The sequence below is a fragment of the Phoenix dactylifera genome, unplaced genomic scaffold (genome assembly GCF_009389715.1).
Source record: "Phoenix dactylifera cultivar Barhee BC4 unplaced genomic scaffold, palm_55x_up_171113_PBpolish2nd_filt_p 000931F, whole genome shotgun sequence".
NCBI lineage: Eukaryota > Viridiplantae > Streptophyta > Magnoliopsida > Arecales > Arecaceae > Phoenix > Phoenix dactylifera.
Genome location: NW_024068290.1, coordinates 6,658 through 78,746, shown reverse-complemented (window position 1 = coordinate 78,746; position 72,089 = coordinate 6,658). Strand labels below are relative to the sequence as shown.

General features: G+C 42.1%; 2 protein-coding genes, 1 long non-coding RNA gene and 2 pseudogenes across 6 annotated transcripts; 1 reads left to right on the top strand and 4 right to left on the bottom strand.

Annotated features, from left to right (window-relative positions):
- Positions 1-22,700: 22,700 nt before the first annotated feature.
- On the bottom strand, positions 22,701-24,563 carry LOC120107631 (annotated as a pseudogene).
- LOC103699904 (G-type lectin S-receptor-like serine/threonine-protein kinase At2g19130) lies at positions 23,538-58,090 on the bottom strand. Of its 4 annotated transcripts, none has more exons than XR_005509338.1 (3): positions 55,523-58,090; positions 52,412-54,628; positions 23,538-23,886 (listed from the first exon to the last, which is right to left on the bottom strand). XR_005509338.1 is itself a non-coding variant. In XM_039120984.1 (2 exons), exon 1 carries the CDS (start codon positions 58,039-58,041, stop codon positions 55,561-55,563), a length of 2,481 nt encoding a protein of 826 aa, XP_038976912.1. In that variant the 5' UTR covers positions 58,042-58,090; the 3' UTR covers positions 42,721-54,628; positions 55,523-55,560. The 4 variants fall into 4 exon arrangements, 1 of the variants encoding a protein (XP_038976912.1); XR_005509340.1 differs by lacking the exon at positions 23,538-23,886 and adding an exon at positions 42,721-44,935; XR_005509339.1 differs by lacking the exon at positions 23,538-23,886 and adding an exon at positions 46,316-50,637.
- Positions 23,544-28,736, bottom strand: LOC103710727 (annotated as a pseudogene).
- A 3,560-nt stretch (positions 58,091-61,650) lies between the features above and the next one.
- Positions 61,651-66,071, top strand: LOC113462969. Its single transcript, XR_003386387.2, has 2 exons — positions 61,651-62,312; positions 65,583-66,071. It is a non-coding gene; the product is annotated as an uncharacterized LOC113462969 (long non-coding RNA).
- Positions 63,893-71,175, bottom strand: LOC103710725 (G-type lectin S-receptor-like serine/threonine-protein kinase At2g19130). The gene is made up of 2 exons (XM_008796606.4): positions 68,796-71,175; positions 63,893-65,803 (listed from the first exon to the last, which is right to left on the bottom strand). The coding sequence occupies exon 1, from the start codon at positions 70,888-70,890 to the stop codon at positions 68,836-68,838; it is 2,055 nt and encodes a 684-aa protein (XP_008794828.2). The 5' UTR covers positions 70,891-71,175; the 3' UTR covers positions 63,893-65,803; positions 68,796-68,835.
- Positions 71,176-72,089: the final 914 nt, after the last annotated feature.

Genomic DNA, 72,089 nt, shown 5'->3' with positions numbered 1-72,089 from the left:
AAAATGAGGAGGGGCATGAGCCCCTCCCTCTTGTGTTGCCCTAGTCCTCCTCTAAGGAGGATTAGGAGGCCCCTATTTGGTTTAGTCATAATCACATTAGGCTTTAACCAAATCATGAACCATTTGGGTTTAATCTAGATAAGTCCTAATCCAATTAGAACTCAAATCAACTATGACTCAATTGAACTCTTCAATCCTAATCCAATTAGGAGTCTTGTTAATTCATTAGATTAATAATTAATTAGGACTTAAGAAATCCTAATCCAATTAGGACTTATTTAATTTTGTCCTAATCCAATTAGGACTCTAATTTGAATCCGAAGTCCTAATCCAATTAGGACTTCTAGGACTCCTATTCTAAGTAGGAATCCAAATTGAATTCAAAATCCTAATTCAATTAGGATTGTAAGAATCCTACTCCAAGTAGGAATCACAGTCCTACTCCAAGTAGGACTCCCAGTCCTAATCCAATTAGGACTGCAGAATTCCTACTCCAAGTAGGATTTGTATTTAAGTCCAATTAATTAATTCCCTTTGTTCCTTCTTCTACTTATTATCAATCGAATTGATTACTCGTGATTCATAATCACTATTCAACCATCAGATCGGTCAATGCCTCTAGTGTGTGTGACCCCATAGGTTCAATTATGACTGGTAGTGAGATATATTGTGATCTCTATCACAATATCATTGAAAAAACCTTTCAATGGGTCGGAACGGTTCCAACTCTACTCATTAAGGTTTATCGATCATCGAGACAATCCCTATGAGTCCCACCATCCACCAGTGACACCTAGCAGCATGTAGTGGCTACCCAGAAAAATAGAATGGTGAACCTCTAGGTGCAGTTATCATATGATACAGTCCTACTATCATAGATCCCTATAGGACGGAGGTCATGGACAACTCGTCAAACCCCATCGTCTGTCATATGTCAAGATTTATTCTACTTAAGCTCGAGAGTGGAAAACTCTTTCTCCACTATACAATCTGCTACGGCCGAGGTCTTACGAACTCAGTCTTATAAATCATAGGATCTCTCCTTATCTATCAAGGTCGATAGATTCCTTATAGGTGCATACCCTACTCCTACAGTGAACCTACTGTAGCTAATCTACACTGCATGGACCCATATGGCTAGAGACCATGTATATATGCAGTCAAACTACAATAACCTCACTGTGAGTAGCCGAAGCATCACAGATCAAAGGACCAGTCACACTACTGCAACATCAAGCAAGTCACTGACGAGTGGATAGACATTCAAGTGACTTCTTGTCTTGGTCACGCTCAGTACCCTTATTCTTAACAAGCACCTGCACTATTACTTCAGTGTCGCCACACTGTGGACTCGAGTCTCGTCCATCCATAAGGAAAGCAATGTGTGCACTGATCGGATCGATCACCGTCCTCGTGATGATCCATTGATCAGGAGCATTCAGAAATTAATCACCAATGATGCATGGCTCAAATTCTTAACTCTTAAGAATATGCATCATCATCTTATTAATTCTTGGACGATTCATAGACACATAAACAATATGAATGAAAAAGATGCCTTTTATTTATTCAATAATAAATAGTCTAGTACAAAATTATGTCCCTAGAATTAACAATGTGTCAGCCAGATTGGCTTCTAGGGCATACATCTAACAATCTCCTACTTGCACTAAAGCCAATTGGTCATATATCTTAGTCCCATCTTCTCAAGGTGGGCTTCAGTCTTTTGCTGACTCAGCTGCTTAGTGAATGGGTCTGCCACGTTGTCCGCGGAGTCTACTCTAATTTTATAGCTTCCAACCATTTCTCGGAATCGATATCAGATATCGCCTCGTCGTAGGTTTTGGGATCCTGTATGTGATCCCTATCTTCTATGAGAAACATTTTCTTAGTATCCTCTTCTAGCATACCTAAGTATCTATCGGGAGGATGGGAGACCCTACTAGATCTGCGAGGTGGTTGAGGGACATCGTGTACTGGCTCTGTATTAATGGGTTCGGTAGGATCCATGACTTTGCTTTAGAGACTTTCTCTTCAAGCTCAATTTTCCTCCCACTGCCTCTATCAAGGATAAACTGGTTTTCCAAGAAGATGGCATGACGGCTCACAAACACATTATGATCCTCTGAGACGTAAAAATTGTATCCTAATGACTCTTTAGGATATCCTATAAAACGAGCACTTATGATCCTAGCCTCTAGCTTGTCCGCCTGTAGTCGCTTGACATGGGCCGGACATTCCCAAATCTTGAGATGACCAAGACTTCGTTTCTTACCATGCCATATCTCATACGGTGTGGTAGGAACGGATTTAGAGGGAACTCTATTCAGTAGATAAATTGCGGTAAGTAAGGCATCTCCCCAAAAAAATATAGGTAAATCAGTGAAGCTCATCATGGACCGAACCATATCCAATAGAGTCCGATTTCTTCTCTCTGACACCCCATTGAGTTGAGGTGTACCCGGAGGAGTCCATTGTGAGACTATGCCATTCTCTTTGAGATAGTCCCAGAATTTTCCACTAAGGTATTCTACTCCTCGATCTGATCGAAGAGCCTTAAGGGGTTTTCCAGTTTGTTTTTCTACTTCATTTCTGAACTCTTTGAACTTTTTAAAAGATTCAGATTTGTATCTCATAAGATACACATATCCATACCGTGAATAATCATCGGTAAAGGTAATGAAGTACGAATAACGTCCCCTAGCTTGCACATCGAATGGGCCACACACATCTGTGTGTACCAGGGTAAGTATTTCAGTGGTCCTCTCCCCATGTCCTACAAAGGGCAATCTAGCCATTTTTTCTTGAAGACAGGACTCGCAAACTGGATATGACTCGGAATTCAATGAGCCGAGGAGTCCATCTTTATCCATTTTGTTCATTCTGTCTTCTCCAATATGGCCAAGTCTGAGGTGCCACAAATATTTTTGGTTTATCTCATTCCTGGATCTCTTGGATCCTTTGGCACTCACTTCTTGCTCAGATACATTTACAGATACATCCATATGCAAATGATAGAGACTGTCAATCATAAAACCACGTGCGACTATTTTATTTCTGAAATAAATAGAACAGCAGTCTTTGTCAAATGTAAAAACATGACCTTCCTGTGCTAGACATGAAACAAAAATTAAATTTCTGCTAGCAGCAGGTACATAATAGCAGTCTCTAAGTAATAAACTAAAATCAGACGGTAGTCGCAGATAGTAGGTGCCCACAGCCACAGCAGCAACTTTTGCCCCGTTGCCAACCCGAAGGGTTACCGCACCTTCCGCCAGCCTTCTACTTTTCTTTAGACCCTGTATAGTAGTGCACAAGTGAGCACTAGAACCAGAATCTATAACCCAACTAGAAGTAGAAGAAACTGTTAGATTAGTTTCAATTACGAGCAAGTCTATACCTTCTGAAGGTGTGTCAGCCTTCTTGTTCTTCAGGCTCTCGAGGTATGAAGGACAGTTCCTCTTCCAGCGGCCGTCGACATTGCAGTGGAAACATTTTCCTTTGTCATTAGCCTTTTTCTTATGAACTTCCTTCTTTGGCTACTTGTCTTTCTTCTACTTCTTTGCAGGCTTCTTTTTCTCCCAAGTAGACTTTCTCTTGGAACCAGAAGTCGGCTCAGCACCAAGGACATTGCCCCTTGAACCTTTCAAGGCTCCCTCAGCAGTTACCAACATGTTTAACAGTTCAGTCTTAGTGCATTCAATCTTATTCATGTGGTAGTTTACTATAAACTGTCTAAATGAATCAGGAAGGAATTGAAGGATCAGATCTACTTGCAATTTCTTGTGCATGTTCATACCGAGCTTCTCAAGCTCCTCCAGGTCCTTGATCATAGTCAGACCGTGATCATGGACAGACTGCCCCTCGCGCATCTTTGCTTTGAAGAGCCTCTTGGACACTTCAAAACGAGCTGTGCGACTCTGCTCACCATACAACTCTTGCAGGTGTGCCAGTATGTCCCTAGCAGTCTTCATATTCTCATGCTGGCATTGGAGTTCATTGGACATGGATGCCATGATATAGCACTTGACCCTAATGTCATCGTCTGTCCACTTTTCATGCGTCACACGCTGATCAGTAGTCGGACGTGCTGGTAATGTGGGGATGTCATTGTCGAGCACATAGCCTATTTTCTCGCAACTCAGAACAATTTTGAGATTTCTAAGCCAGTCTCTATAATTGGTACCGGTCAATCGGTTGGTCTCAAGAATACGGGTCAAAGAATTTGAGACTGACATTATGATCTGCAGAGAGTAAAGATTCTAGTTAGACTTTTGTACTTGATCCTAATCTATTCTAGGGTCTTTTAGAACAAATGTACATCCCACTATTTTCTCGAATTCCTCACACTCCTCTGGTAGGAAAACGAAAAACTTACACGACTAGGGTTTCTAGTGGGTACTGCGGTCCCACCAATTTACATGCCACCTCACCTAACAGTTATTGGTGACACATAAATAGATGAGTGTACAACTCTTGTACAATGCTTCTTAAGCATGTTGCAGTGCTACTTGGTCTCTAAGTCATGAAGACCTCACCTAACAGTTATTGGTCCCATTCCTTGGTTAAGTCAGACCCACCGTATAACCGTAGAAATAAAGTCGTCATTGGGTCCTCACCTAACAGTTATTGGTGCCCAACCCCACCTTTACCCTACAACATCTCATGTCTATAGAGAGGTCCAGCCCCCCGATGCAACTTGCCCACTGTGTCCAACCGAGACAAATCAACATCAGAAAGACCTTAGCAACTCTACTACAGTGGAAGACCTATGGACTTAATATCGGTTAATCAGGTCTTAGTGTTTACAACCTTGAGCTCTTCATAAGAGGTAATCAATCAATTGGCCAGGTAAGCAGGTGGGAGGCTTTCCTTACTCAGAGAGTAAGGTCCTAATTAAGTAACCACCTTTCATGCTTTCCTAGACACCAATTAGATCAATTAATCTAATATGACTCGCTCATGTTGGTTCACTCTCGACTTGATTGAGGAGGTTTTAATTTAGGTCTCAATTGGGTTTGCTACATCACATGTAAACCTATCTACCCCACTCTTATTCACATCACATGCAAACGGCACATCGCAGGCAGTTATAATCGCAGCAATAAATAAAGCTAAACTTTAAATAGGTGATGATCATGGATTCTAATTAGGTCATATTACAAGCACATGCACGTCAATCGATCAACTGGTCTTCAACTCTTGAATTGGTTCCAAGCCTCCTTGATTCGATCCTTGATCAACTCTTGATCCAATCGCCATCAACCGCTCAGATCGCCGTTCATCTCATGCACTATCTTCGACTTGATCGTTGATGCACATCACATCACAGAAATACAACCAGATATAAAATAAAAAAATAATAAATTACATTCCTTTTTAGGAGGCACGCAGGCCTCTCAAAATATCAAATAAGATGCATGTAAGCATCTGAAAAATTACATGACATTGCAGATCACATCGCAGGTCTTTACAATTGATACCAAAAGGGTTTGAATCCTATGATCATCACCACATGCAGCAATTATACTTTTCAGATCTGAAACTTAATTGATTATATTATGACATAGGTTGCTGATCATGCTAATCATGATTCTAAACTTTGTAATCTCATTAACAATGCAATTAGAATCATCATTTTATCACATAAAAATCAGCATGCAAAAATCAGCACCCCTGAAAAATCTGCATGCAGAAAATTTTCAGCATGCATAACCTTTTAAATTTCAGATCTAAGATGCCTTTAGATAATTAATCCTTACCTTAATCTATGATGCCTATGCTCTGATACCACTGTTAGAATCCGCCCATGCCGCAGAAAAATTTTTAAAAAATTCAGATGCAGCGAAACAGGCATGTGCGGGATCAACCGTTCATCGCATGAACGTTGTTCAAAAACCGTTCGTAGTTAGATAAGAATTAAAAACTTTTGAAACATTAGAAAGATCAGATCTTCACCTTTGTGCGGGTAGATGATCACCGCAAACTGATGATCGTGGTTTTGGAAGAAGGTTCGCTTGAAGCCATTCAAGTGTCCGGCCTCTACGGGTATCCACACGAAGCAGAAATCCGATCAAAGCTTTTTTGTCTCCCCGGGGTGCTAGCTCCCTTGTAGAGACTTCTTTTGATGGTTGATTTCTTTCCTTTTAATCAACTCTTAATTGTGCTTGGGAGGAGGAAGAAGAAGGATGAAGATGGATGAAGATCCAATGCTTGCTTGCAGCCCTTTCCTTTGCTTGCGTTGGAAACCAAGAGAGGGAGAAGAGGGATGCCGCCAACACCTTTCTTTTCTTTTCCCTTGCTTGCGGCTGAACCAAGGAAGAGGAGAGGGAGGCCACGGCTTGGAGGGGAGAGGGCTTCTATGCCCTAATGCAGCCCCCACGCCTCTTAAATAACATGTGGAGCTCCTACTTTGTAGGAGCTCCTTGATTAACTTCCAAGAGGGGCGCCGGCCCCTCCTGTTGTGCCGCACCAAAGAAGAAAAGGAGGAGGGGCGTGAGCCCCTCCCTCTTGTGTTGCCCTAGTCCTCCTCTAAGGAGGATTAAGAGGCCCCTATTTGGTTTAGTCATAATCACATTTGGCTTTAACCAAGTCATGAACCATTTGGGTTTAATCTAGGTAAGTCCTAATCCAATTAGAACTCAAATCAACTATGACTCAATTGAACTCTTCAATCCTAATCCAATTAGGAGTCTTGTTAATTCATTAGATTAATAATTAATTAGAACTTAAGAAATCCTAATCCAATTAGGACTTATTTAATTTTAATCCTAATCCAATTAGGACTCTAATTTGAATCCGAAGTTCTAATCCAATTAGGACTTCTAGGAATCCTATTCTAAGTAGGAATCCAAATTGAATTCAAAATCCTAATTCAATTAGGATTGTAGGAATCCTACTCCAAGTAGGAATCCCAGTCCTACTCCAAGTAGGACTTCCAGTCCTAATCCAATTAGGACTGCAGGAATCCTACTCCAAGTAGGATTTGTATTTAAGTCCAATTAATTAATTCCCTTTGTTCCTTCTTCTACTTATTATCAATCGAATTGATTACTCGTGATTCATAATCACTATTCAACCATCAGATCAGTCAATGCCTCTAGTGTGTGTGACCCCATAGGTTCAATTCTGACTGGTAGTGAGATATATTGTGATCTCTATCATAATATCATTGAAAAACCCTTTCAATGGGTCGGAACGATTCCAACTCTACTCATTAGGATTTATCGATCATCGAGACAATCCCTATGAGTCCCACCATCCACCAGTGACACCTAACAGCATGTAGTGGCTACCCAGCAGAATAGAATGGTGAACCTCTAGGTGCAGTTATCATATGATACAGTCCTACTATCGTGGATCCCTACAGGACGGAGGTCATGGACAACTCGTCAAACTCCATCGTCTGTCATATGTCAAGATTTATTCGACTTAAGCTCGAGAGTGGAAAACTCTTTCTCCACTATACAATCTGCCCCAGCCGAGGTCTTACGAACTCAGTTTTATAAATCACATAGGATCTCTCCTTATCTATCAAGGTCGATAGATTCCTTATAGGTGCATACCCTACTCCTATAATGAACCTACTGCAGCCAATCTACACTGCATGGACCCATATGGCTAGAGACCATGTATATATGCAGTCAAACTACAATAATCTCACTGTGAGTAGCTGAAGCATCGCAGGTCAAAGGACCAGTCATACTACTGCAACATCAAGCAAGTCACTGACGAGTGGATAGACATCCAAGTGACTTCTTGTCTTGGTCACGCTCAGTACCCTTGTTCTTAACAAGCACCTGCACTATTACTTCAGTGTCGCCACACTGCGGACTCGAGTCTCGTCCATCCATAAGGAAAGCAATGTGTGCACTGATCGGATCGATCACCATCCTCGTGATGATCCATTGATTAGGAGCATTCAAAAATTAATCACCAATGATGCATGGCTCAAATTCTTAACTCTTAAGAATATGCATCATCATCTTATTAATTCTTGGACGATTCATAGACACATAAATAATATGAATAAAAAAGATGCCTTTTATTTATTCAATAATAAATAGTCAAGTACAAAATTATGTTCCTAGAATTAACAATATGTCAGCCAGATTGGCTTTTAGGGCATACATCTAACAGATCCCATAGTGGGCCCTATATGAGGAGAGCGGAAGCTTGTTATAGTTGTGGACGGACTGGACACCTGGCACGTGATTGCCCATATAAGGAAGGAATGAGCTCAGACCTCCTGTACCTGGTGACCAGAGGCCAAGAAGCAATACTTGAGTTTTGCACTGACCCACCAAGATGCCAGTGCCAATGATCAGGTGGTGATAGGTACATTACCAGTCAGCTTGGTTGATGCCTCTATTTTGTTCGATTCTGGCTCTATGCATTCCTTTATTACAGTTAGTTTTTCTAGATAATTATACTACATACTTGAGAAACTAGAAGAACCATTGTATGTTCCTACACCCCTATAGAAAATAGTAATTGTTGACATTAGTGCAAGAATTGCATAATTCAAATAGGGGTAGGAGAGTTAGTGACAAATCTTATATAATTTGACATGCAAGACTTTGACATTATTTTGGAAATAGGCTGGATGTCTCAGTACCACACTCATATTGATTGCTACAGTAAAAGAGTGATATTTTAGATATTTGAAGAACCAGGGTTCTTCTTTCAAAGCGATGCACCTGTGCAATGTAATTCATCAATACATTTAATTTTTGCCCTGAAAGTTAGGAAAGCATTAAGAAAGGAGTGTAAGACTTATTTAGCCTGTGTAATGGTTACTTGAAAGGAGACCAAATTGGAGGATATTCTAGTAATGAATGAATACCCTGATGTTTTTTCGGAAGATCTTTCTGATTTGCCACCGGATAGAGAGATTGAATTTGCAATTAATTTGACTCCCAATACCACACCAACCTTCAAAAATCCCCTATAGAATGGCTCCAACTGAAATAAAAGAATTAAAGAAATGGTTGCAAGATTTGCTTGATAAAAGCTTTATTTGACTTAGAATGTCACCTTGGGGAGCTCTAGTATTGTTTGTAAAAAAGAAAGATGGAAGTTTGAGGTGTATACGGATCATAAAAGTCTAAAATACCTTTTTACCTAGAAGGAACTCAATATGAGACAGAGAAGATGATTGGAATTGATAAAAATTATGCTTTGTCTATACAATACTCCTCGGAAAAAGCTAATGTTGAGATAGATACACCGAGCTGAAAAGCTTCTGGTAGTATTGCTGCTCTACTCACATCCGGAAAAAGCTAATATTGTGGTAGATGCACTGATCAGAAAAGGTGTTAGTGATACAGGAAAGGTTGAGGACAGTGTTTAGTAGGCAGAAGAGCTACGCAAATATCAGAAGAAGAGATGTGTAATTTGGCACGGGGGACCATGTGTTCCTAAAAATCTCTCCTATGAAAGGGGTAATGAGGTTTGGAAAGAGAGGCAAGCTTAGTCCCAGATACATTGGCCCCTTTGAGATATTAGATAAGGTTGGCACTATATCTTACAGATTAGCACTGCCTCCAAACCTCAGCCATGTGCATCCAGTGTTTCATGTATCTATGCTCCGAAAGTATGGGCCAGATCCATCCCATGTGCTGTCAGTGCAAGAAGTTACAGTAGAGGAAGACCTTTCTTATGAAGAGCTTCCTGTAGCTATCCTTGATACTCAGATCAGAAAGCTAAGAAATAAGAAAATATGTATGGTGAAGGTCCAATGGCACCGGCACAATGTTGAAGAATGCACTTGGGAGTAGGAGCAAAGTATGAAGAGCAAGTACCCTCACCTCTTTGAGTAATCAGGTAATTTACTCTTTTAAATTCGAGGACGAATTTTATATAAGAGGGAGGATGTAATAACCCCAAAAAAATTTTAATATAAAAAGGGATAGAATAGTCCTTTAAAATTGATATAAGGGATAAAATTGGAAGAAATCAAAAGATAATGGTATAGTTGTAGATGCGTTGAAGTGGTAAGGGTAAAATTGGAAGGAATCAAAAGTTAATGACATAACAGTAGATATGTTGAAGTGTTAGGGGCAAAATGGAAAATTTTGATGTTTTGATATGACTTAAATGGGTTTTGGTGGCTCAGACGTGGAATGAAACAGAGAGGAGAGGGACGAGTCTCAAGCGACAGAGAGAAAGGAAAAAAAAGAGAAAGAAGAAGAAGAAAGAAGAAGGGAAGGGAGCCCCGGTTGCGCTGCCAACTGAAGAAAAAAGCATAGATCTCCTTCCCCTCTATGCAAAGACCTCGATTTTCCGAAGAGAAAAAGGTAAATACCCATCCCTACCTAGTCTTTTAATAAAATTAGGCTATACAAAGGGTGGATGTAGTCTAGAGGGGTCACATAAGGGTTGTAGAGGTGGTTAAAAGAGGAAGAATTGGATTTCGACAAGTTTTTCCGGCACTACGGAAAAACTGTGTCAAAGTTTCAACTTCAGCGAATTGTTTTGGGGATCAAACGGCCTCCGATAGTAATACATGTTACCTTTTTGGAATTCTCCATGAGTGTAGAATGTTAGATAAAAATTTCATAAAATTTGGAGTTTGAAAAGTGGATCAAACTCGAGATGAAGTGACCAGCTGTCGGTATGGGTTACTGTTCATCCGGGAGGGGAAAATAAGGGATTTCATGCCGTAATAGGGTATTAAGCCTAGATTAGGCTAAGGGGGACCTTGTACTCATGCAAGGGAATCCCTAGTACACATAAATGAGTTAATTAATAGAAAAAGTAAAAGAAAAAGAAAAGAAAAGATTTAGAAAATGGGGGAGTTGAATCAATTAAAGTTCCCTATATTATAATTGGCACGTAGATTATGGCCCTTGATACAAAACTAAATGTATTATAAATGCATGTCACAGTTGGGCAAGAAGCTAGGGAACAAGAGGAAGAAGTTCTCCACTACCTGCTGTAGATTTTTGGAGGCGTATCAGGGCTGTGCCGGATTGACAGATGAGTGGGAGATTGTACTTTGCACCATGAGCACATTTCTTATTCATTTTCATGAATGTTGCCAAGTGTGATTTGATTCCACCTGAGCTTATTGATTGATTATTGTGGTAGATTCCTCTATGTTTTGTTCTCCATGCTTAATTATTCTGTACATGCATTTGAGGGAACATTGAGAGGAATTACGAGGGGTAGATGAATAATTAAATTGATTCAGAATTGTGAAATGATTTTTTTTGTAAATTGATTTCATTTCCTCTATTTCAAAGACTTGTGAGTGGTAGTCTTGATTATACTCCTTTATGAGTAGTTAAATTGGTTCCGAGTTGTGAAATGACTTTTTTTGTAAATTAATTTTATTTTCTCTATTTCAAAGACTTGTAGAGCTCCTTTTTGTGGTATATTGAGTTGCATTGCACTCTCTTGACCCCTCACTCCCAACCCTGATGTTAGTTTATGATTGGGTCGAAGTCGAGTGAGTGGTAGTCTTGATTATGCTCCTTTTTAGTAGAGTATTGGGAGGGTGCATTATGGCATTATGCATGGCTTGGCAGTATCTACAGGACACCTACAGGCGATGGGGTTAGACATCGGCCTGTGTGTATATAATAGCCCTCTGGGTGGGAGGAGCCCAGTCCCTTCCTAGGGGGACACGGCCCTAGGCATAGGATCGGCCAATCCTACGACTTATATTCTGCTTGCCGCCGGGCATAGTAAGACCCCGCGAGGTACAGTATGGCTTTCCGCGGATGTAGAATTTCCGCGAGGTGCCATATAGTATACAAATGTGAGATGTTTCTATGGATTTCTGTTCTGGATACTGGCCAGCATTTACATTATCAGTATGGTATCTTATCCTGCATATGCATGTGACAGTAGGAAGTTATTGTGGTTCGCCTGGGGCGTAAAACCTACCTCCCGACAACTGTCTAGTGATGACTTCGGATATTGACAACTCGATTTGCATATTTCAGCATTATAATCTATTTTTCTTATCCTGCATATGCATGTGACAGTAGGAAGTTGTTGAGGTTCGCCTGGGGCGTAAGACTTACCTCCCGACAGCTGTCTAGTGATGACTTCGCATATTGACACCTTGATTTGCATATTTCAGTGTTATAATCTATTTGTCTTATCCTGCATATGCATGTGACAGTAGGAAGTTGTTGTGGTTTGCCTGGGGCGTAAGACCCACCTCTTGACAACTGTCTAATGATGACTTCACATATTGACATCCCGATTTGCATATTTCAGTATTATGATCTATTGAGCATATTCATGATGTATCATTCATGTTTATTTGATTATTCTATATATGCTCCCAATGAGTTGATTGTGATTGTGATGATTTACTCCATAATTCTTATGTTGAGTTGTATGTATCCTGTTCTTGATGACTGCTCATATGCTCTTGTGATTTCACCTCGAGCCATGATTATATCTTGTCTCATGTGCATAATACTCTCTACTCCACTCACTGAGTATTCATATACTCACTCCCCAGTTTGGTGTTTTTGATTGCAGGGCAGGTGCTGTATAGAGAGGAGCAGGATTAGAAATTACCTGCTAGCTGTGCCGCTCCATAGTATAATGTAGAAAGAGGTTTATACATTTTGGTGTATTATAAACCTTCTGTTGTATATAGTGTATAGTTACAGTCACAGATTCTGTTGTGGATATGGGTTTGACCATGGATGGAATGAAAACCAGATTTTTATACAGATGAGTTATATGCCTGTGATGATGTATTGATATATATTGTCCAGGTTCATTATGTGACAGATTATGTGATTGTTGCTCTGATAGATAGTGCTGTTGTATGTATTGAGATAATCCTGATAGATCACTATAGAAAAGGTGATCATTTTGTGCATGCATCATGCCAAATTTTCAGAAATTATTATTGATTGATAGGTAATAGGGTTCTACGTGGTGGCTGGTGGCCTTATACCTACCCGCACCCTAGGACTATCGTGGCGGCCCGCCGGAACGGGGCGGGGGTCGTGATAGATCTATTTTCTTTGTGAAACACGATTATCTGGCGATGGGCTTGGCCGACTGAGGCGGTGCCTGGGGAGGGGCTGGGAGACCTATGCAGTCGATTCCTAGGGGTTGTCTGGTGGCATTTTGGTCTTGTGGAGGCGAGGGGTGGCGACAGTTGATGTTTTTCACAACTGCTCTCAACAGGTAATTATGATTGTATCGGAACCTGATGCTGATCTGTAGGTGTTGTGTGGTGTGTACGCGAGCACGGATCACAAGGTTAGGAGAGCCCTCTAATAGGAGATCACCAACCTGGCTGCCTAGGGTATCCGACGGTGGTAGTTGGTGACTTCAATTGTATCCAAAGTGAGAGTGACAAGAGAGGAGGTGCAGTCTTCACGGATAGAGTGGATAGGAGGAAGTTTCGTGACTTTGTGTCGCAGAACGGCTAGGTGGACTTAGGTTTCTTAGGACCATGGTTTACCTGGTGCAACAATCAATCCGGCAGCACCAGGGTTTGGGAGCGATTAGATAGGGCCTTTGCATCCCCAGATTGGCTCCTTCCATTTCCTACATGTCGAGTGAGTCATTGACCCCGGATTGAATCGGACCACTGTCCCTTGCTGATCTCCACTTCATCGGGATCTTATCATCGTAGTCCCTTTCGCTTTGAAAAGGTTTGGCTATCGTACCTCCATTCTTGGGATATTGTCCACGACGCGTGGCGTGTCCCGATGCGGGGAATGCAATGCAATGGGTCTCGCGCAAACTAGAAATGACCAAGAGGCATCTTCGCCGTTGGAATCGCGAGGTTATGGGCAACATTTTTCAAAGATTGGAGGGGGTGGAGACTACAATTGCTGAGTTGTAAGGAAAAGAAGACTTAGGAGGCGAGCTCCTGGTGGATGACATGGTCGACCTTCGGAGGCTTTTAGCGATCCACCACTCGCTACTACGGAAGCATGAGATCTTCTGGCGACAGAAATCTCGGGTCCAGTGGGTAAGTAAGGGTGATCGTAATACTAGGTTCTTTCATCGGACGACGGTTATCCGGAGACAGTGGAGCATGAACCACTCATTGCGAGATGGGTCTGGCCACCGGGTGGAGGGTGAGCCTGCCGTCAGACAGGTCTTACTTGACTTTTTTCTGCGCCAAAAGGACGGAGGATGGAGACTCTGATGATGGTGACCACCTTCCGAGGGCAGATGTAGGTATTGATGATGACAAGAATGTAGCCCTGGTTCGGCCGGTGTCAGCATGGGAGGTGTAGGAGTCTGTCTGGGCTCTGGCAGCAGACAAGGCCCCGAGATCTGACGGGTTCCCCCTTTTTTTCTTCGGCAGCATTGGGGTATCATTCGGGGAGCTGTGGTTGATGTGCAGTGCTTCTTCACCCAGGCAGCGATACCTGAGGATTGGAAGGCCACCTTCATCATGCTCATTCCGAAGCGTTAGGAGGCGGTAGAGCCTGATCACTTCAGGCCCATTAGTTTGTGCACAACCTTGTACAAGGTTGTGGCGAGAATAATGGTGGGCAGGATGAAGCCCCTATTGCCAGGCATCATCAGCCAAGAGCAGGGGCTTTTGTAGCTGGTAGAAACATCTCCCACAACGTTATGTTGGCCCAGGAGATGATGTGGGATCTTCAGCAAGCACTGAAGCGGCAAAGCTTGATGGCAGTCAAGCTGGATATGGAGAGGGCTTATGACAGGATCAGATGGAGCTTTCTTCGGTAGGCACTGGAGGCTTACGGCTTCCACAGGCGGTGGATTGGATGGGTCCTGGGGTATGTTCGAGGGCCAAAGTTTTCTATCTTGGTCAACAGCACACAGTCATCTTTCTTCGAGTCCACCATGGGGCTGCATCAGGGATGTCCCTTATCCCCTTACTTGTTCATTATCTGTTCTGACATCTTGTCCCGTCCTTTGTAGGGTGTGTGCACCAGCCGGGAGCTGGAGGCCTATGTTCCAGGATTGGAGGCTGGACCTATTTTTCACTTACTCTTTGCTGACAATTATCTTCTCCTGACTAGGGCGCGGGTTTCTGATGCACGGGTCCTTCGTAGGGTGCTGGCAGGTTACTGCGCGGCGTCTGGATAGAGAGTGAACTTTCTGAAGTCAACCATTCAGTTCGGCCCTAGTACGGAGAGCAAAGTTAAACAAGAGATCCGGAGGATACTGCAGATACCAGAGCAGGAGGGGACACTGATCTACCTGAGAGTTCCCATCACAGGTCGAAGACTACGGGTGGCAGAGTGCTCGGGGTTGGCACAGCGGGTCCTGAGCAAGTTGGAGGGATGGAGGGCGTCATCTCTATCCATGATGGGGGGACTGACACTGGTCAGATCAGTATTTGGGTCCATGCCGGTATATCTCATGGCCAACACTGTGGTATCAAAGACAACTCTGTTGAGGATTGAGCGTCTTCTCTGGAGCTTCTTGTGGGGGTCTCATGGTGGAGGCTATGGGGTGCATCTGGTGGCCTGGGAACATGTCTGCCTTCCCATCAACGAGGGCGGTTTGGAGTGCAGTCCCTTCTGGAGAGGTGTGAGGCTTTTATTGGTCGGCATGCAGCTCGGTTCTTGTTGGAGCCACACGGGCTCTAGAGTCGAGTGATGGCAGCCAGATATGGTTGAGGGAGCTCATAGGTGGCGCAGAGTGGCCACCGAATCTCCTTCATGTGGTGCGAGATTGGGAGGTACTTGCCAACTGTGTCGGCAAACACCAGGTGGCTGATAGGCAATAGATGGAGCATCGATGTGACTGGTGATCCGTGGGTGGATACCCTTTTCTTGAGGTGCTGGCCGACCATGGTGGATACTGAGGCAGCAGAGGGGCTTCGGGTGTGCGACCTCCTAGCACCATGGGGGGCAGAGTGGGATGAAACCAGACTACGATAATTGTTCACGGTATACCTTGCTGAGAGGATCTGGTCCCTTCCAGTACCAGAATTTGAGAGGCTAGACGTTAGTGTTTGGGGTACCTCATGCAGGGCCAGTGTTAGACTGGGAGACCTATCTGGGGTTATCCAGCGGAGGCCGGACTGCACTTGGATCTGGAGGTCCGTGCTCCATCCGAGGGCAGCACTCTTCTTATGGAAAGTGACATAGGACCGCCTACTGATGAGAGCAGTGCTGAGCAGGCGTGGTTTGGGGATCCCTGTGGAGTGCGGGGCTGGCGGTGCAGAGGAGTCAGTGGACCATGTGCTATTCCAGTGCACATGGGCGAGATTGACATGGCAGTGGACAGGGATCCCGGAGGAGGATTGGCGTGAAAGGCCACTTTTCCTACAGATAATACGACAGTGGTTGGCCAGTCCTTAGACATGTCAGGAAGCCATCAGAGCGACTTGCACAGCCCATCAGATTTGGCTGGCAAAGAACGCTCGCACCTTCGACGACCGCAGGATGTCACCAAGGTTTGTTGCGGAGATCGCTCGAGTACTGGCGATGGAGTTCAAACCCACCCTCTCTTCAAATATACTCTTGATAGCTCGGGACACCTGGAGTTCCCTCTTTGCTCAGGCAGCTCCTCGGACAGTGTTTTTCACTTGGGAGCCCCCATCCCCGAGCTTTCTCAAGGTCAACTTTGACAGGTCAGTACTGGATGGAGGTATGCAAGGCAGTGCAGGCTTTATTATACGGGACCCTCACTCCAAGATAGTGGCAGCGGGCGGCTGCAGTTGTTCGACATATCAGTTCCGGAGGTGGAGTTGCGAGCTGCCTGGGCAGGTCTTCACCATGAGCAGAAGGTGCTGCAGGCCGGCTCGATCATCCTGAAGGACGATTCGGCCACAGTCATTGGATGGATTCGGAGGGGTCCGAGTGGTGAGAGCACGGACCACCCCCTAATCCGGAACATTGAAATGATGATGAAGGATGGGGTGGCATTCGAGTAGGGGTGGCAAAATATGACCAGATCCGCCAACCCGACCCATGTTCGACCCGCCATAAACAGGTTTGGGTTTGGTCTAAACAGGATCGGGTCGTAAACAGGTCAATCCGTTTAACCTATTTATTAATTGGGTCGGATACGAGTTTTAGATGTCTGACCCGTTTAAACCGTTTAACCTGTTTAACTGTTGGGCAGGTTAAACAGGTCTAAACAGGTTAAACGGGTTAACCGGGTCTAAACAGGTCTAAATAGGTTAACCGGATCTAAACAGGTCTAAACAAGTCGGGTTGGGCAGGTTAAACAGGTTGGGTTGGGCAGGTTAAACAGATCTAAACAAGTTAAACGAGTTGGATTAGGCAAACAGGTTAAACAGGACGGATCGGGTTGGGCAAACAGGTTACCTATTTATTAAATAGGTTAAACGGATCAGGTTGGGTTACCTTTTTATTAAACATGACCGATTCAGGCTGTAATTTCTGACCTGTTTAATAAATAGATTGGGTTCAGGTTTATGATTTTCTGACTCGACCTGCATGTGACCCCATCCATTTATGATCTGACCCAACCCGATTGCCACCCCTACCTTCGAGACCAAACATGCATTCAGAGAGGCAACAGGGTGGCTGATTGGGTGGTTGCCTACGTGGCCCATCACTCAGGATACACTTTGTGGTCAAGAAAGGGGGAGCTACCACTGGCACTCCGCGATTCTTGGGTGTATTCATACGCACATTGTATGAAGAACCTGTCAAAGCAAAAAAAAAAAAAAAATCATTCAGCAACGTGCATTGCCGAGATACCGAGAGATTAAACACTAAGTCAAAATAAAGTTAGTGCAGACTTTAATTGTTGTGCCTTAGATCAAAATATGATTTGTCGTGCCTCAGGTCTAAAGTATAATATGTTCGTGCTATCAAAAGATACGACCCACGATAACATAAAACCAACATTATATTTAACTTTCAGATCTATCTCAAAAATAATAGAATCAATAAGAATCTAATTTTATCATTTATTAAATAAAACTAATATTAGTTTAGAGCGTCTAAATTCAGACATAAAAACAAAACCCATGATCTTTACTATTTAGAAAATCACTAACTATAATTTAATAATCAACTGAAGAACTAAAGTTCTGCTATGCTATATAAATCATCAAGCTTACTAACGCGAACTCCAAGATTGGACCATCCTTCATTTCTATCAGCCTTATTTGTTTGGATAGAGAAAAAAAATAGAGGTATATGAGCGATATAGCTCAGTAAGTAAACTTTTGTCTGGATAGAGAAAAAAATAGAGGTATATGAGCGATATAGCTCAGTAAGTAAACTTCCACTATCTAACTAAATCAAATATAAGTTTTTGTATGTTAATGCATCGTTTAAAAAATAATAGATATTATAAATAAAATATTTTATAGTACAGTATATTAAAATAAGTCATAAAGCCAATCATGTATGCAAAAATCATTCATAAAATATAGTTCTGGTGTATAGCATAAATAAAACCATAAATTATTTATTATTTAACTATGTCAATAATCAAATTATTACTCTCAGACTAAATATTATGGTCATTATTATATTCGTAATAGGGTCGTAATCGACAAACACCAACTATATATTATTCTCCGCTAGTAGGGTCGTACGCTAACTACTATTACCCGTTAGCATAGTAGTACACCAACTACTATTATCTGTTGGCAGGATCGTATGCCCATTACTATTACCTACTGGCAGGGTCATATGCCAACTACTATTATTTGCTGGCAGGGTCGTATGAAACTAGATATCGATCTGCTCCACTTTTAGGAGCCACACTTGTCAAATCAATTTCTACTTACACAGTACATTTCTCTCAAATTCAGGATAATACTGTTCATGTATTCATGTTTCCAGTATCTGATACATATAGTATCATGCAAGTATATTCATACTAAAAAATTTATAAAATATACCATCACATGCCAAATTAAATCTAGCAATACAAATCACGGTGCAAATTTCAGCAGTGCAAACCAATAATATGTATATATACATAATGGTAACTAGGTATAGATTCTTCCCTCTATCACAATCTAAATCAATCCACCCCTTCTATACTAATAATGTATTTGAGGTTTAATATTATTATAACATTCTGTATCTTGTTGTAGGGTAAGTTTGTACTCCCTTCAGAGAGCCATGATTGGGTGCTAAAGTCCCTCAACCACAAATGGAAAGAATATAAAACAAAATTGAAGACGGACTTCAAGCACGAGGGTATGACAGAGGAGGAGGTTGCTCGTGTGACTCCTCCTGATGTATACCCTCAGCAGTGGAGGGAGCTTGTTCACTACTGGTTTTCTGAAAAAGGACAGGTCACGTATATTGTTTCAATATTTTATATTATATTTATTATTAATATAGATTGCAAATATATACATTGAATCATATTATACTGTGTGCTTTTATTTTGTCAGACATATTCTAATATTGGTAGAGCTGCACGAGCATCTCAAGCAGTTCCTCATACTTCAGGCTCGAAGAGTTATGCGAGACGTAGAAATGAATTCGTAAGTTCTTTTGAAACTATTTGAAATTTTACTAACATATAGCACGTATCATAATATATAGTTTGCCAATATACTTTCCGTATGTGTAGATAGTAGAGCATGGAAGGGAGCCTGGTGAGGTAGAGTTTTATAAGATGACCCACACCACCGAGATGACAGCTTTGTCCAGGACGAGTCGAGAAATATAGTTGTATGTATTCATTTTTTATGTGATCACAATTTTTTTATTAATTTTACTTCTTTTAAAATATTAATGTGACTTTTTTTTTAGAGAGAGATATAGGAAAGAGCTACAAATCTTATTTTAGAGCGTGTCGGAGAGTCATCATCATCCGACGCGGCCAGTCGCGTCGAGGCTCAGGTGTATGCTGAATTGATGGGCCCAGAATGTTATGGTCGCATGAGGGGTTACGGTGTCGGAGTTACCCCCACTCAGCTATCTGCAGTGAGCCGATATACCCAAGATGCCAGACAAGGTACTAGCACTGCAGAGGTTTGTAGTTTGAAGACAGAGATGGCACAGATAAAGCAGTCATATGAGACAAGGATAGAGGAGATGAGGCAGAGTCATATGACTGATATGGCGGAGTTGAAGCAAAGCCAAGAGTTGAAGTTACAATCTTTGCAGGACCAGCTTGACCATATTTCATCCTTTTTGCAGAGATTTGCTCCTCCGGTACATAACTAAATCTATTTGAATATTTTATGTAATTATAATGTATTCTTGTATGAACGTGATGACTTTCGTATTTTTAGTTTCTAAAATATTTTTTTTTCTTGTAGGTTGATGATACTTCATCTACTCGTAGAGATGATGATGCCGACCCTTGATACATATCGTAGATTGTGTACTTAGGAATTTGACTTTTATGTTTTTAGAATGTTTTTGAAGTACAATGTAATCAAATATGATAATATGAATGTAATCAAAGTTCTTGTTTGTGACTTGTATTTTGTTATATATGTGATTCAGTGTATTTGTTTTGTTAGAATTTAATGTACACATAGTATTTAAAAATTACTTTTACAAATTTTTTTTTTAAAAAAAAATTTAATGCCGACGCTTTTAAGCGTCGGAAAAAGCAACTGGCACGTAAACTGGCACGCCTTTAACGACGCTTTTAAGCATCGGCCTAGTCCCACAGTAACCAACCTTTTCGCCGACGCTTTTACGCGTCGGTTACGTCCGCGATGAACGACGCTTAAAAGCGTCGGCATAGGTCGACGACGCTTTCTTGACGCGTCGGCCTAAACCGAGCCCACGCCCACCTGCCCGGCTGCCCGACGTCTTACCCACGCTTTGGGGAGCGTGGCCAGGAGATCTACCGACGCTTATAAGCGTCGAGAAAGACCCTAGAAAGCGCCGGAAAATGTCCATTCTTTTGTAGTGATTGCTACTCTCCACTGCCATTGCAGAGTTCATTGCTTCCACTCATTTTGTCTTATCAACTCATTGAAAGCCCGCCACAGGCCATGGGGTCACAGCACCAGCTGGGAGTGAAGCTCTCATGATAGGAACACACCTCATCTTCATTGATACGTGCAGCATGGATATTGAACTGGTTTGCCTTCTTCTCATCGATGCTGACCTTGAGTGGAATGCTTCTGCTCTTATGCTTCATCTTATACAATCTCCTTCGCACCATCAGAAACCCCAAAACCACAGCAGCTATGGAGCTGGACCAAACTGGCTTCACCCTTAAAACACAGAATTTTTGGAGCTCCAGCGGCAGCTTCCACCGCACCATCGCCCTCTTCTCTCCTCCACTAACCGAGACAGTTAATTTCTGAAGCAATTCTCTTGTCCACCATTTCCACCGACGCATCAGAGTCCATTTTACCAGGCTCCTCCTTCCCCATCACACCTCCTCCAATCTTTTTTTTCCTCCAAGCTTCTCTTTTTTTACTTTTCCCCACGCTTCTGCCACTACCGCCGCCATCTCCCCGGTGCTCTCCGACACCTTCGGCACCTTCCTCCCCTCGGAATCAAAGAGCGCCTGCAGCAGCATCCCCAGGGCCCAGCACCGGTCGATGCCGCCGCCGCTCGTCTGGTAGTCCAAGAAGTCCGCCACGGCGTCGACCACAAGCCAGGCTGGGTCCACCGATCCGGCGACGGCCGGGGCGATCTCCTTCCTGAGGATGGGGAGGTCCCTGTGGCGGGATACGACGAATCGCCAGAGGCCGGCGGAGTCCATCCGGCTGGAGTACCAGGGGAGGAGCCCCGGGAGGTCGTCGTGGGACTTAGCGTTGGAGGTCTCGATCTCGGCGAGGACGACGTCCTGGTGCTCCTGGATAAGGGCGGCGGAGGCGGACTTATAGTCGGGGATGGAGGGGAACATGCCGGGCGATGGAGCGGCTAGTCTTGAGCTTCGCGGGCGAGCCGCAGCGGCTGCGGGGCGCGGGACGCTGAAAGAGCACCAGAGCTAGGGCTCCGACTGCGACCACCGCATCCCGGCGAGGTCGTTGCCGATCCCGTCCTCGGGGCTGCCGCGTAGGTCCTTCGCCCCAACCACTGCCGACGGTGAGGCGCCATCTCTCTCCCCCTCTCTGTCTCTCCCCTGCTCGGGTTACAAGCCCTATCCACCGAGCTCGGCACGATCGGTCGATCGTGGTCGCCCAAGCAGACGCTAATGGGCCAGCCTAAAGAGGCCAGGCCCATTAGACCAAAATAGGTGGCTATTACCTTTCCCCCGTCACTTCAAGTATGCTCCATCGTTGCCTCTCCCTATTTTACTTGAGATGGTGGAAGCGAGCTAGTATAGAGTGCAGGGACACGCACGAGACTGGGCAACAGTGAAGACTGTGCTCGTAGCTTATCACCATTGAACGGAAGCCTGTAAGGTTGCTGCTTCCAGCATCTACGATATTGAAGAGAGGCACAAGCCAACAATGAGCTTGCTCATTCAAAGTCCGGTTAACCCTAAAAGGAATCGACTGAGTTTTACAGGCGAGCATGCCACGTTTATCTAATCAACTCATTTTGATCATCTTTCGCAAAAGTTCATTTGATGGAGATGCTAGTATTTTGCACCTGCTGTGCAGGTGCAGGTGCACGTGCACACCAAATAAGAAAAAACCCAAGGCAAGGGGAGAGGTGGGCTGGGCTACTGGAGAGAGCTTAGCTACGAAAAGTGGGATGGGATTCATTGAAGAATTTTTAGAGAAGTAAAAAATTCCTTATTCAAGCAAGAGAGATCTATGAATTCCATGGCTCTTTTTAAGGGAAGGAAAAAAAAAAAAAAACATATTTATAAAACCATGCATATTTGGTACAAGAGATCGAGGCGCTTTATCCTACATTCATCCACTCAACTATCATACAAAAGACATTCCACTGAAGTACAGCTAGCAGAACAAAAACTTGTCTAATCCATGGTTTCCTTGTCTTAGATTCAAGTCTTCACAGCTGGCCTCACCAGCCCCAACCCTGTGCCACTACCCAAATGTTTAAACTCCGTTGCTTCCAAACGATCCCCATGTCCTGCGAACCCAGTCCCTCCTTTCTCCAAGCAAATTAAGTTCCTTTAATTCCTTGCACTCCTTTCCAGAGACTTGGGCTTCTTCTGTTCATTGCTTCTCCGGTACAATGGATTGCCTCCTGCTCTGACTCCTCTTACAGATATGTAAGGTTTTCTTGGAATGTTTTCCCCCTTGTCCAAATCATGTCGGCCTTCAAAGGAGTAGCCATTGCTTATAATTTTTATGTATCGTCAATGCTTTTCTTGTTTCGTGTCTTCTGATTATGCACGCCACCATAAACTTGTTTATATAAACAGTATTGAAAATTATTGATTTTCAATAATGCAACTCAAACTACTGCCACCCATTTCTCTTCAACAAATAGTCAATATAAGAGTTGAATTCAGATTCATAAAAGCATATTCTAGGTTTCCAACAAGCTGAAAAAGTAACTTAGATAAACTAAAAACTTTTCTTATGTGAAAACAGAAAAGAAATATCTAAAGAGTCTAAGACTGATGAGAAGGAAGCACGATTTTTCATCCCTATGCCTGTTTCAGCAAGCGTGGTATCCAAAACATTTCAAATCAATACTGGTCTGAAATAAATCTGATACTAGGTAGTCATATTTGGGTTCAAACAAAATATTTTAGTTCAAGCAAAGGCCAATGTGTTCAGATGAAAGAGTTGAAACAGTCAAATTATCCCAGAAAAAATTTTAAAAAGCATGTCCAAATAAGAATAAGAATTACAAAGGAGGATGAGGAGTGAGCTTATCTGCTCGAGCACAGAATATGTTATAATCACCGTCTCAGCAAACACACAATTATTACATTTATAAACCCTAATATTTTATATTTCCAGCATTTTTATGCTGAAACTTTCTCGCCAGATATGAAATTTTCACACCCAGAACTACTCCCAATTTTGCAAATTGAGAGATGGCCTTCAAAGCTATTACAATCAAACCTTGTCTGAATTACCTGGCCTCCGCTATATGAATCCTCATTGATGAATAATTCCTATAAAAGGCAGATCTATGTACAAATACTACAAAAAAAGAGATTAAACCCACCCATCAACCAAACTACTCCATCCCGAAACATAACACAAGACAAAGATGAACAGTACACCAAAGACTTTCCAAAGTCCGAAATTGCGGAGCAATATATACAACATCGCCAAAAGAGAGGTCAAACCAACCCACCAATCAAACCAATCCGCCCTAATTTTCCCAAATTAGCAGATTTGAGGCAGATCAAATTCACTTGTCAATGAGACCTACCACAACCCTACATCAAAACTTTCAAGAGATTCGATCTTGACCCTAGAATCTCAATTATATAAAAAGGGCAAAACAGATCAACGAAAGAGGATAAAAAAAAGGCAGCAATCAGGATCAGAATAGCAAGAATCAGAGAGAAGAAGACAAGGGAGAGTTAGGGCACCTTTTGATGTCCTTCTTCTGGGCGAGGAGGCACTCGAGGATGCATTCCTTGCAGAAGACGTGGCCCTTCTGGCAGCAGAGGGGGTCGATGAAGGGCTTCAAGCAGAGGCAGCAGGCGTCGAAGGGCTTGATCGAGTCCTTCCCAAGGCGCTCTCACTGCGTCCCGAGCTTCCGCTTCTCGTCGTATCTGAAGAACGGGAGGTCGTTGCTGTTCTTCGAGTGCCGGTGCGGCATCCCCTTCTCCCCCTCACCCTTCCGTGCCGATTGAAATTCTCCAAGAAGAGGGGGGAAAAGAAAAAAACTAACCAGATAACATATGCCAAGCTATGGTAAATTAAAGATAATGGAATATGCATGGGCAATACTGATCGGACTTCAGTTATATGGAAAATACGAGGATTTAAGTTATTCTTCACTCAATTACACGAGGACAAGAAGGGTGTGTAACTTCACATCTGAGTACATGACACCTTGACCATCATTAGTATACCAATTACTTATGCTACAAGAACATTAAACACTTCATAGACGTGGAATGAAGCTACAACTTTGTGATACTATTGGAAAATACAAAGTGGACTCACTTTGATGGTATGCGGAGCTTGGAAAGTCTTGGGCATCTTCACACATTAGAACTCCTTGATGCTGTGCTTTTAACTTGAGAGCCGATAGAAGTGGTACTCCGTGTCTGGGAACTTTGATTCGATGACAAGTCTGAGAAGAAATTTATGTTCTCCGGGCTTTCCGCAAGAATTTGAAGTGATCTTGGAATAGGAGGCATGTTCATTTCTAGAAAGCCCTCTAAAGTTTGAACAACCTGTCCCATCGTTGGCCTGGATCTTTCATCATCCTGAATGCACCAGTAAGCAACTTTGCAAGCTCTTTCGAGCTCTTCAATACTCACAGCATCACCCAATCTATGATCTACCAAGCTTTGGACATCCCCTTGCACGAGTCTGATTGCAGCCAATGCAGGAAAAAATGCAGCTTTCCCTTCCTCTGTCTGCTCTAAGTTTCTTCTGCCAGATATAATTTCCAAAAGCATCATCCCGTAGCTGTATACATCAGCTTTGGCAGTGATGGCTACCCCAGTTAGCCATTCAGGTGCGAGATAGCCTCTTGTTCCTCTCATCGTAGTCAATACTCGGCTGAAATCCCGGCCTACAAGCTTTGCCAAACCGAAGTCTGCCACTTTTGGAACGAAGGACGCATCCAGTAGAATGTTTTCTGGCTTTATATCGCAGTGTATAATGCAGTCCCTGCACTTCTCGTGGAGATAAGCCAATCCTCTAGCAGTTCCAAGAGCAATTCGGCGCCTAGTGTTCCAGTCCAAGACCATGAAATTGTTCTGGAACAGCTGGGTATCCAGAGAACCCTTTGCCATGAACTCATAAACCAGCAACCTTTTGGCGCCTTCGGAGCAAAACCCAAGAAGCCGAACCACGTTCACATGCTGCACCATTCCAATCGTTCTCACCTCGGACCGGAACTGCTTCTCTCCCTGACGAAGGCCTTCAAGCTTCTTTACAGCTATGGCGGTCGAATCTGGCAAGAACCCCCTTGAACACCGAACCGAAACCTCCTCCTCCCAATTTCTCCGAGAAGTTCTTGGTGAAATGCTGCAGGTCGCTGTATCTGAATGGCACCAGAACTCTCCCTACTGCTTTAACAGCATGAATCCTCCGCCTCTTCCCGCACCTCCAGATCAGCACCCATACGATAACCACACAAACTACCAAGCCCGCAACCGCACCGGCGATGGCCCCGACGACCGTTCCCTTCTTGCTCGTGGAGTCCGGCAGCTCCGAAGCAGCCAGCTCCGAGGCAGCCAGCCGAAGGTTAAAGGGTTTCTCCATACGGTTCATCGTCTTGCTCCTGTAGATTGATCAAATCCCCGTACCACACGGAACATCCATTACTAAATGAGTAAGCGGTACAAGAGGCAATTATTCAAACAGGCTGATGCACAATCTTCAGCACTCCCAGCATCTAAATTCTGAGCATTTTCTGGCAACCTCATACCATCCATCGGATAAAACTTATCTTTCCCGACATTCGCCGAGTTGTTGCTGCTGCACTGTAATGGAGTTCTCCTCACGCAACCCCCTGTTCGACCCAGCAAATCCCATTCGGTCTGGTTCCGCGCCACGAAACCCTTGACGCATTTGCAGAATGTCCCACAGCTCTCGCTGCAGCTCCCGAACGGCCCGCAGAGAGAATACACTTCGCACAGCGCTCTCGGCTGGTTCCATTCTGGGGAATCTTCGATCCATGTCAACGGCTGGATCCGCCCCGAGATGTCCATTTTAAACCCCGAGATGACCGAGGGATATTTAACAGAGTAAGTGAAATAGCTCTCGTCATCATCGGTAACGTATTTGAAGTCGTAGTTATAATTCGCCGTCATCTCCGGCGCCTTACTAAAACATATTTCCATACCAAGTCCCACTAGTCCAGTACGTGACAGACTTATTCCACTGAATGATGTACTGGCTGCTTCCATTGGGGTCGAGCTCAAGGGAGAAGATCCCAGGGGCTGGGTCAGCTGAGCTCCTCCAGGAGATGAGGCGCTGGTTCTGTTTAGTCACCTTGTTCAGACCGAGCTTCCCTTCGGGGAGCCAGGTATCGATGGGGTGGTCGATGCTCTGCCACAAGATCCTGGAGGAGTTGGAGCCATCTGCAAGCACAAGGTTTCCAGTGTCTTGGAGAACCGCTACAGTGGAGTTGGCGGAGATGCTGGCGTTAGTGGACCAGATTTGGGCTTTGGACTCGTTGAGGAGAACCAAGTTTCCATCGTCGGAGATCCTGAGCTCGGATCTGGTCTTGTCTGAGACAGGGGTTTCTCTGTTCGCTACCCAGACGGAGGTTTGCTGTGAAACTTTTTGTACCAGATGCCTATGTAGTATTTGGAGGAGTTACTTGGAGAGAAGAAGCCCAGAACGAAGTTGCCTCCTTTGGAGGTTAGCTGCCAGTCCATTGAGATGGAGGAGTTGGCTGAGATGGTGTCAACTAAGAAGGAGAGAGGGGTTTGGAAAGCTAAGACGAGGAGGAACAGGAGGAGAGAGAAGGAAGGGGAAGGAAAGGGAGACGGGGTTTTGGGAAGAGCCATGGCTGCAACGCTGTGAGATGGAAAACAGGCATAGATGAGGGAAAGGGGAGGAAGTAGAAATACTCAGGAAAAATGATATTTTTTTAAAAAAATATGACAAATGATTTTATTGACTCGCAACTCCGACTCATTAGACTTTGACCAAGTCATGGTGCCAGATTACTAAAAATATCACTTCTTTTTGTTTCAAGTATTTAGACTGAAGTAGCCACTTGACTAAGGTACTATTTGAGGAACTTTTGAAGAGCCAAAAAGTACTTTCTGGCCCTCCAAAAGCTCTTTTAGATAAAATAGGAGTGTTTGGTAAAATGATATATTTTAAAAAATTGGACAAATGATTGTATTGACTCGCAACTCCGACTCATTAGACTTTGAACGAGTCATGGCGCCAAATTACTAAAGATATCCCTTCTTTTTGTTTCAAGTGTTTAGGCTATAATACCCACTTGACTAAGTTGCAGGAGTTCGGAGGATAAGAGTATATTGGGCCGAAGTATATATAGAGCAATTTATTTCTCAAGTTAAAATAAATTTAAAAAAGACTACCAAGTGAATTGGTGCAGGGGTTCAAGCGCAATGCCTACCTGGCATTGTACTTGGACAGTGTTGGTTTTTGAGGATTTCAACAATAACGTATTGAAGCTGAACCTAAATTAATGATTTCAAATCCATTATGCGCAAGATCAGAATTAGAAGTTCGCTTGTTCTAGATCATGTTGAATCTTGTAACGTTAATAGCTTAAGATTATGAGTGAAATTTACTGTTTAATGGTTAACAACAAAAAATAAACCTCTCGAGATGTGTTGAAAATCCAAACATCAAGTATATCTTAACAAGCCGAGTAACCTGGTACCACTCAATTCCTCCTACTTATAAGTATTTTATGCATTAAGTTGCTATGTGAGCCATTCCTTTTAGAAATAAATACCTAAAATATTAATAATTTTGCTTGTGATTATTGAGCATCCCTAAAATTATTGTGTTGTTAGTTATTCATAGCAATATATTATGTTCTAGACATCTACAATCACAGCAAGTGCAAATGAAGTTGATCTCATAATCTTCTGAGTATCCATTGCACATTTCTAGTGCTACCACATCTGATGTGGTGCACCAATTTTAATTTTTACCTATATTTTATATTTTAATAGTACTTGAGGGGAATATGAAAAGTACAAGATAACAAGGCTCAATTAGAGAATCTCAACAAGTATCACTACCCAAAAAAAAGAACATTACCGACTCTTATTTGCCGACGCTTATTCCAAGCGTCGGCAAAAAAATTTTTCCGTCAACATTTGCCGACGCTTTTTAAAAGCATCGGCTAATGACGACGCTTAAAAGCGTCGTCGAAGTTAATATGTAATTAACGACACTTTTAACGACGCTTTTTAGCGTTGTTAAATAACGACGCTTAAAAGCGTCATTAAAAGCGTCGTCGGAAGCCAAAAAATTATCTTATTTTAGTCCCACATCGGCGGATCTGAAAAAAAAAAACTTTTTATATAGCCAAACCCAACCACGGATGGAATGAAGGTACCGATCGGGGAGGTTGTTTGTATTTCTGAATAGAGGAGGAAAAGATGCAGACCGCAAATGGTATTTTTTTGCAAATTGGAATTCGCGACGCTTTAAAGCGTCGGGAATTCGCGACGCTTTAAAGCGTCGAGTAATAGCGACACTTTAAAGCGTCGCTAAATTGGAATTAGCGACGCTTTTAAAAGCGTCGGAAAATATTTTTTCCACTGTAACATAGGCGACGCTTTACCGACGCTTTGAAAAGCGTCGGGATGGTTTCTACCGACGCTTTTAAGCGTCGCTAATAGCCAAAAAAAGCGTCGCTAATGTCCAAGTTTCTTGTAGTGTATGGATGAGTAGATAGTGCACTATTCCAAAAAAGATAGTATATTAGAAAAATTATGCTTGAAATCTCTCCTGCAATCATACACGTGTCTGTGACAATGATCAGCAGTCAGTCATATAGAACACATATTCAATCTGCTTAATTTTTACAATTTAATCTTCTACAGAACATGTCAAGTATTAAAACTAAAATTTAATTTATAAAAAGAGAATTTCTTTTTCTTTCCTCAGGAAGACAGTAGCTATCTTGCTCTAGAATTGAACCTGGGATCTCTCTTGAGGGAGCAATGGATCCCAACCAGCAGATCTATCGAGATAGTGACTCGAAAAAAAAAAAAAAAAAAAAGCTTTGCTTCCACTAATCTTTCATAGACTATAATTTTTTTATTTTTGTGAGATAGAAGATTGCAAGCAAACACGGCGCCCAAACAGCTGGCAAGACCGGTAACGTCCTGTTCCTAAGACCTTGCTAACTATAAGGACCATTTCGTCACTTTAGCCTCTGATAAAAGTAAAAGCTTCGGGAAGGAAGTGTTAGATGTATGCCCTAGAAGCCAATTTGGCTGACACATTGTTGATTCTAGGGACATAATTTTGTACTTGACTATTTATTATTGAATAAATAAAAGGCATCTTTTTCATTCATATTGTTTATGTGTCTATGAATCGTCCAAGAAATTAATAAGATGATGATACATATTCTCAAGAGTTGAGAATTTGAGCCATGTATCATTGGTGATTAATTTCTAAATGCTCCTGATCAAAGGATCATCACGAGGACGGTGATCGATCCGATCAGTGCACAGATCACTCTCCTTCTGGATGGACGAGACTTGAGTCCACAGTGTAGGGACACTGAAGTGATAGTGCAGGTGCTTGTTAGAGAACAAGGGTACTGAGCGTGACCAATACAAGAAGTCACTTGGATGTCTATCCACTCGTCAGTGACTTGCTTGATGTTGCAGTAGTGTGACTGGTCCTTTGACCTGCGGCGCTTCGGCTACTCACAGTGAGGTTATTGTAGTTTGACTGCACACATACATGGTCTCTAGCCATATGGGTCCATGCAGTGTAGATTGGCTGCAGTAAGTTCACTGTAGGAGTGGGGTATGCACCTATATGGAATCTATCGACCTTGATAGATAAGGAGAGATCCTATGTGATTTATAAGACTGAGTTCGTAAGACCTCGGCCGGGGCAGTATGCACAGTGGAGAAAGAGTTTTTCACTATCGAACTCGAGTCGAATAAATCTTGACATATGACAGACGATGGGGTTTGACGAGTTGTCCATGACCTCCGTCCTGTAGGGATCCACGATAGTAGGACTGTATCACATGTTTAACTGCACCTAGAGGTTCATCATTCTATTCTGCTGGGTAGCCACTACATGCTGCTAGGTGTCACTGGTGGATGGTGGGACTCATAGGGATTATCTTGATGATCGATAAACCCTAATGAGTTGAGTTGGAATCGTTCCAACCCATTGAAAGGAGTTTTCAATGATATAGTGATAGAGATCACAATATATCTCACTACCAGTCAGAATAGAACCTATGGGGTCACACACACTAGAAGTATTGACCGATCCGATGGTTGAAATCGTGATTAGGAATCACAAGAAATCAATTTGATTGATAAGAAGTTGAAAAAGGAACAAAGGGAATTAATTAATTGGACTTGAAACAAGAGTCCTACTTCGGGTAGGATTCCTAGAGTCCTAATTGGATTAGGACTGGGAATCCTAGTTGGAGTAGGACTGGGATTCCTATTTGGAATAGGATTCCTCAATCCTAATGAGATTAGGAGTTTTGAATTAAAAATTGGATTCCTACTTGGAGTAGGATTCCTAGAAATCCTAATTGGATTAGGACTTCGGATTCAAGTAGAGTCCTAATTGGATCAGGACTAAAATTAAACAAATCCTAATTGGATTAGGATTCCTTAAGTCCAAATTAATTATTAATCTAATGAATCAACATGACTCCTAATTGGATTAGGATTGAAGAGTTCAATTGAGTCATGGTTCATCCAAGTCCTAATTGGATTAGGACTAGTATAGATTGAACCCAAAATTGGCTAATCCTAATTAGATTAGGATTAAACCATGAGAGAGGCACCTAATCCTCTTTGGAAGAGGATTAGGTTAACCAAGTAAGAGGGACATCAACCCCTCTCCACTTGGCTAGGGCGACATGAGGAGCTAGGGCCGGCGCCCCTTCTTAGGTAAGTTGTCATGGAACTCCTAAATGTTAGGAGCTCCAATCCCTTTAAGAAGAGGACTAGGGGCCGGCGCCCTAGGTATTTTTGGATTCCTCTCTTCCCTTGGTGCCGTGGCCACCCTCTCCCTCCCTTGTTTCAGCCGACAGCAAGGAAAAGAAAAGAAGGTGCTTGACGGGTCCCTTCCTCCTCCAATCCTTCTTCCAACGCAGGGAAAAGAAAGAAGGCTGCAGAAGCTGTGTTCTTCTTCCTTGAGTTCCTTCTTCTTCTTCCTCCTCTCAAGCACTTTCAAGAGTTGAAAGAAAGAGAAGAGATCAGCCATCGAAGGAGTCTTTGCAAGGGAGCTAGCACCCCGGGAAGACAAGAAAGCTTTGATCGGTTCTCTACTTCGTGTGGATACCCGTAGAGGCCGGACGTTTGAACGGCTTCAAACGAACCCTCTTCCAAAACCACGAATTCAGATTCGCGGTGATCATCTACCCGCGCAAGGTGAAGATTTGATCTTCCTATTAGTTCTAAAAGTTTTAATTCTTACCTAATTACGAAAGGTCTCGAAACAAGCGTTCATGCGATGAACGTCGAACCCGTGCATGCCGATTCCGCTGCCATCTGAAAATTTTTGAAATATCAGCGGCATGGGCGGGTTCCCAACAGTGGTATCAGAGCCTAGGCTTCGTAGATTAAGGTAAGAATTAAATATCTAAAGGCTTATTAGATCTGAAAATTGAATGATCATGCATGCTGAAAAATTCTGCATGCAGATTTTTCAGGGGTGCTGATTTTTGCATGCTGATTTTTATGTGATAAAAAGATGATTCTAATTGCATTGTTAATGGGATTACAAAGTTTAGAATCATGATTAGCATGATCAGCGACCTATGTCATGATATAATCAGTTAAGTTTCAGATCTGAAAATTATAATTGTAGCATACAGTGATGATCATAGGATTCAACCCCTTTTGGTATCAAATGTAATGACCTGCGATGTGATCTGCGATGTCATGTAATTTTTCAGATGCTTGCAAGCATCTTATTTGATGTTTTGAGAGGCCTGCGTGCCTCCTAAAAGGAGATGTAAATTATTTTTATTTTTATTTTACATCTGGTTGTATTTCTGTGATGTGATGTACATCAACGATCAAGTCGAAGACGAGGCATGAGATGAAAGGTGATCCAAGCGGTTGATGGCGATGGGATCAAGGGTTGATCAAGGATCGAATCAAGGAGGCTTGGATCCAATTCAAGAGTTGAAGACCACTTGATCGATTGATGTGCATGTGCTTGTAATACGACCTAATTAGAATCCATGATCATCACCTAGTTAAAGTTTAGCTTTAATTATTGCCGCGATTATAACTGCCTGCAATGCGCCGTTTGCATGTGATGTGAATGAGAGTCGGGTAGATAGGTCTACATGTGATGTAGCAAACCCAATTGAGACCTAAATCAAAACCTCCTCAATCAAGTCGAGAGTGAACCGACATGAGCAAGTCATATTAGATTAATTGATCTAATTGGTGTCTAGGAAAGCATGAAAGGTGGTTACTTAATTAGGACCTTACTCTCTGAGTAAGGGGAGCCTCCCACCTGCTTACCTGGCCAATTGTTCGATTACCTCTTATGAAAGGCTCAAGTTGCAAACACTAAGACCTGATTAACCAATATTAAGTCAATAGGTCTTCCACTGTAGTAGAGCTGCTAAGGCCTTTCTGATGTTGACTTGTCTCGGCTGGATACAGTGGTCAAGTTGCATTGGGGGGCTGGACCTCTCTATAGACATGAGATGTTGTAGGGTAAAGGTGGGGTTGGGCACCAATAACTGTTAGGTGAGGACCCAATGACGACTTTATTCCTACGGTTATACAGTGGGTCTGACTTAACTAAGAAATGAGACCAATAACTGTTAGGTGAGGTCTTCATGGCTTAGAGACCAAGTTACACTGCAACATGCTTGAGAAGCATTGTACAAGAGTTGTACACTCATCCATCTATGTGTCACCAATAACTGTTAGGTGAGGTGGCATGTAAATTGGTGGGACCGCAGTACCCACTAGAAACCCTAGTCGTGTGGGATTTCCGTTTTCCTACCAGGGGAGTGAGGAATTCGAGAAAATAGTGGGAGTCATATTTGTTCTAAAAGACCTTATGACAGATTAGGATCAAGTACAAGAGTCTAACTAGAATCTTTACTCTCTGCAGATACAATGTCGGCTTCAAACCCTTTGACCCGTATTCTTGAGACCAACCGACTGACTGGAACCAATTACAAGGACTGGCTTAGAAATCTCAAAATAGTTTTGGAATGTGAGAAGATAGGCTATATACTCGATTCAAATATCCCCACATTACCAGCACGTCCCACTGATGTTCAGCGTGAGATGCATAAAAAGTGGTTGGATGATGACATTAGAGTAAAATGCTATATGATGGCATCTATGTCTAATGAACTCCAATGCCAGCATGAAAATATAAAGACTGCTAGGGACATACTGGCACACCTACAAGAGTTGTATGGTGAGCAGAGTCGCACAGCTCGTTTTGAAGTGTCCAAGAGGCTTTTCAAAGCGAAGATGCGCGAAGGGCAGTCTGTCCATGATCACGGTCTGACCATGATCAAGGACCTAGAGGAGCTTGAGAAGCTCGGTATGGACATGCACAAGGAATTGCAAGTGGATTTGATCCTACAGTCACTTCCTGATTCATTTGGTCAGTTTATAGTAAACTACCACATGAATAAGATTGAATGCACTAAGACTGAACTAATCAACATGTTGGTAACTGCTGAGGGAGCCTTGAAAGGTTCAAGGGGCAATGTCCTCGCTGCTGAGTTGACTTCTGGTTCCAAGAGAAAGTCTACTTGGAAGAAAAAGAAGCCTGCTAAGAAGCAGAAGAAAGACAAGAAGCCAAAGAAGGAAATTCAAAAGAAAAAGGCTAACGACAAAGGAAAATGTTTCCACTGTAATGTCGAAGGCCACTGGAAGAGAAACTGTCCTTCATACCTCGAGAGCCTGAAGAACAAGAAAGGTGACACACCTTCAGAAGGTATAGACTTGCTCATAATTGAAACTAATCTAACGGTTTCTTCTACTTTCAGTTGGGTTATAGATTCTGGTTCTAGTGCTCATTTGTGCACTACCATGCAGGGTCTAAAGGAAAGTAGAAGGCTGGCAGAAGGTGCGGTAACCCTTCGGGTTGGCAACGGGGCAAAAGTTGCTGCTGTGGCTGTGGGCACCTACCATCTACGACTACCGTCTGGATTTAGTTTAAAACTTAGAGACTGCTATTATGTACCTGTTGCTAGCAGAAATTTGATTTCTGTTTCATGTCTAGCACAGGAAGGTCATGTTTTTACATTTGACAAAGACTGCTGTTCTATTTATTTAAGAAATAAAATAGTCGCACGTGGTTTTATGATTGACAGTCTCTATCGTTTACATATGGATGTATCTGTGAATGTTACCGAGCAAGATGTGAGTGCCAAAGGATCCAAAAGATCCAGAGATGAGATAAACCAAAGATATTTGTGGCACCTCAGACTTGGCCATATTGGAGAAGATAGAATGAACAAAATGGATAAAGATGGGCTCTTAGGCTCATTGACTTCCGAGTCATATCCAGTTTGCGAGTACTGTCTTCAAGGAAAAATGGCTAGACTGCCCTTTGTAGGACATGGGGAGAGGACCACTGAAATACTTACCCTAGTACATACAGATGTATGTGGCCCATTCGATGTGCTAGCCAGGGGACGTTATTCTTACTTCATTACCTTTACCGATGATTATTCACGGTATGGGTATGTGTATCTTATGAGACACAAGTCTGAATCCTTTGAAAAGTTCAAAGAGTTCAAAAATGAAGTAGAAAAACAAACTGGAAAACCTCTTAAGGCTCTTCGATCAGATCGGGGAGGAGAATACCTTAGTGGGGAATTCCGGGACTATCTCAAAGAAAACGGCATAGTCTCACAATGGACACCTCCGGGTACACCTCAACTCAACGGGGTGTCAGAGAGGAGAAATCGGACCCTGTTGGATATGGTCAGGTCCATGATGAGCTTCACTGATTTACCTATGTTCCTTTGGGGAGATGCCTTACTCACAGCGATTTATTTATTGAATAGAGTTCCCTCTAAATCCGTTCCTACCACACCGTATGAGATATGGCATGGTAAGAAACCAAGTCTGGGTCATCTAAGATTTGGGGATGTCCGGCCCACGTCAAGCGACTACAGGCGGACAAGTTAGAGGCTAGGACCATAAGTGCTCGTTTTATAGGATATCCTAAAGAGTCATTAGGATACAATTTTTACGTCTCAGAGGATCACAATGTGTTTGTGAGCTGTCATGCCATCTTCTTGGAAAATCAGTTTATCCTTGATAGAGGCAGTGGGAGGAAAATTGAGCTTGAAGAGAAAGTCTCTGAAAAGCAACGAGTCATGGATCCTAAAGAACCTATTCATAAGGAGCCAGTACACGATGTCCCTCAACCACCTCGTAGATCTAGTAGAGTCTCCCATCCTCCCGATAGATACTTAGGTATACTTGAAGAGGATACTGAGGAAATGTTCCTAGTGGGAGATAGGGATCACATACAGGATCCCAAAACCTACAACGAGGCGATATCTGATATCGATTCCGAGAAATGGCTGGAAGCTATGAAGTCAGAGTTAGACTCCATGCATTCCAACCAAGTCTGGACCTTAGTAGATCCACCAGAAGGTATTGTACCTATTGGATGCAAATGGATCTACAAGAGGAAGATAGGTTCGGATGGAGAGGTAGAGACCTATAAGGCAAGGCTTGTGGCGAAAGGGTATAGTCAGCGCGAAGGTATTGACTATCAGGAGACCTTTTCACCTGTAGCCATGCTAAAATCCATCCGGACATTGCTTGCCATTGCAGCATTTCATGATTATGAAATCTGGCAGATGGATATGAAAACTGCTTTCCTGAATGGATATCTTGATGAAGATATCTATATGGAACAGCCTTTGGGTTTCACTTCCAGTGATGGAGATCACAAGGTCTGCAAGCTGCAAAGGTCCATCTATGGACTAAAGCAAGCATCTCGGAGTTGGAACACTCGTTTCGATGATGCAATCAAAACGTTTGATTTCATCAAAAACGAAGAGGAACCATGTGTTTATAAAAAGGTTAGTGGGAGTGCTGTCATTTTTCTCGTACTGTACGTAGATGACATTCTCCTGATTGGGAATGATATTCCCATGCTAACCTCGGTCAAGGTCTGGTTGTCAAAAGAATTCTCCATGAAAGACCTTGGGGAAGCATCCTATATTTTGGGAATAAAGGTCTATAGAGATAGATCTAAAAGGATGCTTGGCCTTTCACAGAAGATGTACATAGAGGAGGTGCTGAAGAGGTTCAGCATAGAAAACTCCAAGAGGGGTCTCTTACCCCTAAGGCATGGAATTCATCTCTCCAAGAAGATGTGCCCCAACACATCTGAGGAGATTCAACGCATGAGCAAGATTCCTTATGCATCGGCAATAGGAAGCCTCATGTATGCCATGCTATGTACACGACCTGATATAGCTCTTGCTGTGAGTGTCACAAGCAGATATCAGTCGAATCCAGGTGAAGAACACTGGACAGCTGTGAAGAATATTCTTAAGTACTTGAGAAGAACTAAAGATTTATTCTTGGTTTTTGGAGGATCATCAGAGTTAAAGGTAGAAGGGTACACAGATTCAGACTTCATGACTGATGTCGATGACAGGAAGTCAACATCTGGATACGTGTTCTTGTGCAATGGTGGTACGGTGAATTGGAAGAGTTCTAAACAACCGATCATTGCTGATTCTACTATGGAAGCCGAATACATCGCCGCCTCTGAAGCTGCTAAGGAAGGCTTCTGGTTCAAGAAATTCATTGCAGAGCTGGATGTGATGACATCAGATGCCATAACACTCTACTGCGATAACAATGGCGCCATAGCCCTTGCTAAGGAGCCAAGGTCTCATCAGAAGTCTAAGCATATAGAGCGGCGCTTTCACCTCATACGCGACTATGTGGAGAAGAAATATGTAGAGGTGCAGAGAGTAGACTCCGCGGATAACGTGGCAGACCCTTTCACTAAGCAGCTGAGTCAGCAAAAGACTGAAGCCCACCTTGAGAAGATGGGCCTAAGATATATGACCAATTGGCTTTAGTGCAAGTGGGAGATTGTTAGATGTATGCCCTAGAAGCCAATTTGGCTGACACATTGTTGATTCTAGGGACATAATTTTGTACTTGACTATTTATTATTGAATAAATAAAAGGCATCTTTTTCATTCATATTGTTTATGTGTCTATGAATCGTCCAAGAAATTAATAAGATGATGATACATATTCTCAAGAGTTGAGAATTTGAGCCATGTATCATTGGTGATTAATTTCTAAATGCTCCTGATCAAAGGATCATCACGAGGACGGTGATCGATCCGATCAGTGCACAGATCACTCTCCTTCTGGATGGACGAGACTTGAGTCCACAGTGTAGGAACACTGAAGTGATAGTGCAGGTGCTTGTTAGAGAACAAGGGTACTGAGCGTGACCAATACAAGAAGTCACTTGGATGTCTATCCACTCGTCAGTGACTTGCTTGATGTTGCAGTAGTGTGACTGGTCCTTTGACCTGCGGCGCTTCGGCTACTCACAGTGAGGTTATTGTAGTTTGACTGCACACATACATGGTCTCTAGCCATATGGGTCCATGCAGTGTAGATTGGCTGCAGTAAGTTCACTGTAGGAGTAGGGTATGCACCTATATGGAATCTATCGACCTTGATAGATAAGGAGAGATCCTATGTGATTTATAAGACTGAGTTCGTAAGACCTCGGCCGGGGCAGTATGCACAGTGGAGAAAGAGTTTTTCACTATCGAACTCGAGTCGAATAAATCTTGACATATGACAGACGATGGGGTTTGACGAGTTGTCCATGACCTCCGTCCTGTAGGGATCCACGATAGTAGGACTGTATCACATGTTTAACTGCACCTAGAGGTTCATCATTCTATTCTGCTGGGTAGCCACTACATGCTGCTAGGTGTCACTGGTGGATGGTGGGACTCATAGGGATTATCTTGATGATCGATAAACCCTAATGAGTTGAGTTGGAATCGTTCCAACCCATTGAAAGGAGTTTTCAATGATATAGTGATAGAGATCACAATATATCTCACTACCAGTCAGAATAGAACCTATGGGGTCACACACACTAGAAGTATTGACCGATCCGATGGTTGAAATCGTGATTAGGAATCACAAGAAATCAATTTGATTGATAAGAAGTTGAAAAAGGAACAAAGGAAATTAATTAATTGGACTTGAAACAAGAGTCCTACTTCGGGTAGGATTCCTAGAGTCCTAATTGGATTAGGACTGGGAATCCTAGTTGGAGTAGGACTGGGATTCCTATTTGGAATAGGATTCCTCAATCCTAATGAGATTAGGAGTTTTGAATTAAAAATTGGATTCCTACTTGGAGTAGGATTCCTAGAAATCCTAATTGGATTAGGACTTCGGATTCAAGTAGAGTCCTAATTGGATCAGGACTAAAATTAAACAAATCCTAATTGGATTAGGATTCCTTAAGTCCAAATTAATTATTAATCTAATGAATCAACATGACTCCTAATTGGATTAGGATTGAAGAGTTCAATTGAGTCATGGTTCATCCAAGTCCTAATTGGATTAGGACTAGTATAGATTGAACCCAAAATTGGCTAATCCTAATTAGATTAGGATTAAACCATGAGAGAGGCACCTAATCCTCTTTGGAAGAGGATTAGGTTAACCAAGTAAGAGGGACATCAGCCCCTCTCCACTTGGCTAGGGCGACATGAGGAGCTAGGGCCGGCGCCCCTTCTTAGGTAAGTTGTCATGGAACTCCTAAATGTTAGGAGCTCCAATCCCTTTAAGAAGAGGACTAGGGGCCGGCGCCCTAGGTATTTTTGGATTCCTCTCTTCCCTTGGTGCCGTGGCCACCCTCTCCCTCCCTTGTTTCAGCCGACAGCAAGGAAAAGAAAAGAAGGTGCTTGACGGGTCCCTTCCTCCTCCAATCCTTCTTCCAACGCAGGGAAAAGAAAGAAGGCTGCAGAAGCTGTGTTCTTCTTCCTTGAGTTCCTTCTTCTTCTTCCTCCTCTCAAGCACTTTCAAGAGTTGAAAGAAAGAGAAGAGATCAGCCATCAAAGGAGTCTTTGCAAGGGAGCTAGCACCCCGGGAAGACAAGAAAGCTTTGATCGGTTCTCTACTTCGTGTGGATACCCGTAGAGGCCGGACGTTTGAACGGCTTCAAACGAACCCTCTTCCAAAACCACGAATTCAGATTCGCGGTGATCATCTACCCGCGCAAGGTGAAGATTTGATCTTCCTATTAGTTCTAAAAGTTTTAATTCTTACCTAATTACGAAAGGTCTCGAAACAAGCGTTCATGCGATGAACGTCGAACCCGTGCATGCCGATTCCGCTGCCATCTGAAAATTTTTGAAATATCAGCGGCATGGGCGGGTTCCCAACAGGAAGGAGATACGACCTTTGAAATGAGAAGTACGACGACGAGTGATACCGATGCCGTCAAAGACGACGGCCTCACCGTATACCAAACGATCTTCGAAGAAATATAAAATACTCCTCCAAAGACTAGAAAAAATAAATATAAAATGAAACCCGAGACCACGACGGACACCAGCATCCGGGATCCACTACGCGTACTTTCAGCAGCCTGGGAAACAGTGGATTCATGCGCTGAGGGCAGGAGGTCCTCACCGAGGTTGGTGGTGGTTAGAGCAGTGCTTCAGGCTAGAGAGGTGATCTCATGCGCTGCTATGGGTTCTCTTGGGACGGCCAGGGACATCTGGGGCACTCGCTTCGCTATTACAGCGCCCAGGTTTGCTTTTATTTCTTGGATGCCCCCACCCCCTGGTTTTCTCAAGATGAATTTTGATGGCAGTGTGGCGGCAGATGGGAGGTCTGGAGGGGTTGGTTTTGTGATCAGAGACCACCGTGGCAGCTTGGTTGCAGCAGGGGGCCGTCATACACCAGGTCTTACTGTAGTTGGGGCAGAGCTTCGAGATGCCTGGGAGGGGATTACCTATACGAGACGGGTGCTCGGTGCTGAGCGGGTGTACATTGAGGGAGATTCATCGACGGTGATCGAGTGGATACGGAGTGCAGACCGGTATGGGGATGGCCACCCACTCATTTGCGACACTCGCAAGCTGGTTGCTGAGCTAGGCGAGCATCAGGTTGCGCATGCTTTTCGAGAGGCGAACAGGGCTGCAGACTGGGTCGCCTCCTATGTTGCACGACATTCCGGGGAGTTCTTGTGGACATCCATAGCAGAGCTTCCGCCCCCTTTGTACTCTTTACTTTCTTTTGACTTGGCAGGATGTATTCAGGTTAGACCTATATGAATTGCCGTTTTCACCAAAAAAAAAAAAAAAACAGTGGATTCATGTTTGAAGGATGCAGGCGACTGGGAAGAAAAATCATTCAGCAATAAGCATTTCCAAGATACCAAGAGATCAAACACAAGTCAAAATAAAGTTAGTGCAGACTTCAGTGATACCAGGAATGAGAGAAACATCAAATCACCCCACATGAGATCTCAGTCTCTAAACTATTTCAGCACGAAATTGTCAATGGATGAGCAAGAGTTCAGCAAAGATGGTGCAAACATGCGGCCTGCGAGTCCGCAGACCTCTACAGTCTACGCGCCTAAGCGCAGCTGTGGCCTATTTGCTGGTGCACCCAAATCAATTAGCCACCTAAAGCTTGGCCTCTGCCTAGGAGCCCCCAAGTTAGCGTGCTATGCCTAGGCACCTGACTTTCGCCTGTTCGAGCCTAAGTCTTGCACCTTGCACACCCGCATCTAGCATGCCCAAAGCCTGCCCGCTTGGGGCTTGCTCCTGTGGCCTTGCCATCTTTGGCCTAAACACCTCCTGCGCCAATGGCCTATACACCATGTGCCTATGCTTTCCTCCAATGTGTCATTGCCTGGTGTACGCACAAATATGTGCCTGGTGTACGCACGCCCCAGCACAGCCAGCACCAATGCCTCTTGTCCGAGCCAGATCCAGTCATGTTCATATCTATGCCGCATCTTGTAGCTAGTGCCTAGCCACTCGAGCCCCATACTTGCTAAAACCATCGGCACCTGTGGACCATCAAATCACTGAACCCGCAAGTGCCACGTTCATGGCTTATAATCCTGGAGCCATACTCTAGCTGCAAGTCTGCTCGCCACTAATGTGAGCCAAACTCCATGCCCACAATGGTGCCTAGCCAAGGCATGCCTCCGATTCATGCCTTCTCTTGTAGGCTGGCACAACCCCAAGCACCAACCCATGCCAACCATCAGGGCCGGCCCGAGCCCTAGGCGACCAAGGCGGTCGCCTAAGGCCTCGGGCCAATTGAAGGCCTCCGGGAGCAGAAGCTGGCTACGAGTCTTCCCCCTTGATGGAAGGGAGGTGGAGGGTTTCTTGGCCTGCAGAGGGGCAATTGGGGAAGTTGGGGACAGTAGTTTTGTTTTGGGTGGAGAGAGAGTGAGAGAGAGGAGGGATTTGGTTGGCTTGATACACGCCTGAAGCCACTCTTATCTTTCATCCCTTCTCTTTTTTGGTTTTGGTCTTGGGTTTCCTTCCCTCACAAGTCATTACTCCTGATCCAGCTGGGCCATCAGGAAGAAAGATAGGGGGATTGGAGATGGACTTCTTGGAGGGTGGAGATTCTTTTAATTTTCTCCTCTCAGTTTCGTCTCCCCTCTTGGGTGGTAGAGAGAGAAAAGGAGGGAGGGGTTGAATGGCTGCTGTGCCGTGATGTTGCAGTTGCAGCTTCGGTGCTCACTTGAAGGGAGAGATGGTCTTTAGCAAAAGAAAGAAGGGTAGAGAAAGAGAAGGAGGGAGGGGGGTTGAATGGCTGCTGTGCCGTGATGTTGCAGTGGCTGCTTGGGTACTCACTTGAAGGGGAGTGGTGGGATGGGACTTTTATTAATTAGATGGAGTGAATTTTCCATAATGACCCTACTTTCTCTTATAGAGAGGTTCCTTTCTGAACAAATTCTTTGACCGTGAAGCGCCATGGGATGACCTTTTCCTATTCTGCTCTTGCTTCACATGGTAAATAGTATTGCCAAGAACAGTTTCATGGGCCTTTTTTTTTAAGTATTTTTTTTAATATTTTCATTCAAGAATTATATTAAACTGAAGAGGCTTTTTTTTTTTTTGGTGAAAACGGCTACTCATATCATATAACTCGAACGTAAGTACATCCTGCCAAATCACGGGAAAGTAAAAAATACAAAGGATAGGGAACATCTAAAGCAGACGTCCAAATAACATCCCCGGAATGTCGGGCGACATAGGAGGTGACCCAGTCTGCTGCACTGTTTGCCTCCCTAAACGCGTGTGCTGCCCGAAAGCCGCCCAACATCTGAGCCATCCTGCGAATCTCCCGGATAAGGGGATGACCATCACCAAACCTATCCGCCCCTCGGACCCAATCAATCACCATGGAGGAATCTCCCTCGAGGTACACCCGCTCGGCACCAAGTACCAACCTCGCATAGGATATACCCTCCCAGGCTGCCCTCAGCTCAGCCCCCACTATCGTAAGTCCCGACGTACGGCGACCTCCTGCAGCTATCATCCTACCAAAATGGTCCCTGATCACAAAACCAACCCCTCCAGTCACACCATCCACTAACCTACTGCCGTCGAAGTTAACTTTGATATAGCCAAGGGGTGAGGGTACCCAAGAAATAAGGGCAAATCGGGGCGCTAAAACAGCGTGACGAGTACCCCAGGTGTCCCTAGCCGTCCCAGAAGAAAACACATCGGCAGCCATCAAAACCTCCTTCGCATGTGTCACTGCTCTATCCACCACCATCCTCGGTGACATCCTCCTCCCCTCAAACAGACCGGCATTCCTGTCCAATTGAAGAGGCTTTTTGTCTACCTTTATTAGATTCATGCATCTTTGTTGAAATAGTGTACTTGACAGCAATCTATTTCCATAACATTTTTTTAAGTATTTTATATTTATTAAAAAAATTTATTATTTTAAAAAAAGAGGCCCTATTTACTGAATTCGCCTTAGGCCCTCAGATGTATTGGGCCGCCCCTGCCAACCATTAGTGCCATGAGTGAGGATCTCACACCAACTGCTGTGTGGGCCACGACTAGCCCTGCCCCACTGTGGCTTGCCCGCATGAATCTGCACTGGCCATGCTTGCCACCGGTAGTGGAGCAGTGCATGCACATAGCATGGGTCCTCCAACATGGTGACGAGCCAACCATGCCTAGCATCCATGCTCAAAGCATCGTTCCGGCATTGGCGCACATGCGAAGGCAAGCACCCAAAGCACTCGCCTAGATAGCACCATAGATAGCATGCTGCCGCACCTGATGCGGCCACGCCGACGGATGCCCCTCGACCATCACACCCCCACTATGTGCGTGGATCTCTAAATCTCCTTGTCCTCAATTTATATAGAGTATACCTACTATAACCCACCCTCAAGCCATTATTTAAGTTTAAGATCACCGCATGATCTTCACAACCTTTTTAGAACCCAAAACATTTAGATTTAATTTAAAGTGGGTTAATCCTGAATTTCTTTAGCAATTTGATTAGACAATCTAGATCGATCTTTCTTCCAAAGAGATTTACTCCATTTTCAATGGGTTAGAAGTCTTTGAGCCAATATCACCACAAGTAGAATTAACTTTATTAACCTCCAAACCTTTCTTAGCGTACTCCATCACTATGAAAAATCTATGTACAAATTTTACTCTAATAATTGGCAGCAAACTAAAAGTACTATCACATCTAAACCCATATCAAGTTTGAACTTCTAAGTCATTTAAACAACATATGAACATGATACGGTATAACTGGTATGCCATGGTTAACCTTCTTACACTGATCTTAGGTCAAACCTCTCTTATCATGATCAGAGACAAATCATCCAGTCCTTCTGTACTCATCATATACCAAACCCAATGCACATATTTTATCACAATGCCTAATGATCTTACACCAAAGCACTGAATTTGTTTTTGCAACTTTTGTCATGTCCCTAGTGATCATAACCTTAAGCTTCAATATATTTTTATAACAATCCCTAGTGATCTTAAACCTATACTCTGATACCATTTTTGTCACGCCCCAAACCACACACCCTAGCCAGCTTCGTGACATGACCGCACAGTCCCTAGGATAGGACCCTAGAGAATATGCTAGGCCTGAAAAACTTATTACAACCTCAATATCCATGAACAAAAAAATGATCTCGTTTCATAACAAGTAAAAAAACTTGTACAAAATTAGCAGATTCATTCATCCAACCAGAAACAAGGATGCTCTATCTATTCATCCCTTCCACCTGTGATCTCAACCATAGCCAAGTACTATGCAACCTGCAACTCTGAAAAAAATGTAAGAAAGGATCTAAGCTTTTTCAGCCCAGTAAGAATCCCAAACTGCCATACCATAAGTAATAGAAAAATAATTAAATGAAGAATACCAAATAAAATAAATGCTATATCAATACTCGAAAAACTCGTAGAATTAACATGCACATAAGCCCTCTCATTATCATCTTATCAAAGAAGCATATACATACATACATACATACATATCTTAATTAACTAGTTGTTTAACAATAATTTCTTATGTCATATCATCCGTTTATCATTAACTTGATTTTGAGATTTCATAACAATATTTTTTCAATTTTGGACTAACCAAGATCACGACCCTGCCCAAGACTGACAAAATACCATGCGTAAGCTCGTATACGCTATCCCATGCATAAGTTCGTGGAGGTTATCCCATGCGTAAGCTTATGAATGCTATCCCACGTTTAAGCCTGTGGAGACTATCCTATGCATAAGCTCATAGAGGCTATCCCATGACGAGGTTAGTCCAAACCATATCTTATCCATCTGACTTACAAGTTACTCTTGTCAAATCAATTTCTACTTACACAGTGCATTTCTCTCAAATTCAAGATAATATTATTCATATATTCATGTTTCCAATATCTAATAGATATACTACCATATAAGTATATTCGTACTGAAAATTATATAAAATATACCAACACATGCCAAATCAAATCTATCAATGTAAATCATGATGCAAATCTAGCAATGCAAATCAGTAACATATATATATATATATATATATATATATATATATATATATATATAATGTTAACCAAGTATATAGATCTTACCTGTATCGCAATCCAATCGTAGCTATAATGCTACCAACCCACACCTCCTATGCCAATAATGTATCTGAAAAGTACATTGCTACTTTCCACTGCCATTGCAAAGTACATTGCTTCCACTCATTTGGTCTTATCAACTCATTGAAAGCCCGCCACAGGCCATGGGTTCACACCACCAGCTGGGAGTGGAGATGGGAACACGGCTCCCCACTGAGAATGCTTCATTAATACGTCCAGCATGGATCTTGAAATGGTTTGCCTTCTTGTCATCGATGCTGACCTTGAGTGGAATGCTTCTGCTCTCATACTTCATCTTATACAATCTCCTTCCCAGCATCAGAAACCCCAAAACCACAGCAGCTATGGAGCTGGACCAAACTGGCTTCACCCTAAAAACACAGAATTTTAGGGGCTCCAGCGGCAGCTTCCGCCGCACCATCGCCCCCTTCTCAGTTAATTTCTGAGGCAACTCTCTTGTCCACCATTTCAACCGATGCATCAGAGTCCATTTTACCGGGCTCCTCCTTCCCCATCTCACCTATTCCAATCTTTGTTTCCTCCAAGTTTCTCTTTTTTTTTTCCCACGACTCTGCCACTGCCGCCGCCTTCTCCCTCATGCTCTCCGACACCTTCAGCACCTTCCTCCCCTAGAAATCAAAGAGCGCCACAGCAGCATCCCCAAGGCGCAGCACCGGTCGACGTCGCCGCTGCTCGTCTGGTGGTCCAAGAAGTCCCCCACGGCGTCGACCACAAGCCAGGCAGGGTCCACCGATCTGGCGACGGCCTGGGCGATCTCCTTTCTGAGGATGGGGAGGTCCCTATGGCAGGATACGATGAATCGCCAGAGGCTGGCGGAGTCCATCCGGCGAGAGTACCAGGGGAGGAGCCCAGGAGGTCGTCGTAGGACATAGCGTTGGAGGTCTCAATCTTGGCGAGGATGGCGTCCTAATGCTCCTGGATAAGGGCGGCGGAGGCAGACTCATAGTCGGGGATGGAGGGAACATGCCGATGGAGCGGATAGTCTTGAGCTTCGCAGGCACCGCCGCAGAGGTTGTGGGACGCGGGATGCTGAAAGAGCACCAGAGCTAGGGCTCCGATTGCGACCACCGCATCCCGGAGAGGTCGTTGCCGATCCCGTCCTCGAGGCTGCCGCGTAGGTCCTTCGCGCCAACCACTGCCGACGGTGAGGCGCCATTTCTCTTCCCCTTTCTCCCCCTCGCTTGCTCGGGTTACAAACCCTAGCCACCGAGCTCGGCACGATCAGTCGATCGTGGTCGACCAAGCAGATGCTAATGGGCCGGCACATTAGACCAAAATAGCAGGCCATCACATTTCCCCCATCATTTCTAGGATGCTCCGTCGTTGCCTCTCCCTATTTAACTAGATCAAAATTAAAAAGACCATGAGCAGAGACAGAGTAATCACTGCAATTTTAAAAGGAAAAGAAAAGAAAAGGACAGTCACACATGTTCCACTGGACCAACTTCCGAGCTCTATAGCTTAGAGGAGACTAGGTCCATGATTAACCAAAATCCAGAATAATGTGGTGCTGAGTTCCAAATTCTTGCATTAGTGCAACAAAGCCCCCTATGAGCCAATAAGCACATTAGAAAACTAAAGCCCGCATCCCTTCCACAGGACAAAACACTGCCATTAAACCATAAAAGCCAATATCCACCCCTTAAAATGTGCTGTATAACATATATTATAAAAATCTCTTTGCCGTCCACCCTTATAGAGCGGGTTCTTACTCCTTTCCACTCCAGAAAAGAAAAGTTCACCACCAACTTTGGTAAGTAACCTCTCTTTGACTCAACCACACGCATGCGCGCATACCCCAAAAAAAAACACAAAAAAGAAGTCAACAAAACCAACCGCCAGCCCGCCATAGAGCAAATAGAAAATAATTGCAAATAGAAAAATAATATACATCAATAATAAGGACATGCGTTCAGTAAATTTCTAGTTCAAGTGATCATACACAGCAAAAGTAACTAAGTGGTGGATATTCAGGATGACCCGGGGGTTTGACCAATCATATTTAATAGCACAGATAATCTTGTCAGGAAAGTCAAATGGTATCATTTTACACAACCAGAGGTATGATCAAGAAAAGAAAACTCCTTTTTTTCCTTTGGTAACCAGAAATTTCTACTTTAAGGTCTCTTACTAAAGTCATTCCCACACCCACTTCATAAGAACTTCATTTTCCAAAATTTTTTAAGGGGCCTGCTTTCCCAAACCCACAACCTGAATCACCTCCTGCTCTAACTCCTCTTACAGATCAGTAAGGTTTCTTGGAATGTTTTCCCGCTTTTCCAAATCATGCAAGCCTTCAAAGGAGTAGCCTTTGCTTATGATTTTTACGTATCGTCAAATGCTTTTCTTGTTTCACATCTTCTGATCATGCACACCACCATAAACTTGTTTATATTACTAGTACTGAAAATTATTAATTTTCAATAATGCAACTCGAACTACTGCCCCATTTTTCTTCAACAAATACTCAATGTAAGGGTTGAATTCAGATTCATGGAAAGTATATTCTAGGTTTCCCACACACTGAAAAGTAGCTTACATAAAGTAAAAACTTTTCTTACGTGAAAACTAAAAAAGAAATATCTAAGAAGTCTAAGACTGATGCAAAGGAAGCATGATTTTTCATCCATAGTGCCTGTTTCAGCAAGCTTGGTATCCAAAACAATTCAAATCAATACTGGTTTGAAATCAATCTGATACTAGAAAGTCATTTTCGGGTTCAAACAAAATATTTTAGTTCAGGCAAAGGCCAACGTGTTCAGATGAATGAGTTGAAACAGTCAAATTATCCCATAAAAAAAATCTAAGAAAGGTTTTAAACCATATTGGCAAGTCTAGATGGTCTATCAGCATAAGGTGAAGCGATCATGTGTTTGGTTTGCACACAAGAAGCATAGCAAGCAGAAATGGTAATTGCTTATATTTTATTCTAGAAATGAATTTCATTTTGCAGGCAATTTTCTTCTTTTCTTTTTTTTTTTGAGATCACAAACAGAGTTTGCTCTCTTCATCATGCTTATTATCTTTTTAAATTCTTGTGTTGGTCACAAGTATTCTGTTATTTATAAAGTAAAAATAATAAAAGACAATTCTTGGAACAAACTAGTGAGAACTTTTATAATAATCGAAAGCATGTCCAATTAAGAATAAGAATTACGAAGCAGGATGAGGAGTGAGCTTATCTGCCCAGTCACAGAATATTTTATAACACCCGATTCAGCAAACACACGATTGTTGCATTTATAAACCCTATTATTTTATATTTCCAGCAATTTTATGCTCTTGCCAGATATGAATTTTACACCCAGAACTATTTCCAAATTTGCAAATTGAGATTGACTTCAAAGCTATTACAATCAAGCCTTCTCTGAATTACTTGGCCTCCGCTATATGAATCCTGATTGATCAATAAGTCCTGTAAAAGGCAGATCTCTGTACAAATACTGCAAATAAAGAGATCAAACCCACCCATCAACCAAACTAATCCATCGCAAAACATAGCACGAGACAAAGACGAACAGTATACCAAAGACTTCCCAAAATCCCAATTTGTAGAGCAACATATACAACATCGCCACAAGAAAGGGTCAAACAAACCCACCAATCAAATTAATCCGCCCTAAATTACCAGATTTGAGGCAGATCAAATTCACTTGTTGATGAGACTGTCACGCCCTGAACCCAACACCTAGGTCGACCACGTAACATGGCCGCATGAGCCCTAAAGCACTTGTTTATTATCCGCAGTAGTTCATTTCTTGGGCATTGATTCAGTATTCTTGCCGTGCTTATTTTGAAAACCATCTTGTTTGTTCCTCTTTTTCATAATCCTTTTCCTCTCTTCTTGAGTGTCATTCAAGCCCCTTTCAACCACTAAAGCTTTATTAACCACATCCTTGTAAGAAGAAAACTCAAAGGTGGATACCTGTTGTCTGATTCAGGGTGTAAATCCATTTTCAAACTTCTCAGCTCATTCACCTTCATTCTCCACCTGTCCAGGAGCATACCTAGATAGCTCCTCAAACTTTGCAACATATTCAACGACCGTCATGTTCCCCTGCTCTAATCGAGTAAATTCTTGAAACTCCTATCATCTCATGCTCCAGAAAACATACGAAAAATCTTCTTAAATCCTTCCTAAGTCAAAGATGTAGCATTTTGTCCCATCTTTCCACTTTCCACATTCCACCAAGTATCTGCTTACCCCAGCAACATAAATATAGCAAAAGTGACCCTATCCCCATCAGGGGATCTCAGGGCATTGAAAACTTTTTCCATCTCATTCAACTAGGTCTCAACCTCTAAAGGGTCAGAAGTGCAATTAAAAGCTGAAGGTGTAAATTTTTTAAATTTTGTCAAACTAACATAATGTTCCTGTCGAATCACAGCCTCCTACTAATGCTGAGGAAACACCTGCTGCTGATGCATCAACTGTTGCTGCTGCAACTGCTGTTGCATAAATTATTGCTGCTATTGAATAAATTATTGCTGCTACATTGCTGTTATTTCATGAAATGCTGTTGTTGCTGCATCTCCATCATTCTTACCATGTTTGATTGAGAAGCAGCTTCTTGTTGTATCATTGCTTGCATCAGCTGAGAAGCACTCAGTGGTTTTCTAGGCTGAATTTTTGGTTTGCCCAAGGTTTCCGTCCTTGGAGTTTTCGCCCTTGGAGTTTCCATCTTTGGAGCACTACTAACGGGCTGGTTGGGGTATTCCTGAGGATGCATACTCCTAGCCGGCGAGAGTGGAGCACCTTGTTGCTGTTTGGAGGGCGTCCAAGCAATGGAGCCATCAGCAAAGCGGGTCGGCCTCCTAATACACCCACATCCACTCCCTCGCACCATATCAACCTGCACGAGTTATTTTCAGTATCTTAAGATTGCTTAAAGAAATCCAGAGTGTATTTTAACAAGTCATTAGATGTTTTTTCCCACTCACACTCATCCGAACCTAAACCCTAGAATACCTAAACCTTAAATTCTGATACCACTATATCATGCCCCAAATCCAACACCTGGGTCGACCACGTGACCGCATGAGCCCTAGAGCAATGCCCTAAAGATTATGCAAGGCCTAAGATAAACAAAAATCTGATAGCTCCACAATAAATCAATTATTTCAAATAAATAAATCCAACATATCCAACTAATCAAGCTGGTTCAGTTAAAAGATCTTCAAACATTCATTGGTATCAAAGAAAAATAAACTAACTAACAACTTCGATACTCAAACTCCATGCCTAACCCATCTGAAACTATACATCTTGCGACTCCAAAAAAAAAAGAAGGGGTGGTGAGCTTCACTGCCCAGTAAAAATTCCCATATATCCACACCAATACAATAATATAAGTTTGAAAATAGCAAGAAATCGTTGCACACATTACGAAATCACAAACGAGCTATCAATAGTGCTTAAATAATTAGTATAAATATATACATCAAATATCAATAGAAATCCAGCTACTCAAGTGTGATATATCATACGATATCTCATAAATCTTTATTAGTATTTTCAATATTTTTTTATTTTATTTCTTTTTAACTTGATCGAGATCAATTATCTTTTCGACTTTGGGCCAAATCTCGGTCACATTTCCAACTTGTGATTAGGCCTGCCAAGATATCACATTTCCAGCCTATGATAGGGACTGCTATAGTTTCACATTTTCAACTTGTGACAGGGTGCGCAGAATACTGCTCAACGTCCTCTTGTTCGAAGGATTGTTCCCTACAGAACTGAATCAATATTAAAAATTATCCGAGGTGTCCAACAACCCAGAACCCACTACTAATCGACTAAAGGGTCCACCATCATATGGCAACTCAGGACTATCCAACAGCCCTCACAACCAATGATCTCTCCAAATCAAGCTACACTGAGAAATTACCAGCAGAAAGAGAGAAACTAGAGAGAGGAGAGAGAAAGACAAGGAATGAGTAGAGAACTGAGAGGCTCTCCTTCTCTCTCACTTTCTTCCTTCTTCCCGATTGGAGGGAAGTGTTCGGCAGCGGGCAGCCACCCATGGTCGGTGACGCCCCGTGGTTGACAGCCCATGGCGGTGCCGGCGGCGCACTACGCCTGGCGTCGGCCGGCTAAATGGAAGAATAAGAAGCAAAACAGGGGGGTCCTGTTAAACATCAATTCGGCGGATTGCCGGCTGGCCTCAAGGGGGACGGTGGCCGAAAGACCGGAAAAAAGAAGGAGAGGTAGCTCACCTTGCCTCCGGCGAGCTCCTCCAGCCGGCTCGGCTGCGAAATCCCCATGTTCCTCCCACGGAAATCTTAGAGATCCAAGCCTCTAATGTTGAACTCCCAAAGGTGATGCCCAAGGAGAGGGGAAGAGACCCTTAATGTTGAACTCCGATCGGGAGTCTCCCTCCCCTGTCACGCGTGTCGAGCGCGTGCCGTGGCCCAGAGGCCGGCCGAGGCCCGAAAGAACATGGGCTCTTTCAGAGACCTACCACAACCCGGCATCAAAATTTTCAAATGATTCAATCTTGACCCTAGAATCTCCAATTAGATGAAAAGCGCAAAACAGATCAACGAAAGAGGATAAAAAAAAACAGTAATCGGGGTCAGAACACCAAGAATCAGAGAGAAGAAGACAAGTGAGAGTTAGGGCACCTCCTGATGTCCTTCGTCTGGGCGAGGATGCATTCCTTGCAGAAGACGTGGCCCTTCTGGCAGCAGAGGGGGTCGATGAAGGGCTTCAAGCAGAGGCAGCAGGCGTCGAAGGGCTTGATCGAGTCCTTCCCAAGGCGCTCTAACTGCGTCCCGTACCCGAGCTTCCGTCGTATGTGAAGAACGGGACGTCGTTATTGTTCTTAGAGTGCCGGTGCGGCATCCTCTTCTCCCCCTCACCCTTCCGTGCCGATCGAAATTCTCCAAGAAGAGGGGGGGAAGAAAAAAAACTAACCCTAGCTCGAAAGAGGGAGGAGGAACCCAGAAAGGTCGCTCCTTCACCGCCTGAGAGCCCAACGTGGTGGGATCCCAGCATGAGATCAAACATATAAATTATTTTAGTTCTTCCGGAAGTTCCGCGAGCGGATGACAGTTGCCGTCGGTTTCTCCCTTGTCGGTAATCGAACGGTAGATCGTTGTGCACCCATAACGCCTGTCCTTGTGAAAAGTCTTGCTTATTAAATTATTTTTTCATTGCCTTGCTACTTTGTCTGTACTGCTTCACAAAAGTTCTGACATAATTTTTTTTTATGGTTACTACTATTTAAGTTTTCTTAGGATGCTAGTAATTCAATCGACGTGCAAGAACATAATCAATTTTGATTAGATTTTGAGAAACATAAATGATTGTAGACTGAAGTTTCTAAATGATTCAAAATGACAGCCTAGGTAATTTATAATTGTACCAAATACATTAGTTGCAGCATATATATATCATGTTGATGAAGCACTTTTTTTTATTAGAATGTCCATAAAGTACTTGACCTTAAGAGTTTATATAGTTAGTTTACTCAAAAAAAAACTTAATTAAATCTATTAGCAAATAGGCCGGCATTAATATGTCAAGTTTAACAACTATAAGGGGAAAAAAAGAAAGGGAAAAAATAAGTAATAGTCCCAATGCTTTCTCCCTCTCTCCCTATATAAAAACGAGCTATGCTTCTCTTAAAAGAAAAAGCTATCTACAGTATATTCAAATCAAAGATCCACACTATTACTTATTATCTATGCTACAAAAAATCTGTAGAAACTAAATATCATATATTTTTAATGATTTCTAACTTATGCATCATGTAGACACAAAAATGGATGGCTTTTATTGTACTAGTATATTAAAGCATATGATAAACCATTTGCATGAGAAATCCATCTTATTTATCATGATCTGCACATGTTAGAACATCTATAAATTGAAAATCCATTGATTCTGATTCTTCAATCATAGCAAAATAAGAGTCTTACATCATTTTAACCATTCATTTTTGCACCCACTCAAGGCGCTATAAACTACCAAAACATGTCATTTCTAACTATTTTTAGTTATATAGATCATGAGCAACAGGGTCAATATTCAATTTAGATGGTTCATTATTAATTTTGAGCTTGAGAGAAGTAGATAGCCCTCCTCTCATCAAGAAGAGCTTAAATGGAGAAAGTATATGAGAACCCATGTAGACATATGTTTATTTTCACATTGGTTATGCACCGAGTGGATTTTGGATATCTATATAGGATCAAAGAACTTAAATAATATCCTTTAGCTAGCTTTTCTTGGGTGAAGTTCTAAATTATTACACCTTCAAATAAGCACAATCAACAACACTTTCAACATCTAAATTTTGACCACTCACAAGGAATGGCAAGAAGACCAGGTAGAGGGGCGGAGCTTGAGAACCCATCGTCGTTGCCTTCTTGAAAACTAGGTGGAGAGGTACTATGAGATGAGGGACTGGGAGTTACAGAAATATTGAAACTTGAACTGGATATAAGGTCCGAGCCTACGGAGATTGAAAGTTAAAGAGTCCGACCAACGGGGGGGACCGGCTATCAACTTCCCTGGAACTTATCTTTCTCCACATTGGCAAAGCTATTGTCGCAACACTGATTCTGAACTCCTTGATACAGTTGCATAATAGCAAGATGAACTCATCGCAGCTCTCCAACGGCCCACGGAGAGCGTAAAATTTGGCATTGCATTCTCCGCTGGGACCAGAACAGTATCCATGTCTGGTATTCTTCCACCCATGCCAACTGCTTCATCTTATCCTTCACCTTTTCTTTTACTTCATTAGGTAAATTAAGAACGATTTACAAGCACCAAAGAAGAAACACAAGTTGCTGGAGAAACAGGTTTTAAGGTTCATTGAGAGCAACAATGACCTAAAAAACAGAAAAATGTTACATCAAGGTTTGCAGGGCAGCAAAAAGATTCAGAAACTCTGATCTATTTTTGGAGGAGTATAAAACATTCCAAGAAGAGATCAGGGGAAGAGCATTGCAGAGAGCAATAGTCCAGATAGTGGATCTATTTTTGCAAAATTATGCTGCTGCGCTCTCTTCAAATAGCCCAGATGCTTCACTTATTTTCTCCAGTTCCAATAGCGTTAGATGGAAACATAATATTAGTAGGAAGTTGTATGAGCAGGTTAGATTATTACGATTCTGAGAGCAGAAGTTCAAAAAAAACTCTGAATGTATCTCATACGAACATAGCAAGTCTAAATTCACTGATAGCAATCCAGCAAAGCTAACAAGCAAATTAAGCAAACATAGCATAGCTCCCGAGGGCAATTATGCATGCAGTCTACAACATTCAGTAGCATTTTATTGTAAATTTGCAAAGAACATGGAAATGATGGTGGCTGACTATTCAATGAATGAAATGAGAGAGATAAATGCATACAAATACTAAAATGATTTATCAAAAGAATTTGTGCATGCCATCCTGCAATTTCCAGCTTCCATAAATCAGCCAAGACTGCCTACAGCAATCAAAACCAGATAACATATGCCAAGCTATGGTAAATGAAAGATAATGGAATATGCATGGGCAATACTCCGACTTCAATTATATGCAAAATACGAGGATTTAAGTTATTCTTCACTCAATTACACGAGGACATGAAGGGTGTTGAACTTCACATCTGAGTAGATGACACTGTGACCATTATTAGTATACCAATTACCTATGTTAAAAGAACATTCATCACTTTATAGACGCGGCATGAAGCTACTACTTTGCGATACTACTGGAAAAATACAAAATGGACTCACTTAGATGGTATGCGGAGCTAGGAAAGTCTTGGGCATCTTCATACATTAGAACTCCTTGATGCTGTGCTTTTAACTTGAGAGCCGATAGAAGTGGTACTCCGTGTCTGGGAACTTTGATTCGATGACAAGTCTGAGAAGAAATTTATGTTCTCCGGGCTTTCCGCAAGAACTTTAAGTGATCTTGGAATAGGAGGTATGTTAATTTCTAGAAATCCCTCTAAAATTTGAACAACCTGGCCCATCGTTGGCCTGGCACTTTCATCATCCTGAATGCACCAATAAGCAACTTTGCAAGCTCTTTCAAGCTCTTCAATGCTCACATCATCGCCCAATCTATGATCTGCCAAGCTTCCGACATCCCCTTGCGCGAGACTGTTCGCAGCTAATGCAGGAAAAAATGCAGCTTTCCCCTCCTCTGTCTGCTCTGAGTTTCTCCTGCCAGATATAATTTCCAAAAGCATCATCCCGTAGCTGTAGACATCAGCTTTGGCAGTGATGGCTACCCCAGTTATCCATTCAGGTGCGAGATAGCCTCTCGTTCCTCTCATCGTAGTCAATACTCGGCTGAAATCCCGGCCTACAAGCTTTGCCAGACCGAAGTCTGCCACTTTTGGAACAAAGGATGCATCCAGTAGAATGTTTTCTGGCTTTATATCGCAGTGTATAATGCAGTCCCTGCACTTCTCGTGGAGATAAGCCAATCCTCTAGCAGTTCCAAGAGCAATTCGGTACCTCGTGTTCCAGTCCAAGACCATGGAATTGTTCTTGAACAGCTGGGTATCCAGAGAACCCTTTAACATGAACTCATAAACCAGCAACCTTTTGGCGCCTTCGGAGCAAAACCCAAGAAGTCGAACCAGGTTCACATGCTGCACCGTTCCAATCGTGCTCACCTCGGACCGGAACTGCTTCTCTCCCTGACGAAGGCCTTCAAGCTTCTTTACAGCTATGGCGGTCGAATCTGGCAAGAACCCCTTGAACACCGAACCGAAACCTCCTCCTCCCAATTTCTCCGAGAAGTTCTTGGTGAAATGCTGCAGGTCGCTGTATCTGAATGGCACCAGAACTCTCCCTACTGCTTTCGCAGCACGAATCATCCGCGTCTTCCGGCGCCTCCAGATCAGCACCCATACGATAACCACACAAACTACCAAGCCCGCAACCGCACCGGCGACGGCCCCGACGACCGTTCCCTTCTTGCTCGTGGAGTCCGGCAGCTCCGAAGCAGCCAGCCGAAGGTAAAGAGTTCCTCCATTCGTTCCATTGTATTGCTCCTGTAGATTGATCAAATCCCCGTGCCACACGGAGCACCCACCATTAAATGTGTAAGCAGTACAAGAGCAATTGTTCAAACAGGCTGATTCACAATCTTCAGCACTCCCAGCATCTAAATTCTGAGCATTATCTGGCAACTTCATACCATCCATCGGATAAAACTTATCTTTCTCGACATTCGTCGAGCTGTTGCTACTGCACTGCAATGGAGTCGTCCTCACGCAACCCCCTGTTCGATCCAGCAAATCCCATTCGGTCTGGTTTCGCGCCACAAAACCCTTGACGCATTTGCAGAATGTCCCGCTGCTCTCGCTGCAGCTCCCGAACGGCCCGCAGAGGGAGTACACTTCGCACTGCGCCCTCGGCTGGGACCAGAACAGTATCCATTCCTGGGATTCTTCCACCCATGTCAACTGCTTGATCTGCCCCGAGGTGTCCATTATAAACCTCGAGATGATCGAGGGATCTTTAACAGAGTAAGTGAAGTAGCTTTCGTCACTATCGGTAACGTATTTGAAGTCGTAGATATAATTCGCCGTCATCTCCGGCACCTTACTAAAGATATTTCCATTCCAAGTCCCGCTAGTCCAGTACTGGACAGACTTATTCCACTGAATGAAGTACTGGCTGCTTCCATTGGGGTCGAGCTCAAGGGAGAAGATCCCAGGAGCTGGGTCAGCTGAGCTCCTCCAGGAGATGAGGCGCTGGTTCTGTTTAGTCACCTTGTTCAGGCCGAGCTTGCCTCCGGGGAGCCAGGTATCGGTGGGGTGGTCGATGCTCTGCCACAAGATCCTGGAGGAGTTGGAGCCATCTGCAAGCACAAGGTTTCCAGTGTCTCGGAGAACCGCTACAGTGGATTTGGCAGAGATGCTGGCGTTAGTGGACCAGATTTGGGCTTTGGACTGGTTGAGGAGAACCAAGTTTCCATCGGCAGAGAGCCTGAGCTCGGATTTGGTCTTGTCTGAGACAGGGGTTTCTCTGTTGGCTACCCAGACGGGGGTTTGCTGTGAGACTTTTTTGTACCAGATGCCTATGTAGTATTTGGAGGAGCTACTTGGAGAGAAGAAGCCCAGAACAAAGTTGCCTCCTTTGGAGGTTAGCTGCTGCTCCCCTGAGATGGGGGAGTTGGCAGAGATGGTGTCAGCTGAGAAGGAGAGAGGGGTTTGGAGAGCTAAGAAGGGGAGAAACATGAGGAGAGAGGAGGAAGGGGAAGGAAAGGGAGACGGAGTTTTGGGAAGAGCCATGGCTGCAACGCTATGAGATGGAAAACAGGCATAGAACTGAAAGGATGCAGGGAGGAAGTAGAAATACTTAGGAAAAATGATATTTTTTATTTTAATTTGATAAATGATTTAATTTACGTCACGACTTAGAATATGACCGAGTCATGGTGCCAAAGTACTAAAGATGACGCTTTGTTTTTGGTTGTTTTAAGTGTTTTGACCTGAATACCCACCCGATTAAGTTGCAGGAGTTCGGAGGATGAGAGCATCTCCGACGGAGTAATGTACTGAGTGAATAATTTCTCAAATAAAAATAAATTCGAAAAAGATGTCCACAAAGTGAATTGGAGCAAGAGTTGAAGCTTAGTGCCTGAATAACATTGTACTCCGTGAGAGTTGGTTTTAAAGGATTTCAACAATTCCATATTGAAGTGACCTAAACTAATGATTTCAAATCCACTATGTGCGAGAACATAATTGGAAGTTCTTTTGAAATCATGTTAAATTTAGCAATGCTAAGAGATTAAGATTATGAGTGAAATTTACTGCTTAATAGTTAACAAAAAAAAATGGCCTCTTGAGATATGTTAGCAATGCAAACATCATGCAGGTATATCCCAACGAGCCAAAATAACCCATTACCATTCAATTCTTTCTATTTATAAATATTTGTATGCGTTAATTTGAGAGACAAACCCGTTAGAAGAAAATACCTAAAATCTTAATAATTTTGTTTGGGATTATTGAGCAACTAAAATTATAGTGTCATTGGTTATTCATATAAATTACTACTGTATTTAGTTATTATAACAAAATTCTTTATGGAAGGCACCAAAATAGTAATTGTTGCATATATCTATCTTAATTTTTATAAATTGTAAATGTTTGGATGTAGAAAATCATCAAATGGTGTACGTAGGTAAATGAAATCTTTAATTATTTAGCACCCACTTGGCAAGTAAGTTATATAAATGGTTTTTATTGAACTAAAGATTTATCATTGTTTGCAATGAAATAAATCATATTCTAGACATCTATAACCGTTGCTTGTGCAAATCCAAATCGATCTCTTAATTTTCTAGATGTCCATGGCAGCTATAATATTTATAGTGCTACCACATATAATAGGATCCACCAATTTTATTTTTTTATATATTTTAATAGTATTAGAGTGGAATATGAAAAATACAAGATAAGACGGCTCGAGTAGAGAAAATCAATAAACATGAATAACTAAATAATGTATAATCTGAAAAAAGATAGCATATTGGAAAAATTATGCTTGAAATTTCTCCTTCAATCATACATGTATCTGCGATAATGATGAGCAATCATGTACAATACAAATTCAAATTGTCTAATTTTTACCATTGAATTTTTTGTAGGAGATGTTAAGTATTAAAACTAAAATTTAATTTATAAAAAGAGACGTACATTCTTTTTCTTTCCTGAGAAATGCAGTAGCTATCTTGCTCTAGAATTGAAACTTGGATCTCTTTTGGGAGAGCGATGGATACCAAACAGTAGATCCAGCGACCTAGAAGCTGAAAAAAGAAAAATGCACTACTTCCACTGATTTTTAGTAGACTATAAAACTTTAATTTTTGTGAGCGAGAAAAGAACGTAGGCAAACGGCGCCCAGACGTGGAGAAATCAGTACCTTCCAACGACCTTGCCAATGATGAGGACATTTTTGTAACTTTACATCTGGTAAAAGAAAAAGGTTCGCGAAGGAAACGGTAAGTGGAAAGACACCGATGCCGACAAAGACATCCACCTCACCGCATATTAAGAGATCTTCCAACAAATATAAAATTTCTCCTCCATGGACTGGCCATAGTAAACACAAAACAAAACCCGTGACCGCGACCAGCACCAGCAGCCCGGGATCCGCTCGTGGTTCTTTCAGCGCACCTTTTCCTTGGGTCTTTTAGAGTTTGGTCAGTTACCGGTCTTGGCGTGTCGTAAATGCCGCATTTATGGACGCCGAGGAGGCAAAGGTGAGAACATTGGACAGCTCTCAGTTTGACGGTGATCACGACGTGGGAACCGCGGAGTACGGAAGTCTTGTCCAGTAAGGACCGTTGGATGGTGATCGGACAGCGCCTAGCATTTCTTGTTGGTGAGACGTCGGCATCACTCTGGGTCAAAAAAATGAAGAGCTACAGCAGTATAATGTTTTCTGAAAATTATTACAAAAATCTTGATCATCCATAACTTTTATTTATCAAATATTTTGCCATTTTCAGTCATTCAAATTCTTTATAAAATTTTCCATTTATATGTTTGTCGAAAAACTCCATATCTTTCCTTCTAATTAATTTTTTTATGAATATATATATATATTTTTTTAAAAAAGAGAATTTTATATTCGCCTCTCTTTATCTAGGCCAAAGCCTTGGTCCTTGGACACACCAAAATAAAGTTCGGCTGTATCAAAAAACAAACTTGTGATTTTGGTCATACTCCCACGAGGGCAGAGAAAAGATCTACGGCCACCACCTTTTCTCGTGGTGACAACTCATAGCTGTTACGATAATGGTAGATCCAAATTTATGATTTGAAAGATATCTATTTATTACAAAGGATTTCTTAGCAGGTGAAGCTATTGATTATGAAAATTAATGCACACTGTTCTCAGACGTATACTTTAGCAAGATATTTTCTGCACACGGCCAACCACAGGACACGTAAGTGCATGAAAATGTTAATAATGTATATTTATCTTTGTCGAGACTTAAAGTGTGTGGACCCTTGGAATTCATGGAGGATCTGATGGATGAGCCCTTCACATAGTCCTAATGGCGAAATCAAGGATGTCATCAGCTGGTTGTCCAACCTACAGACAGATTCTGAGTTCTCTCACTTTGTACTGTAGGATATGAGGAGGATGATTGCTAGAAAGATAAATACAACGATAGATTGGATGGTCTTTTTTTGGCTAATCACTGTAGAGCCAACTTCTATGAGTCAATACTCATATGGATGCTAGCTGTATTTATTCTAGGACAATGCATTCAGGCCATCTTACTGAAAAAAAGAAAAAAAAAATTGATGGAGCTATCATTTGTGTATTTTTATGATTTAAAACAGGAATTTTATGCTGCAAAAAGGGAACTTCTAATTAACATAACTTGACCTGAAAAATAGGCCCTCTAAAGCCCTAGCCCAAGGAAAAACATCATAGAGATATGAACCTTTGAGGAGTCTCCCAAGTAACTATTGATCATTTGAGAGATTTAGATGCTAGGCCCAACCAAAAAGTGGGTGCATGGAAGTCTGTGAAAAGCTACTCTTGGTGGTTGAAATAGCTAGGATATTTTGTCTTTTTCAGTTTTTGTTAATTTTTTTAAAACGAAGATATCTTTCAAAAACTTATTGATGACTTTCCTCCGCTTAAAATAACAAAAAATATAACATTAGCTAGTGCATTCGAGGATGCACAATTAAAAAAGAAAAAAAAAAGAAAGCTACACTAGGGAATCTTGGAAGTGAGGCCTGCGCATGTGGAAGAGTTCTGACCTCGTGTGTTAAAAGAATAACACTTGGTATAAAAAATTAAAATAGCGAATTATATGCTGGAATGCCATGAAGTCAACTTTGATGTGCGCTTTATAAAATGAGAATGGGAGTCCTCATGAAAGGAGCCCAAGAAGCACCCTCTACTGGTTCATATTTTAGGGCTTAGTATATGCTATGTGCATTAGAAGCATTAGGAATAGTCAGTCATGGTTTTGAGTCTTTATTAATACTCAATAACTGATCTTTTATTATTTTTCTTTTACTATTAATGCAATTAATATTTTTATATTTACTCCTTGCGTATGGTGCAGTTTATCTTTTACAAATATTATATAAATGTTACTACAAATTTAAACCTATATTACAGACACTTATTAGAGTCTAAAAATATTGACATTATCATCACTTACCTTTTTATGGAAATGAAATAAACTTTTCAGTTATCCAATATATTATTATTATTATTATTATGGGGGGATTAACCGAGGAGGGTATCAGCGGTCTTGATTTCCTAACAGGCTCTTGATTTCCTAACAGGCTCGAACCAATCGGGATTTTATGGTCTGGTTCCGTTCTTTATGACTTCGGGGCAGTCCAGAGCCTTGTTTTCAGAGCCGCAAGGCGTCTTGTCAGCGACCGCCCAAGAACCAGCTCAACAAAGCAAAGCTCAAGAGGGAACTGTTTTAAAGACGAGCATTGGCCGTTCGACGAATTGCCTGACTGAATTCAGGCGTTAAATTCACGCTCACGGGTCCAGAAAGTTTCAAGAGGTGTGTTGTTTCCTTTATGCTTTGAAGTATTTCATTTCTTTTGTGCCTGTTGCTAAAATCAATGGATTTTGTATGATAGTCCAAACTGAAATGCATTAAAAAAAAAAGCTTTAACGAATATATTTAAAATTTCACTACAATTGAATCAAAGTTTTGACTGAAGATAGAGGTAAATACGGTTCAAAACTATAACATAAATATTTCAAGAAAAAATTTCCTCAAAAGAATGCAAGGAAATGGAATATCAACCACAAAAATAATAGTCCAGTCTCATCTAGTGCGAGCTGACTGTGTAGAGTTTATGACAAACAGGTCAACTCTACAAATGGTCAGCATTCAATTGAATTTTCTTGAGTGAGGCATGACATGCCTTTTTTTTTTTGAACTTTTATGATGATTAACAGTAACAACATGGATGGTGCATCTCTAACTGTAACTTAGGATGCTCTTTTGTTATTAATTATAGAACAAGTACCGCACTAAGTATTTGTGCTTAAAACAAGCTTATTTCAACAAGAATAGTCCTTATAATAGCAGATATTGATATCTCTAAAATAGTTCAACCTTCCATATCCAGACTTACAAAATAGATAATATACGGTTGTAATTCTACAACGATTAAGGAAGCTCACCATGACTCGATTGCTAATATACACCTGCACAAAGGGCTAATGAAAACAAGGAGCTACTTTAGATCCCTCCCTTACACATCATCTTTACCATGTCAAAGTCATGCATACAAAGCCACATCATGATATAAAGTGATGCTATGTTTGAATTGTTTTCTCATTGTGCCAACTTCAGTCAGAATTGGTTTCTCCTTGCTCATGGGGGAAATCTTTGGTCAGAAAGAATTGTGGATAGTCATAGAAGACTTACGAGTAGTCTATCTCCCTTGTTGAAACTGAGTTCCCAGGGAAATGTGATGCATATACTTGCTTTCATTCTCCTCTTCTCTCCCTCCCCCTTCTCACTCTTGTAAATTTTTCTTCTATCTTCCAATAATAAGGCCTGTGAGCTTTTTTACAGCAATGGCAGTAGAATCAGGCAATGCTCCTTTATAGACAAAACCGAAACTTTCTCCCCCCGATCTCTCAGAGAAGTTCTTGGTCATTGTCTGTAAGGCTCTGTATCTAAAGACCATCATAGAACCATCTTCAACTGCCTTAGATACTCCAATTAGTCCTCTGCTTTGGTAGCTCCAAATTAGCACCAAAACAATGCTCAAAACAATGACAAGTCCTGCACCAATAACTTCGCCTGTAATTGTTCCCTTCCTATTCTTAGAACTTGGTAGCTCAGAAGCTGCAAGGCTAGGATAAATACAGTCCACCATGCTATTGCTATATCTGATGGCTGCGCAGACTCTGGAGATCTTCATTCCAAGTTGAACACCCATGTCTATTATAAGCATAAGAAGTGCAAAAGGAGCTGTTCAAGCAAGTTAATTGGATTTCACCAAAAAAAAAAAAAACGAGCTAATTGGAAAGCCTCGGCGCTCCCATTACCGCAAGCTTCCAGTTCTTGGGCCATTGTGTGGTAGATCAAAATCATCACAATCTCTTTCTCTCTTTCTCTTCTTTTTTTTTGAGTTAACTCATCATAAACTTATGATCACAACATCACAATTTGGTTTTTCTGACACTCTCTATTTCATTATCCTGAATTCCAGTCTTCTAGAGATGCAGGCTCAAAACCTTGTAGACATCTATAGAGGAGCACATCATTATCATCACCGATACTGAAGAAACCACTAAGAGAATAAACATCACCATGGAGTTTTGGTTGAGACCAAATGAGAACCTAGCCTGCACTATTATTATTCAACCACGACCACTGTAATCCTTGCCCTGATACATCCACCACAAATCTGGTGATGGTGCTTAGTATCAAAAAGGATGCAAGTTATGCAGATCTCACTCTCAAAATAGATGTAGTTGAAGACTTCATTCCTTAAAAAGAATACTAAGCTCAAGAAGACTTTGTTCCTCGTCATTTCAGGGACTAAGCTGAAGAATGGCCATTCCATTCTCTACTAATCCGGTACATTTTAGAACCATTCCATAACTGAACCAACTGATTTTTTCCATTAGGGTCGAAGCCATAAGAGTAAGGCCCAGGAGCTGGATCTTCTGGATTATTTCATGAAGTGACGTTATGCACTCCCCGGTAAGCTTGTTCCAACCAATTTGTCCTCCAGGGAGCCATGTGTCAGTTGGTGATCGAAGCTCTGCCAAACTACAGAAGTGGAGTCTAACCGGTTTCATCAGAGCAAAGTTTCAAAGAGTCAAGCAGCATTGCAGTTGTTAAGTCTATAGCAATGGAGTTTAAATTTGATGACCAGATTACAGTTTGTACCTCATTCAAGAGGACAAAATTTCCATCTTGGGATACCTTTAGCTCTAAAAGTGAAGAGCTTAAGATCGGTCTCTACCCAAAAGACCATTCTTTCAAGCCTCCTTTTATAACACATGCCTATATAGAAGTTTTGTGGCTTATTGGTGTGAAGAAATCTAGCTCACAGTCCTCGCTAGGGCTTAAACAAGGGTAGTATGTGAGGACTCATGCAGCCATATGTTTAGTCCTACATCGGCTATTTAATGGATAGATCATGAGTATTTATACAGGATCAAGGAACTTAAATAATATATCCTGTTTAGCTTTTTTGGATGAGGCTCTAAATCATTACGAATTCCAATGGACCCATGCTGCAGTGTTTTCTAGTCCACATGGGCTACAAGCTAGATACGCTCTGATACTATTTGTAATGATCAGGACCTCACCCAAAAAGACTAGCCAGAAAGTATTATTTAGGTTTTTTGGTCTTGTATAAGTATCCAGAATCTAGTTGATGTGAGAATAAATATATGCCTGCATGGGTCCTCCCACACAGATGCCTTCAGTGGAGATTATGATTTGGTTTTATGAAAGGAATTGGCCGCAAGAGAGAGTATCATCAACAATAGAGAGGTGGTTACTGAGAGAGAAGAAGAAAAGACATGGAGAGAGAACCAACTCCTGGTGGTGGCCATCAACTTAGAAATAAAGCACCAACAATCGATCTACTTAAATTTGGAATTTAACAATTGAAGTGGAAGTCTATGATGAAGCCAAAATGATAATTATTGGTCATAATTAAATAACCAACTAAATGGATAGATTGAAACTGTCAAGTTCTGGATCCATTAAAATTAATACAATAATACCCAATGGCTTGAGAACCTGCTCGCTCTCCAATCTAATACAGTTGCTCCACTGGTGGATGAGAAGGGCAGGGAATAATTGTTTGGCAAACTTCCTCAGAGCCCTAGGATGGCGGAAGAGAAGATGGTGTCTAGAGCTTCTTTGGTGCAACTGGAGAAGTCTGTAGCTGTTCCTGCCTCATCACTGGTGACTGTTGGCCGGAGCTTGAGCTTGCCTCTTTCCTTTGGAGGATAGAGTCTTTGAATCGCGACCTTGTTTTGCACGTTTGCATGGGGCACTGCCTACAGCTGCATCCTCATAGGTGCATGTTAGGTTAAATATTGATTCAGAAATCCTTAAATCCACAGTTGACTATCATCAAACAATAATAAGTCAAATTCATGGCCATATGAACATCACATTTTTATCAGGCATTTTGTAATTGTTGTGGTCAAATTAGGTGTCTGCTAACCCCTGGCTTTGGGTTAGGGTTCTGTGTTGTATTTTTTATCTTAAAGAAACTGTATTAGACCGAGTAACTATTTTCAAGAATAGACTAGATGACTATGGAAATGATGAGGCATTCGAAGCAATTCAGCTGAAAACTTACCTTTGTTGGGAAAATATACTGTTGTAGGAACAGATGAACCTTAACCTGCAAACTTTAATAATATCTAAGAAATGTGACATGAAAAAAAATTACCTTGTGATTTTTTTTAAAAGAGAATAGTTATTTGTAACTATTGTAGCCAACTGAATGAAACAATTCCTTCAGAGCATTTCAGAAAGAACAAGTTCGAATTTGATTTCTGTTTGATGTATTTGTTCTTTGTTACAGGAAGAGCTAAAAGCTAAAAATGCATGACTTATTACATCTATATATAGTCAGTTTTATGATTCAAAGAATATTATATAGTTTTGTGTTCCTTTACTTTTCAGATATCTTATATGGAGCATCTTACTTTGAGCTGCTTCTTTAACTCATTCCATGTTCTACTCTAGGACATATTTGGTTCGTGGAAAGAATTTTACTTTGCTGAAATATTTTTTCTGAGAAGCTGATATCTGGATATATGATACTTGAAAAAATAGTTTTTGGATGTTTCGTTAACTATGAGAAAGTGACATAGAAAACACAATTTTTAGAATAATTTATGTTTAGTTGAGCATCTACTTTTCTGAAAAAGTTGTATAAAATACTTATACCCTTAATAAAATTGTGTAAAATACCTGTAAAACATCACATGCATAATTTTAAAATATTTTAAAATATTTAGAAATAGGTATTAAAAATATGTATTGGGTTGAATTTTTAGAGTTCAAACAATTCTTAATAGTTGGCAACTTTTTTATATTATGGTAATTTTTAATAGTTATTAATATTATTTTTATATTAAAATTACCACAATTTCTTTATATTGTGGTAATTTTTAATAGTATTTTTTTAATAGTTTAAGATTAGCTATTAAAAATAGTTATTAAGAAGATCAGGATGGCTTAAGAGCATTTTGGTAAAAAAAATATCATAATTTCTAGCTCATGGAAAAATAGTTTTTTCATATCCCATAGATTTTTCTTCCCTACGAAATGTGGTAAACTTATTTTCATGGAAAAGCTATTTTTTAATCTCTCTCCTTTGAAACCTTCAACCAATCATAAGGTATTTTTAGGGCTTTGCCTGGGCAGACCTTGTGTCGGTGTCTTTTTCCTTGCATTGCCTTTTTCTCTGGTGCTCTTCTCTCCTATTACCCCTTTCAAGAGGCAGCATGGTAGTCGTCACCCCCGCCGGAAAGGGAAGGGAGAGCGAAAGCTAGGGCAGACGGAGAAGGAGGTGGGGACTGGGGAAGAAGGAGCTAGGGCAGCGCCGCAGCAAGTCGGAGGAGGATTGAGGAGGATGGTTGGAGAGGAGGGGTTGGAGAGGAGGGCATTGGGCCAATCGTCGGATGCAGGGTTTGGGACTGATCTCAATCCTCGGATCCCGAACTCATTTGGTCTTGTTAAATCACGAGCTCTGTTTGGACTCGTGAGCTGCTCAGGCTCGGATTTAAACGGGTTTCATTTTGGGCCCGTGCTCGGGCTCGTTTGACTAACGAGCCGAGCCTGAGCAGCTCGGCTCGTTAACAAGCCTAATTATCTTATCCTTTCTGACTCTGTTGGTTGCACTCACACCTGTTCTGTGTAAGCTGGCGTTGTACCAAAAAAAATCATGAGGTATTTTTTTATTTTTTTATTGACTATACTTTCCTCACTTCTTTGCCCACGAAGCAAACGAATCCCTAGTGTACTCCCATATTAGATTCTTGTCATCAAGAACACAACCGATAAATGATCCATCAGACCTTCATAGAGGTTTCTAGTCTTCACACCCAGGTACCCCTAGCCAATCTGCAAGGTGATATCATTCATGACATATGGACAAATAACACTTAAATTGCTTCAAAAACTTAATCTTTCTGTATGTGATCTAATAAGCTAAGATTCATTTGCTAATCAACTTTGTTAGAAGCACATATATGAAAGAAAATCTAATCTTACAACACCGTCACTGTGATTGTAAAAATGGTTTTGAGGTGATTTTAATTCAGGTATTAGACACCTGGAGATTTCTCTTTTCTTGACGGAGCTGAAGATTTCTCTTCAGCTGAAATTATTGACTCTAATTTGGCATGTACTTGAATCCAAGTTAATATGCTAGAAGACCAGAATCATTTGTATGAATACAAGATGGGCAGAACACCGACCAGTTCATATGACAACAATGATCAGAATGCTGAACTTATTTCTAGTCCTGAGTGCTATTATGCACTCTTCATAACAGTGTTTTCACCTCCAATGATGATGTATCTACCAAAATATATAACTAATTCCGATTCTATCAAAAAAAGGAAAAAGATGATATATCTACCAGCAATATGCAATTAGCTTCAGATGTGAACAGTTCTTGAAGATTCCTAAAGTGTGACCAGCAATTGATGCTGAAAGCACCACAAGTTCAGAAGAAATAGCATTTGATAAGTGCTAGTGCAAAATCTTGGTGAATTAGTGATACCATGATTTCCATCATAGACGTCAGATTTTTTCACTCAGATGACAAAATAAAACCACAATTGAAGATATTAATCTGGCCTAGCTATTCTACCTAACTTTTAAGACAAAATTTGGTCAAGTACTTCATTGAAATAGCTCACAAAGTGATCCAAGCAACTATCTTTGTTTTATTCTTATATATATGTATATATTATTTTAACACAAATAGCTGGGAATACTACAGAGCAGCTCAAGGGATTAGTTAAAGCTTACATGTGACAGCAGATCTTAATGGATTTACTTAAATAGTGGGTTATAACGTCTGCCCACCAAAAGTTGCTTCAGAAGAAAGCATATCCTCTCGATTCTCCACAAGGTTATAAAGTTGCTTTGGAATAGGTGGCGTGTTCACCTCTACAACCCCTTCTAGGATTTGAACAACCAAACTCATTGTTGGCCTGTGACTCTCTTCATCTTGGATACACCAAACAGCAACCCTACAAGCTCTTCTCAGTTCATCCACATTAGCTTTACCCTCTAACCTGTGATCTAATAAACTAAGAATTTCGTCTTTATTAATTTTGCTGGCAGCCCAAATGGGGAAAAATGTAACATTTCCATCCTCAGATACCTCTGCATTTCTCCTGCCTGATATAACTTCAAGAAGCATCATACCATAACTATAAACATCAGCCTTTGGGGTGATGGCCAATCCAGAGATCCATTCAGGTGCAAGGTAGCCCAGGGTTCCTCTCATGGTTGTCAGAACTCTGCTGAATTCCCTGCCAATTAGCTTTGCCATGCCAAAGTCGGCTACTTTAGGAGAGAATTCTGAGTCTAGAAGTATGTTTTCAGGCTTGATATCGCAGTGTATGATGCAGTCTCTGCAATGCCCATGAAGATAAGCCAATCCCCTAGCTGTCCCAAGAGCAATCTGAAATCTTGCAGTCCAGTCTACAATCTTGGATTTTTTCTGAAACAATTGAGAGCCCAATGAGCCATTTGGCATGTAATCATATACCAGCAATCTTTCAGAACCTTCCGAACAGAATCCGCGAAGGCCAACAAGATTCACATGCCTTGCCTGCCCAATTGTGCTCACTTCTGCTCGGAACTGCTTCTCTCCTTGTCCAGTTCTTTCAAGTCTCTTCACTGCTACTAAAGTTGAATCGGGCAATGTTCCTTTAAAGACAGTTCCGAAGCTGCCAGCTCCTAGCTTTTCGGAGAAGCGGTTGGTCGCCTTCACTAAATCCTTGTACCTAAATAGCACCAATGAACAACCCTTGATCTCTTCTGATACACCAGTTGGATGCTTAGATTGAAATTTCCATATCAGTGCAACAGCAACAACTAAACAAACGGCAGATCCAGCAACTGCTCCAATAATGATTGGTATGATTCCATGAACTCTTTGGCTGTTTTCACTCCGAAGATCAGAAGCTGCAAGGCGAAGATAAAGGACTCCAGAATCTCCAGTGCTTGAACCATTGGAAAGTTTCTTAAGATCATAGAGATCCCCATTCCATATCGAACACGTACCGCTGTATGAGTAAGCAGTACAGAAACAACTTCTTAAGCAAGCTGATTCACATTCTTCTGCAGTCCCAGCCCCCAAATATTGTGGATTGGTCGGTGGTTGCACATCGGATATCATCAAAAACTCATCTTTTTCTCTGTTCACGGAGCTATTGAAACACTGCAAAGGGGTTCTCCTTACACACCCACCACTCCAATCACTCAAATTCCAATCTGTCGAGGATTGTGGTTCGAAACCTTCTAAACAACTGCAGAAAGGCACTGTTTCTAAACTGCAGCTGCCGAAAGCCCCACATAGAGATGGAACCGAGCATGGATCACTTGGTAATAGACAAACCCATAACCATTCCTGAGAACTCTCAATCCACTTCAAGATCTTTGCTTGCCCTGTTACATCCATGACGAGTCTCGATATAGTAGAGGTATCTCTAAAGGTGTACGTGAAATAGTTCTCCCTTTCATTGGAAACATGGACATAGCTCAGGTAATTGCCCGAACTCATATCAGGAATGTTGGCAAATATCTTGCCATTCCAAAGCCCGGTAGTCCAATATTTGGTACCATTTCGCCATAGAAAATATTGGTCGGTTCCGTTTGGGTCTATGCCATGGGAGAAAAGTCCAGTTGAAGGATCCTCCAAGTTTCTCCATGAAATAAGGAGCTGGTTTTCTCCAGAGATTCTATTCAGACCAAGCTTCTGTCTAGGCAGCCATGTATCAGTTGGGTGATCAAAACTCTGCCACAATGCAGCAGAGGAGTTCGAACCGTATCTTAAAACCAAGTTGCCTGTGTCAAGAAGCACCGCGACCGTGGAATTTGTTGAGGTGGTCATGATTAAATTTGATGACCAGACTGGGATCCCAGATTGGGCAAGGACTAGATTGCCATCTTCTGAGATCTTAAGTTCTGATGCACCAGTGTCAGATATTGGATGGTCTCTGTTTGCTATCCAAACTACTGCTCTAACTGGGATTTGTTTATACCATATGCCTATGTAGAAATTTTTAGAGTTGTTACCTGGTGTGAAGAAACCCAGTTCGAAGATGCCACCTTGAGAGACAATGGTCTGGTTTCCAGAGAGAGACCGATCTGGATAGAGGGTATCAGCTGCTTTGGAGAGATGGAACTGAAGGAGAAATGGATAAGGAAAACCAGTGTCAGGAAACATGACTTGCTCCAGTGATCCATGTTTTGATAGAAACAATAGGCTGAAAGGAGGAAGAAATGATGTATTGAGAGAGAGATGATAGAACAAAATAGTTAATAGGAAGGTATCAGCTTCTCTAGATAGATGGCTTCTGAAGGAGAAGAAAGGCTAGAAAAGGTTATTCCATCTTCTCTGGAGGAAGAAGAAAAAAATAGCACAATAGATGAAGAATAAGGGAGGATCTTTCTTCCATTCATCCTTTTCTGACCAAAACTCGCACCAAAGGCACCAAAATGATGGAATAGAAAAGAAAACAGCACTACTAGACAATAGATATGAAGCAGAAAATTAGAAGTAGCCGTTTTCTTGAAGACCATGTGACGTTGAACATGGTTACCATTCAACGCACGGCTCTCTTTTCTTCTCCTAAAATTAGATATCGTCCTTTTGACTCTACTTACCTTAAGAATATATTTTTTTCATAAATATTGAACTTTCAAACCCCAAAGGTCCACGGTCAAACCATCAAAGTCTATGGAAAGGACGGCCCAGATCAAGAAGCTCATGCATCAAAATCTATCAATTTGGATACGCATTAGTAAAGACTTTGCCTCGTGATCTAAATTATTATTGCTAATCTATAATTTGATTGATCAATGAGGCCTCAAGTTTTTTGACTTGACAGGCTTTTATTTGCTCAATTAATAAAGTTGGAGGAAGTGGTTCGCTTCCTCCATTTTCTTCAAAAAAAGAAAGAAAGAAAGAAAAGCCTTGAGGGACTTTTAAATCGCTTTCTTAGGAGAGAGGGCCTGTAGTATTAACTCACAATAATATCCTAATCACAGTTCTGATGCTATAGTCTTGATTATAATTAATTGTTCGAC

Bases quoted from the DNA above. Each gene is read 5' to 3' on its own strand.
- LOC103699904 (XM_039120984.1), bottom strand. From the start codon at position 58,041: ATGGCTCTTCCCAAAACTCCGTCTCCCTTTCCTTCCCCTTCCTCCTCT.
- LOC103710725 (XM_008796606.4), bottom strand. From the start codon at position 70,890: ATGACCACCTCAACAAATTCCACGGTCGCGGTGCTTCTTGACACAGGC.